Source organism: Notolepis coatsorum, assembly GCF_963971535.1.
Source record: "Notolepis coatsorum genome assembly, chromosome: 4".
Lineage (NCBI taxonomy): Eukaryota > Metazoa > Chordata > Actinopteri > Aulopiformes > Paralepididae > Notolepis > Notolepis coatsorum.
Window position 1 is genome coordinate 186,461,575 of NC_140168.1, and position 72,089 is coordinate 186,533,663.

Sequence of the window (72,089 nt, forward strand, 5' to 3'; positions counted from 1 at the left end):
CCAGGGTGGCTACGCACAGTGGGTGGGACCGGGCCGCCTATCTACAGTTCCTAGCGGACCTGCGCCACATGGCGGCGGGTGCGTTGGGAGTGTCATCACATATGGCTACAGCAGTACCATATGTTGAGGTGGATGGAGAGAACGCTGAGGCGGGGACTTGTATTTAAAACACAACCCCACCCATTTTGTCAGGGTCACCAGCAGTGACAGCTCTGGTCGACGAGATCTGATCTCTGTGGACGAAGCAAGCCATCGTTGTGGCGTTTTCCTCCCGGTGTTCTCTGGTGCCTGAGAAATCGGGAGGGGGGGGGGTGTCCATGTGTTGGACCATGGGAAGGTTCAGTATTTTTTGGATCGTCTCCTACCTGTTGAACACTGTCAGGTGGGGGTCTGGTTCTCCTCCATAGACCTGTAGGATGCGTGTTCGCATCCCCGATCTTCCGTCCTAGGGCTTACCTACGCTTCCTTACAGGGTTAGCGTAAGAGTACCAGGGGCTGCCGTTCGGTTTTTCTCTGGCTCCCCGCATCTTCACCAAGTGCGTGGAGGCCGCACTGGGGCCTCTGCGTCGTCAGGGGTTACGAAGTGTATTCTGCCCTGCCGACGTTCTGGTCCTTGGCGGTCAAGGTGGATCGTGAGGTCTCATGCCAGGCAGGGTTCCTACCAGCCTGGGGTTGGTGTAGACTGGAAGTAGAGTAATCCTCTTCCCAGTCAACGGGTGGAGTGCTATGGGCATCCCTCTCAGAGCGTGTTGCGACAAGCTCGGGAGGTTCTGTCCTAGGATGGTTACGACGCTGTCCGTGATACGCCTGCTCGGTATGAGGGCATCTGCTCATTCCGTGGTCCCTCTTGGCCTCCTCTTCACCCCAGGAGGAGGTTACGGAGGTGGTTCTTTTCCAGTATGGAAATAGACCCGGTGAGAGGCAAGTCAGGACGGACAATACAACGTCAGTGTCGTATATCGACAGACAGGGAGGAGTACGCTCCCCCCGTCTGCACCGGGCGGCGGGCGGCTGGCTATGGGCGTTCTCCATCTGCGCGGCCTGAGGGCTCTCCACATCCCCGGCAGGGTGAATGTGGGTACAGGTGTAATGTCGCGGGGCGGTCCTCACCCTGACGGGTGGGGATTATGTCCGGACATAGTCAGGCAGGTCTGGGACCGATGCCGTGCCGCCTGGGATTCTTTCCCCTGTACATCTGTTAGGTCAGTTGTTGCGGCGGATACGTTGAGGAGCGCAGGTCCTTGATCCTGATTGCGCCGGACCGGGGCGCAGCTGTGTGGTTCCCGGTCCTGATCCAGCTCTTGGTATCCCGTCATGGCCTGTTCCTTGGTCATCGCGGGCCCTCTCTCAAGCGCACAGGTCTCTGTGTTAGTTCCCTGTGCTGGGCCAGCTGCTGGTGGGTTGACTGGTGAGAGGGTGAGTCTGGAGAGGATGGATCCTTCTGTGGTTGGTACCATCCGGAACGCGCATGCTCCCTCCACTATCGCGGGTTACGCGGGTAGGTGGCGTATTTTCCAAGAGTGGTGTAAGGCCACCCTATTGTGAAGCGTTTCCTGCTTGGCGTTGACGCCTTAAGCCGGTGAAACGCTCTTTGGCTCCGAGCTGGGATCTTCAATTGGTCCTCGGTCGGTTGTCCTTGGCCCCGTTTGAGCCTCTTGAGCAAGCGCTGTTGGAACGGCTGTCGTTCAAAGACTGCGTTCTTGCTGGCCATCACCTCCGCTAAAACGCGTGGGTGTGCTTGTGCTCTCTTGGTACGGCCAGAGTGCCTGTCTTTTGTTCCGATAGCGGTGCCACTCTGCGGCCTAATCCAGCCTTCGTGCCTAAAAATATCCGGAGTGCTTCTGCTCCAGGGATAATATGGTTCAGGCTAGTGAGTTGGAGGCGGGCCTTCACCTGTCATGTCCGGTCCGGGCTTGGGGGTTTACCTCAGCCATACTCAAGGCTCTCGTGCTGGTAAGGCATTGTCAAAACAGCGCCTGTCCCATTGGTTGTGCGAGGGCATTGCCCTTTGTTTCACGTTGGCCGGGTAGGCTCCCCCTGGGGGCGTCAGGGCGCACTCCACTCGTGGGGTGGCGGCCTCTGCCGCTCTCCTGGGTGGGGCCTCGGTGGAGGACATCTGTGCTGTGGCTTCATGGTCCTCACCGGGTCCCTTCGTAAGGTTTTACCTCATGGACATGACCGGGGGTTCTGTCTCCCAGGCGGTTCTGAGGTCTGTGGCCTCTCCTGCTTCCCGTCCTTTGGTACACGTGGTTCCGCCTGTCCTGTGTGTTCAAGAGGTTCTAGTTCCCTCTTGCTCACACTCGGGTGGAGTTGACTGCGCCCCCTCTTCATTAGGAAGGATGGGGTGACGGAAATCCCCTCTCCCCTGATGTGGGCTTACGGGTCCTCAGGGGGTGCATTTGTCGGGCCTCGCGTCCGCTCTACCCCATATCTCGGTATGGCTTAAGAGCGGGACGCGATGCCAGTACGAATATATAATGACAGGTTATGTATATAACCTAGTTATATGAGTACTGGCTAAGCGTCCCGCTCTTAGCGTGCCCTGAGTTCCCTTGGGGAAACTTTTCTTTGGAAACGATTTTTTCCGAGGAAGAGTGAGTGGTGGCCACGCCCAGTACTATATAGTATGGCAGTAGGGGCGGGGCCTGGCAGGTGCTGGGTGTATTTGGTTTTATTCGTTGATGGAGTACACTAGGTACATGAGATGAGGTATATCTCGGTATGGCTTAAGAGCGGGACGCTTAGCCAGTACTCATATAACTAGGTTATATACATAACCTGTCGTTATATATTCGTACTGGCATCGCGTCCCGCTCTTAAGTCGTTAACAATTCCACTACCACACCACAAAAGGTTAACCTATAAGTGTGGTAGTGAAAGGGTTAACAGGTGAACAGATATTTTAATCCCACTTACTTTAATATTGAGTATCTGCCTATACCAAGTCCTGATCTGCTACTTTTGTCTTTGTTTTCCTAGAAAACACAGCTGCACAGTGCACACTTAAAGTACACTAAATCTTTAAATTGTTTTATTGTTAAATCAATCCAATCTATATGCTTGACAATTGAATAGCTGTTCAATGCATTAGGCGGAAAAACATTTCCTTACTGTTCTTCAACATTTTGTGTGTGTTAAACTTTAAAACAAAATAAGTGTATACAGATCTTAACGCAGCATTGTTTTTAATTTGTTTGTGAAACAAATTAACCAAGTAAACAAACTAAGAGTTGTCTTTAGCTCTTATAATTTCCACTTAGTGCAGCATAGTAGTACAACTAGAACACTCCAAATGAATACAATCACAATTCCACTTGACGTTAACATTCACAGTGACAACAAATAACAATCACAATCCCACTTAGTCCAGCATTATATTAAAACAAGTGTACTTAAAAGGAACACGCCGACATCATGAGGAATGTGCTCACTATCTTCTCCGGAGTCAGCCAAGAAGAGAGATACCAGTAGAAAGCAGTGGAGGCTGCTGACCAAATTTGTAGGTGAAGCACAAATTATTATATTATATTATATATTAAATTATATTTTTAAAACATCCCCCACTGTGTGTCAGTGGTCAGTGGACACAGATGAAAACATATTAACATTAGGTGACAGCGCACCTGACCAGATTAAATCATATTAGGCGACAGCGCACCTGACCAGATGAAATCATATTAGGTGACAGCCCACCTGACCAGATCAAAACATATTAAGTGACAGCGCACCTGATCAGATCAAAACATTTTAGGTGACAGCGCACCTGATCAGATCAAAACATTTTAGGTGACAGCGCACCTGACCAGATCAAAACATATTAGGTGAAGGTGACAAGGAAGCCACAGACTCATACCCCCCCGACACTCAACTAACCGCCTCGGACAGTCCTTCATACCAGTGGCCATCAGGCTCCACAACAGTGGGCAGCAACTGCTGCCAGACATCGACCTGGGACTTATAGGAACCCAAGGAGGACAACTTACACTACCTTAGGCATACTGCACCTTATGTGGATACTGTGATACTGTGAATAATGAATAATGTATATTTCAGTTAGTTAGATAGTAAATTATAACACTACCTTATGCATACTGCACCTTATGTGACACTGTGAAAATATATTTCAGTTAGTTAGATAGTAAATTATATTGACCTATTTGTTTACACTGCTTGTGTTGTTTTCACTACCTGTACCCCCCCCCCCCCTTCCCCCATGCTGCTATGATGCCTGAATTTCCCCAAGGGGATCAATAAAGGAATATCTTATCTTATCTTAAAAGGAAAGATGAAATTCCCTACCTGGGTTCCATCCTATAGAGGCAAATCATTCCTGTGACAAAATGGGATCCAATGTAATAAAACTAAGTCAACCAGCGAACTAGATTCCTGTACCGGATCTCCTCTCTGGTAAACAAGAATACCTTGAAGACTCTAACAGGAGCACTCATTCAAGGGTACTACGACTATGCTTGCACCTCATGGTACCAAAGCACCTCAAAGGCACTAAAAACAAGATTACAAACATCACAAAACAAACTGGTCAGACTACTGCTTGAGCTTACTCCTAAAACCCACCTCACCCCTGCCCACTTTGACAACCTAGGATGGCTTGATTGATTGAATTGATTGATTGATTGATTGAAAACTTTATTAACAGATTGCAGAATGGGTACAATACAGTACAGCTCAATACACACAATTGTTAAGGGGATGCAGACCAGAGAAAGACTTTCGTCTTGTTTCCACCAGGGTCCCCCATTTTCAATTCATCAGGACATATATGACATACATGACATACAGATAGTCAGTACTGCTACATCTATACATTTATGACATACCAGATTTGCAAATACAGTACTGTTTGTGATACAGAAGGAGTCAAGAAAGGGGAGTATATACATTTGACGTAGAAACTGTACATTGGAGGAGGTTGGGTGGGGGGGGGTTGGGTACACTGGGATATTGACAACCATACTGGGTAATTTACATTGGAGGTGGTTGGGGGGGGGGGGGGGGGGCACACTGTATAAACAAGCAAAACTGTACATTGAGGGGGGGGAGACTCTGTACAAACAAACAAAATTGTACATTGGACTATTGACAAAACCATACTAGGTAAATTACTGTACATTGGAGGGGGTTGGGTTAGGATATTTACAGGGGCCAGTGTTGAATTGCAGTCTCCCGTAGGTGTCTCTTGAGAGAGGTTTTGAAAGTGGGTAGTGATCCACATTCCTTTACAGCTTTGGGTAGGGCGTTCCACATTGATGTGGCATAATTGCGAAACGTGTTTAGTCCCTTATTTGAGCCGAATCTGGGTTTAACATGATTTGTGGAGCTCCCTCTGGTGTTGTGATCGTGGTATTCACTGACCTTTGGGAAGTATTTTGCCATGTACATGGGTACCTTGGTCGTGTAGTGTATCTTGTAGACCAGGCCCATTGCAAGTTGCTGTACTCTGTCATCTACTCTAAGCCATCCTAGGTTGTCAAAGTGGGCAGGGGTGAGGTGGGTTCTAGGAGTAAGGTCAAGCAGTAGTCTGACCAGTTTGTTTTGAGATGTTTGTAATTTTGTTTTTAGCGCCTTTGAGGTGCTTTGGTACCATGAGGTGCAAGCATAGTCGTAGTACCCCTGAATGAGTGCTCCTGCCAGAGTCTTCAGGGTATTCTTGTTTACCAGAGAGGAGATCCGGTACAAGAATCGAGTTTGTTGGTTGACTTTTTTTATTACATTGGATGCCATTTTGTCACAGGAGAGATTAGCCTCTAGGATGGAACCCAGGTAGGTAATTTCATCTTTCCTTGTGACAATATTGTCACCCACTGTAACTGAGAAGCCGTCGGTCTTGCTGAGTTTGTTATTTGAACCGAAGAGAATGGACTCTGTTTTGCCCATGTGTAATGATAGTTTGTTATCAGCGAGCCATATGCAGATTCTGCCTAGTTCCGAGCTGAGGGTTTTTTCAACCTGTAACTTGTTCTTGTCAGAGACCAGCAGGGCTGAGTCGTCCGCAAACAGGAACAAGTTGCAGTCACAAGCTGACGACATGTCATTTGCATAAATTAGGAACAGTAGCGGTCCTAGTATGCTTCCTTGTGGAACACCACAGCTCACTGTGAGAGGGGGGGATAGGGTACCGTTTACCTCCACCATCTGTTCCCTCCCCTCAAGGTAGGATTGCATCCAGCTCACTGATAGACTATCAAAACCAATTGCTTTTAGCTTGTCAATCAGAATGGAGTGATTGACCGTGTCAAAGGCCTTTTGTAGGTCCAGCATGACCATGCCGCAGTATTTGCCTGCGTCCACCTCTTGTTTGATGTGGTCATTCAAATAGAGAAGGCATGTGTCAGTGGAGTGGGATGTTCTGAAGCCAGATTGGAATTCGTAGATTAGATTTTTTTCCGCTAGGTACTTTTCGACCTGTTCGTAGACTATTTTTTCCATGACTTTCGAGATGGAGGTGAGAATAGAAACAGGGCGGTAGTTGCCTGGGTCTAATTTGCTGCCCTTTTTGTGCAGAGGGGTCACCCTCGCAATTTTGAAGTCCTTGGGGACGTGTCCCTGTTTTATGGAGAGGTTTATTATGTGTGTGATGATTGGGGTGATGGCGGCTGCTGAGTCTCTGAGGAATTTGGAGGGGATGTTGTCATGGCCAGTGGCCTTGTTAGGTTGGAGGGCGCTCAGTTTATTGAGTACCTCATCTGTTGTTACCATTTCCAGCTTGAAGTCGTCCTTGCGGACCCCTAGGTTTTTGTAGTAAGCTACTATGTGTTCTACCCCATAAAGAGAGCTTAGAGAGTAGACGACAGAGTACAGCAACTTGCAATGGGCCTGGTCTACAAGATACACTACACCACTAAGATACCCATGTGCATGTCGGAATACTTCCCAAAGGTCAGTGAATACCACGACCACAACACCAGAGGGAGTTCCACAAATCATGTTCAACCCAGATAAAATAATTTAAAAAGTAAAAAAAAAAAAAAATTAATAAAAAAAAATAGTCATAACTTAGAAATGAGCAGTGTTGTGCTAGTTACTGAAAAATAGTAACTCAGTTACTTTACTAGTTACTTCATTTCAAAGTAACTTCGTTACTGTACTAGTTACTTACACCCAAAAGTAATGAGTTACTGTGAAAAGTAACTATTTAGTTATTTAAAAAAAATAAAAAAATAAAATTGCTCAAGTCCCATGCCCCATATACTCAAAATCGGTTGATCAACTTGACAGTTTCCATTCACATCACCGAACTCTGCTAAGCAATGTGGTCTAGAGCGTTTCATTATATATTCCCTCCCCGCTGTATGTATATTTCTCTCCCACCCACCCACCCCCTCCTAATGTACAGTCCCCTCCCCATCATATGTATATACTCTGTCAGGATCTAGGGGTAACAGTACTGTATATTTGAATACCGCTTATGTCACAAATGTATCAGTACTAAATACCTATATGTCCCTATGCCATAAATGTCATGTATGTTGTGTATGTCATAAATGTCTATATGAATTGAAAATGGGGGACCCTGATGGAAACAAGACAAACGTCTTTCTCAGGTCTGCATCCCCTTAACAATTGTATGTATTGAGCCGTACTGTATTGTACCCATTCTGCAATCTGTTAAATAAAGTTTTCATTCATTCATTCATTCATCCATTCATTAATTCATTCATAACCATCTTGCAGCGTTGTTATCAAAGCATTGCAACGTTAGAATAGTTAGGATATCAATTGTGCATGAAAGGACTATATTTATATTGTTTGATTAGTATTATGAGATTCCCTGGCAGATTTCGTACAGTCAAAATCCGTTGATCTTGAGTTTCAGTGAACACATTGCACTCACCGTCACCAGTCTGCGGTGGTCGAGATGTAACGTTAGTCCAGTTGACTCCAGCAGCCCTTCAAACATGTTCTTTATCTCGTTTCCATGTTGTATATTAATTATCTCTCCAAGTAGTTGCTAAATGGTTTGTTAGTTCGTTATTATTACTGCGTTCTTATTATGTAGATTCATAGCGAGCGTCCTCTTGTTGTTTACTGTAGAGAGCGCCTATTTCTTTCAGAACGTCAGTGGCCAATCAGAAGTGCGAAACCAGAATGAGGCTACGGAAAGAAATAATAATAATAATAATACTTCGTTTTATATAGCGCCTTTCAGTCTACAGTAAACAAAACAAACGCAGGCGAAATAAGGACGCTCGCTATGAATCTACATAAAAAGAACGCAGTAACGAACTAACAAACCATTCAGTAACGTAAGTAGCGTTACTGAATTTCAAAAGTAATGCGTTAGAGTACTAGTTGCGGCAAAAAGTAACTTCGTTTCTGTAACGCGTTACTTTGTAACGCGTTAGTCCCAACACTGGAAATGAGATTGCATAGGTCTATGAATCGATATCGCGATTCTGTTTTGATTAATTGCCCAGCCCTACAGTGTGTACAGTAAGTTAGCTTGGTGATTATCATTGTGATGTAGGCTAAGATGGCTAGCTACTGTTAGCATACAAGCTTTTACAAACACTAGCCTACTTACTTTTTCATCCACAACGTTTTTTCTGATCCACTTCTTCATGTTGCTCAGTTGCTGGTTTATACTTCGGTCCTAATGTTGGCGCAAAGTTTAATTTAGCCTGACTTTACTTGTTATAGCTGTACAGCTTACTTCTACTAAACAACAACTAAACTACTTCCTTGCTCTTTCAAACAGTCAAAATGGGTCCATCTGCAGGGTCGGAGGTTAGGTTTAGCTCTGGCCAATCTCAAGTTTCTCAAGTTTCTTTATTAGTTGTCATACAGAAGTACAGAATACTTTTATACAAAATGCTTATTTCAGTTACATTTTGTATAAAAGTATTCTGTACTTCTGTATGACAACTAATAAAGAAACTTGAGAAACTTGAGATTGGCCAGAGCTAAACCTACCCTGCAGATGGACCCGTTTTGACTTTGCAATGCAGCAATCTCTGATTGGATTTGCAAGGCTGCCAATCATATTCAACCTCCATGTATTGGATGGCAAGGGCTGTCAATCATTCAATCCTCCATTCAATGGCGAGAGTTTAACTGCACAGACCGTGCTTAGATGAAGTTAATAGCCTATTTCGATTGGCTGTTATTTATTATTTATATAACATTGGGTCACACCTGTGAAGTTTTCTTCACGAATAATTACTGCAGTCATTACTGCAGTGCAGGCCTGCTCAGAGCTGTCAATTTTGGCCATTTTTTTAAAAGAAAAAATTCACTGACATTTTTTTTACAGAGGAAAACTTTTCTAATAAAAAAATATAAAATAATAATAATTAAAAAAATAATTTTTTTATATATATATAAATAAAATAAATGTATATATATATGTAAATTAATAATAATTATGAATTATGAGTGAATTTGTGTTTCACGTGTTGTCATAGAGAAACCTCCACTGGTAGAAAGCAATCCGGCTGCAAACTAGCCTAGATTAGCATACATGAATGGAAGCACAGGAAATTGGGGGAGTGTGTCTATGGTCCCTCAGCCCTATATTTTTACATTTAGTCATTTAGCTGACACTTTTATCCAAAGCGACTTACAAGTTCTGTATGACAAGTCAGCAGGAAAGGTACAACTCTTACAGCTGAGTAACAATGTTAATCAAACATTGCTGAAACTTGGGTGCTGCACTCAGGGGCGTAGCTGGGGGGGGGGGTAGCTTAGGATGATTCCAAGGGCCCCAAATTTTTTTTTTTTTTTTTTTTTTTTACTAGACATCACTCAGGTGTATTATTGATGCTCTCATTGATACTATGTTTGTTTCTGAAGTGTGTGTGTGTGTGTGTGTGTGTGTGTGTGTGTGTGTGTGTGTGTGTGTGTGTGTGTGTGTGTGTGTGTGTGTGTGTGTGTGTGTGTGTGTGAGATATATAGAGAGAGAGGGGGGGCTTTGGTAGACTATTGCATTGGTCCATTCATTGAAGATGAACGCAATGCGACATCCTTTACTAGGCTCACCCACCAACAGTGCAGGTGCTGAACTGCTGATCCGAATGTATAGGTAAAAACCATATTATGCGTTCTCACCAATAAAAAAATTGCCAAAAAAATTTGAAAATCTGTTGAGTGCATTGATTGATTGAATTGATTGATTGACAACTTTAATTAACAGATTGCAGAATGGGTACAGTACAGCTCAATACACACAATTGTTAAGGGGATGCAGACCAGAGAAAGACTTTCGTCTTGTTTACATCAGGGTCCCCCATTTTCAATTCATAATGAATAGTAGTAAAGACATATTAGTATAGTAGGAAGAGTGCATGATAGTATAAGACAGCAGAGGTGGGACCAAGTCATTGTTTTGCAATTCTCAAGTCAGTCTAAAGTCTTGGTACTCAAGTCCCGAGTCAAGTCCCAAGTCAAGACAGGCAAGTCCTGAGTCAAGTCCCAAGTCAAGAATGACAAGTCCCAAGTCAAGTCCCAAGTCCTAACCTTTGAGTTTCGAGTCCTAAACAAGTCATAATGCGCGTTTCACCAAAATAAATCATTATCAACTTGTTGGCAAAACATAATCTAATTTCTATAAATGTAATAATATTCAGAATCAGGGTTAGTCTTACAACTAGATACATTTGAGCAAGAGCTGGTTGAGAAAACCAGTTCAGGAGTATATTGGAAAAAAATAATAAGGATCACCCTATCCATTTTAAAGGTAGGATAACAATAACCAACATATGTCTTCCCTTGGACCAATAATTTATTTAACGTCTGCCTGCCCTGTATATACAGTCTAATTAGTCTATGGCACATGATCCATAATAGCAGACCTCGGTTCAACTAACTAGTCTACCTTAACCCTTTATCAATTTTGGGGTATAAAAAATCTGTACTGAAATGACAAGGCATCTCTGCATTTCGTATATTAGGTAGTTTATTAGGTATTAGAATTAGGTAGGGCCTAATTTGTTTGTGAGTACTTTTTCTCCCTCTCTCTCTCTTTTTTTTTAGGAGCAGCAGTACTGTTAGGCTACTGCTGGCCATTCGTCAAGCAAGACATTGCTGATTGTTTATTTATTTTATAAGACAAAACTATGACCAACTGCCTAGCCAGCCGTGTATCAATCTTGGATGTAATGATCGTGTTACCACACTGACTGTGTAGTGATATGCAGTAGGGACTATATAATGCCGGTGTGCGACCCGGACGGTATATATGGGTGCACCAGTATGCATGTAAGCGGCTATGTCAATCTGAGTAAACTTGAGTCCAGTCTACAACTAAGTGTCTTCATTGTCTCGATAACACTTCATGGTGACAGCAGTGGGATGTGTGGAGAGAGTATGTGTGGAACATCAAAATACAAACCCAAAATAACCTCTCCACCCACACAACATACCATCAAAACCATGGCAGTATATCGCTTCTGACCTATTCAAGGTCAAAGGTCACCAGCTCCTTCTGACTGTGGACAGGTATTCCAAATATCCACTGGTGGATGAAATGCCTAATGTGTCTAGCCCTGCAGTCGCACAAAAGATGCAGATGTACCTGTCACCATAGGCGCCTGGCCTTAAGAGCACGCGGAGCGGCTGCTCTCCCACTATTGAACTTGGGGGAGCAAGGGTATGATCTTGCTCCACCACTTTTTGATCATATGAAAAATATGATATACCCCCCCCCCCCCCAATATATAAATCTAACCATAACTACGTAATTTCAATCAAATTAATAATACGCAATGACACTTAATAACACGTTTTTAAGTTTCCAAAGATTGCGAACCCCCCCCCTGCCCCATTATGGTTTGATCCAGTTCCTCCCATCTCCAGCGTGTAGACCTTGGCGCACACACAGCGCTGCAGTCTGGCTGCAGGTAGGCTGAGTCAGTGTAAATATCAAAGCCCACAGAGTGTGTCATAAGATAAGATAAGATATTCCTTTATTAATCCCCTTGGGGAAATTCGTGACACACACATACAGCTCATGGTGGCAGGCAGGCAGGCTTTTCCAGTAAGTTGTTCAAATAAAAGGATTATGTTAGACATAAGTTACTATTGAGTGGTAGTAGAACTTCTACGGTTCTACCACGCAATACAATAAAAGTGTTTCACGGTCCCGAATTGCGATCTGGTCATACGGTTTCCTCGAATAAATAATAATAACGTTTCCCTCTCTGGTTGGCGTTAGCTTTAGTGCTAGCCGCTAGCTAACGTTATCTAGATATGTGGTGTGAGCTGGATGACGTTGACTTCATTTCCAATGAACTGGATGACGAGGGGCCTCCATTTTTTTTTTAACTTTTTTTTTTTTGAGATCGATGTCATGATTGTGCACTGCAGACTCAGGGAGGAGGCAGAGAAGGAGAGAAAGAGACACAAGATTTACAGGTAATGGAAATATATCTTTTTTCTCTTTCTTATTAAAAACTTGGCCTATTTGAAAGGAGATTGATTTAATAAAAATTAATGAGCGAAAAATCAATATACAGTGTATATACAGTATAATATATTATTATTATAGTAATTGGCTATCATACTGCAATATAAACTGAGTTTTATAGTGAAAAGAGCAGCTTTATTGGTCAAGATTGAAGGCTCTATATTGCAGGAAATTGCACGTACAGGTTCATTAAATTTAAAAAAAAAAGTCTGTCACCCCTTGCCTGTCCAAAAAAAAAAAAAATACAAAATAATAAAAAAAAAAAATTTTATAAAAAAAATATTCTTGCACCCCCACTTTCAACTATAACTAGGCGGCCATGCCTGTCACTGTTTGGCCAAGTAGATGAGATCCTAACCGATAATGGGCCACAGTACACAGGGCAGGCCTTCAAAAGATTTGTAACAGACTGGGGAGTCAAACACATCACAAGCTCTCCCCATTACCCAAAGAGCAACCGGTTCATTGAAAGGCACGTGAGACACATCAAATCAATTGTGACAAAAACCCTGGAACAAGGAGACAATCTACAGATGGCATTACTACAAGTCAGAGCGACACCCATCGACAGTAAACTGCCATCACCAGCAGAGTTGATATTTGGGAGACCTCCCAGATAGCAAAAAATTTGTGAATCAACGTTGAAATAGGGTTCAGCAGAAATATTGAATCTATGTTGAAGCCTGACATCTAAATTATATAGATCGTTGTCTATGACCCTAACGTTGAATCAACGTTAGGTGTCAACCATAGCTGATACTATATCAATGTTGATTCAACCATCATCTAAATGGTAATCTACATGCACATTTTAGTTGATTTTATATTGAATCAATGTTAGACATCAATGTTTATTCAACCATAATCTAAATGGTAATCTACATGCACATTTTAGTTGATTTTATATTAAATCAATGTTAGACATCAATGTTTATTCAACCATAATCTAAATGGTACTCTACTTGTACATTTGTAACTTGTACATCTACTTGTAACTTGTAGTTAAGGAATCAATACTGATTAATGTACATTATTTTAATTTAAAATATTGCTGCTGATATGTATACATCATAACATTACATGTTTTTTTCCTGCTGTTAAACACACTATTGTTAAATAAATAATAATAAAATTCTTATATGACCATATTTCCAAAAATGTGTGAACAAAAATGACAACATGGCTTTAATATGAAAATCTATTTTTTTCTAGGGTATCAGAACTTCCAGTGACTAAAACTTTTTACAAAAAACAAATAACAGACCTTATAACAGGCTTTCATTAACAATATAGCCACTGCCAGAATAGTGACACACATATTGTGTGTGGTGAGCACACGCATTCATGCACAACGAAGACAAGATTGCAATCATTTTAACTATAAATTTATGAGCTCAAAGTATGAGCTCACTACTGACTGAAATGTCCAACAAAAAGCATCAATTGTCAAATAATATTGATCACATTAACTAGACTAGATGTTTGAGGAAATTAGAAAGGGAACAACAACTTAACCCTTGTGTCTGATCAGATTCGTATTTGTTTGATAACTTTGCAGTGATGAGCCAACATAATATGTGGCATAATCTTTTAATTATCTTGTATTTTTTTTTTTACTCTTCATAAATTGTTTATTCCACTTCAGCCCGATCATAACCACCACATATTCTTTTTTTTGTCATATTTAACAACTCTTTTCAGAAAAGTGGGAGTATTTCATTACAAAAATTATATAAAAAATTCAACATATTTCAACATAATCTTTTTATGGAGTTTTTCAATTTAGTCCCCTAATAAGAGTATAATACTTTAGTTTTCAGACACAAGGGTTAAATATAAACAATGGCATAGGATTTGAATTTAAACACAGTGGAGCTTAGATGATCTACAGTTGTCCACGACTTATCCTCCAAGGCATCTGCTATATAATAATCTTCAGATTTACTTAAGTGTTATTAGTAGGTTACAGCAGTAAGCATTAGTTTGATCAGTCAATTATGGCCAATTCGTTTTATATTGTTTAATACAGTTAAATAAATAGATAAATGAAAAGCAATTTTTGTTGGATTCCCCCCCCCCCCCCCCCCCCCTGTACCGAAAATAATACCGAACCGTGTCTTCAAAACCGAGGTACGTACCGAACCGTGGATTTTGTGTACCGTTACACCCCTAATGTTTCTATAACTCTCTCCCATACCCTTAACACCAACCGCTGAAGTGCCCTTGAGCAAGGCACTAAACCCCCAACTGCTCCAGTGGAGTTGCTCAGTGGCCAACAGTGTCAGACTGTGGTTGTACTGGGCCTAACAAAATTAATAGTTGGTTTCAGGTTGGTTGTCAGTTTGGCCATGGGTAGGTAGGGAATTTATTTTATTTTATTTTTAAATTTTATTCTTTCCCACAGCGACTATGGATAGGAATTTCTTTATTTAATTAAAATGTTCACAACAACATGGATGCATGTACTCTGCCAGCATGTTTAATATCCATAATACTAAATGTTTGACTAAGATTTCTATGAAACTTTATTAAAAAAAAAAAAAAAAATTATAATTTTTTCTAAAAACTCATAAAATATATTGGGTCGCACCTAAATCGGCAGGGTCGGTCGGCAACCTGAAACCAACTATTAATTTTGTTAGGCCTGGGCAGCTCCCAGGTGTGAATGGAACTCTGTGAATGTGAAGCAGGGCGTAGCTGAAAAAGAGCATCTGTGCTCAGCGAACCTACCCTGGGTAAATAAAGGTTAAAATTAAAAATAAAAAAAATAAACACTGCAAGAACAGGCTGAAGCATAAGTCATTCAAGTAGATGCCGTCCATGGAAGAACAGTGTCCAGGGTAATTCCTTGTACTGTATGAACCAGGGAAACAGTGTGCTGGGGTACCCCAAGTTTGACTCTGGTTCGCTTGACAATTAAGTTTGGGTCACTTCGGTTCCAAGAACAGGCTGAAGCAGCATATTCAAGTAGATGCCGTCCATGGAAGAACAGTGTCCATCAGGGTAATTCCTTGTACTGTATGAACCAGGGAAACAGTGTGTGCTGTGCTGGGATACCCTAAGTTTGACTCTGGTTCGCTTGACAATTAAGTTTGGGTCACTTCGGTTCCAAGAACAGGCTGAAGCAGCATAAGTCATTCAAGTAGATGCCAGGGTAATTCCTTGTACTGTATGAACCAGGGAAACAGTGTGTGCTGTGCTGTGCTGGGGTACCCTAAGTTTGACTCTGGTTCTCTTGACTTAAGTTTGGGTCACTTCGGTTCCTTGAGATGCCTCCCTCCCGGTCTGGCGCATAACGAAGCCACTTCTTGACAGTTTCGCTGTAGTCCTGGTCGGTCAGCTTGGGGTCAAACTGTCGAGCAGCAGCTGATAGACACAAAAATAAAAAAGGGAGGAAGAGAGGTGGGTGAGATGATGTACGATGATAAGAGCACCCGGCCCTCACTTCACACGAGTGCGATTTTTTTTAATCACTCAATTACTCACTCTGTAGGTCTACAGTAACAAGCTACAGTCAGCATCCAGTTAGACTGGACATGAAAGAGAATTAAGCAATCGCCTAGCCTGACACCATCTAGGCAATACAATGTGTATCCATGCACCTCTAAAGCTCAATTACGTTGTCCATTTCTTATAGGTTGCACTTTCATCACTTTATTCCAACATAACACTTTTTTAAAGTTTTTGCAACAGCATAATTATATTCTGAATCACCAGCAGACAGTCATGCCTCACTACCTAAACTTAACCTATGAAGTAGTTTGCAGGGAGTTTAGAGTTGCTATAGTCGCGAAACGGAAGTTGAATATTGAATTGCAGGAAGTATGGTGTTTGTAGGGTTTGTAATCACTCGTTTAGCATTTCAAATATTTTAATATTTAAATAAATAAAACGTACATCAACTCCGAGCAGCAGTTTCTCCGTAGGCTCCTTGAAGTACACCATAAGGAAACACTGTGATCCCTCTAAACACTGTGATAGACCCTCTAAACACTGATAGACCCTCTAAACACTATGATAGACCCTCTAAACACTGTGATAGACCCTCTAAACATTGTGATAGACCCTCTAAACACTGTGATAGACCCTCTAAACACTGTGATAGATCTATCAGTGTTTAGAGGGTCTATCACAGTGTTTAGAGGGTCTGTCAGTGTTTAGAGGGTCTGTCACAGTGTTTAGAGGGTCTGTCACAGTGTTTAGAGGGTCTATAACAGTGTTTAGAGGGTCTGTCAGTGTTTAGAGGGTCTGTCACAGTGTTTAGAGGGTCTGTCACAGTGTATAGAGGGTCTATCAGTGTTTAGAGGGTGTGATAGACCCTCTAAACACTGTAATAGACCCTCTAAACACTGTGATAGACCCTCTAAACACTGTGATAGACCCTCTAAACACTGTTATAGACACTCTAAACACTGTGACAGACCCTCTAAACACTGTGACAGACCGATAGACCCTCTAAACACTGTGATAGACCCTCTAAACACTGTGACAGACCCTCTAAACACTGTGACTGACCCTCTAAACACTGTGATAGACCCTCTAAACACTGATAGACCCTCTAAACACAGTGATAGACCCTCTAAACACTGTGATAGACCCTCCAAACACTGTGATAGACCCTCTAAACACTGTGATAGATCTATCACAGTGTTTGTCGGGTCTATCACAGTGTTTAGAGGGTCCATCACAGTGTTTGTCGGGTCTATCACAGTGTTTAGAGGGTCTATCACAGTGTTTAGAGGGTCTATCACAGTGTTTAGAGGGTCTGTCACAGTGTTTAGAGGGTCTGTCACAGTGTTTAGAGGGTCTATCAGTGTTTAGAGGGTGTGATAGACCCTCTAAACACTGTGATAGACCCTCCAAACACTGTGATAGACCCTCTAAACACTGTGATAGATCTATCACAGTGTTTAGAGGGTCTATCACAGTGTTTAGAGGGTCCATCACAGTGTTTGTCGGGTCTATCACAGTGTTTAGAGGGTCTATCACAGTGTTTGTCGGGTCTATCACAGTGTTTAGAGGGTCTGTCACAGTGTTTAGAGGGTCTGTCACAGTGTTTAGAGGGTCTATCAGTGTTTAGAGGGTCTATCACAGTGTTTAGAGGGTCTATCACAGTGTTTAGAGGGTTTATCACAGTGTTTAGAGGGTCTGTCAGTGTTTAGAGGGTCTGTCAGTGTTTAGAGGGTCTGTCACAGTGTATAGAGGGTTTATCAGTGTTTAGAGGGTGTGATAGACCCTCTAAACACTGTAATAGACCCTCTAAACACTGTGATAGACCCTCTAAACACTGTGATAGACCCTCTAAACCAGGGGTCTCAAACTCAATTTACCTGGGGGCCGCTGGAGGTAGAGTCTGGGTGAGGCTGGGCCGCATCAAATATTCCACAAAAAAAGGGTTTCAAGTATTAAAAAAAAAAGTACAACTGATCCAATCTTCTCAATCTTTAGCAATAACATTTCAGAACATGAACAGTTCTTCAGAACATGAACGGTTCTTCAGGCTTCTCAGTGGTGTCAGTGGACTCATCCACAGCTATGGAAATGCACTGTGCATTTTTTTTATTCTATCACAAAGATGTTTATAAAAAAATAGGTAAAAACCATATTATGCGTTTTCATCAATAAATAAATGCCCCATATTTTTTTTATAGATTGGGGGCCCCACATTTTTTAATAGATTGGGGGCCCACAAATTGATTCTTTCATGGGGCCCAGAATCTCCAGCTACGCCCCTGGCTGGGACTTTTTCCGTCCATTCACCTTTGAATTGCAGTCGACTTTTCTTTTACTGACCATCTTTGAAAATGCCATATTTTTCTGCTGGCTGCCTGCTGGCGAAAATAGGCTAATAGCTACATTTATCTCACAGAGATAAAACTGGGAGTGAGTTTACTGTAGATACGCAGCGCTGTCAACTCTGCTCCGACTTGAACTGACTGAAAGAGAGAGACGACATGCAGTCCGTGAAGACCCGCCCTACTCCCCTACTCTGCCTCTGATTCGCAGACTGTGGGTGAGGGGGAAAAACGCTGACGGGACGCGTATGTGATTTGCATTTGCTTCCACTTTACTTGATATCATATCACTCCGGAATCACGTTTCAACCAAGTCACTAACATAACGTTGCTGTCATGAGCCTGCGCTATGGTAGCCTACAAGTGATCAAATAAATAAAACGTCCAACTCTCGCGCAACGACTCGGCAAACAGTAGTGCGCGGGCCGCATTAACACTACACTTTGATGTCCAGTAGGGGGCCGCAAAATATCATCCCGCAGGCCGCAATTGGCCCGCGGGCCGCGAGTTTGAGACCCCTGCTCTAAACACTGTTATAGACCCTCTAAACACTGTGATAGACCCTCTAAACACTGTGATAGACCCTCTAAACACTGTGATAGATCTATCACAGTGTTTAGAGGGTCTATCACAGTGTTTAGAGGGTCCATCACAGTGTTTGTCGGGTCTATCACAGTGTTTAGAGGGTCTATCACAGTGTTTGTCGGGTCTATCACAGTGTTTAGAGGGTCTGTCACAGTGTTTAGAGGGTCTGTCACAGTGTTTAGAGGGTCTATCACAGTGTTTGTCGGGTCTATCACAGTGTTTAGAGGGTCTGTCAGTGTTTAGAGCAGGGGTGCCGAACCATTTTTGAACCAAGATCTACTTTTTAATTTACCACCTAGCCGAGAGCTACCAGCCAAAATTGTATATTGTAAGCCGTCATTTAAGGCTTTATAAAAGCAGCATAATGAATACAAATCTGTCAGTGCCGAGTCCGACCTCATCTTAAATAACAAACAGCATTGCTTGTTGTAGTTAACAAGGAGAGGCAGAGTTGATTTTGCAAAAAAAAAGAAATAAAAAAAAAGAAATTATAATCTAATTTTATTAATCAAGATCTACTTGAAATCAGCCCGCGATCTACCCGTCGATCGCGATCGACTGGTTGGGCACCACTGGTTTAGAGGGTCTATCACAGTGTTTGTAGGGTTTGTAATCACTCGTTTAGCATTTCAAATATTTTAATATTTAAATAAATAAAACTCAGCAGTTTCTCCGTAGGCTCCTTGAAGTACACCATAAGGAGTCTTCTCCGAAGCCTCTGGATCATATCTGGCCAGAACTTCCCTGATCTCCGGGTTGTCCAGTTTCTGGCAGAACTGCAGGATGGTCCGTCCTCTCTGACCCAGGGCATCTTGGATCTTTTGAAGGGCATCGGTGTCTGTCAGGAGGCCAAAGTGGGAGAAAAGCCCCGTCTGAGCGAAGAGAAAAGGCCATTCCTCTTTGAGCTCCACCATCGTTGGTGCAGGCATTTTGTTCAAGTACCGCTGCAGGATGACGTAGGTCCTCTCCACCAGAAGTTCTGCTCTCTGCCCCACCCATCCCTTCCTCTGTGTACAGACATACAAATACATGTAATGAGTACCCAAGTAACAACAATTAAATTTGATGTCGCCACCTCTGGGAAATTGAGTGGCAAACCTTTAATTTCATGCTATCTCATCATTACTCATTCTGAATATTAAGGTGGCCTTTTTGCTTAATGTGGGATGTTTATTCATGTGTCAATTGACCAAAAGTAAAGTAGATTGCATGCCTGAGTAGATGTTCCGCAGATCCCTTTTCAAAGCCCCCAAGGCTTCCTGTCTCCCTGTCCGGTATGTCTGCTGGGCCCCACCTCACACACCTAGGGATAGGAAGGAATCATAGGTTGGGGGATATTATTATTAAATTATATTTTACAAATCGGATACATAATTTAAACATTCAATCCAAATAACCTAAGTTAGTCTAGCATGGCAGTGCCCCTGTAACCCCTAATTGCTCCTAATGGAGTGTGAATGGAGAGGACACTGGCGCTGTTTTGCCACCCGTACACATACCCGTATTGGTTGACAGGACTTCTCATCAGCCTGGACTCTCCTGCCACTCCAGTGTGTCGTCTTCCCTCTCTGCGGCGTCTAGCCTTCTTTAAATACAAGGAGACTAACACTAAACAGCAAAAAAAATGTATGATGCTGTTAAATGATAAGTTCACAATTTGACTGTAGACCCCTCTACCATGAACCTGAAACACAGAACCAATAATTTCACTCATCACTGCAGTGTTGAGCTTACTTCTGTTCATCACATATGGGACATAAGATCTCTCCCTGTGCAAGCTGTGTAAGGATGATGAACCTTCAACCTATTAAAGAAAAGAAAAGAAAATTAGAATCAGTGAAGCAAATGTGACCACTGTGTTTCTGTCCTGTGTGAATAACGGACACGGGAGTCGAGATGGATGGAGCACTTCTCTTTTACTGAGCTGTGAATGGGACACACAACCCCGAGTGTTGCATAAAATTTGCGTTTTTAATATCAAACGTATTCAAGTATTAACATCACTAACATGTCACAAAAGCATGTAGAATGTATATTATCATCAATACGTTAGTTTAGCAATAGGTTAAAAGTGCCATTAGATAGATTTAACTTTTCGATTGGCTGAAGTATATTCCGAGAGGGCGACCATTTTGGAACTTTTGAACCGTGGGAATTTTTCTGAACTACACTTCCTGGAAGATTATAATGGGATTCAAGGTTCAGAGTTCTGTATGAATTATTTCAATAACTGTTATTATTCGGGATAATAAGCCACAAAAGGTAACATTTGACAAATGTTAAAACGCAGTATAGTTTCTCTTCCCTATACTATTGTTAACATGTAGGAACAATTAGATCTGAAATTAGTTTCAAAACGGTTGCACTGTGGGGAAAATTTAAAAGTACAGTAGATTACAGTAGATTATTATCTGTTATTATGCATGCCTGGTGATACTAAATCCAAATTGAACTCAGGCATTTGAAAGATTTGAAATATGAAATATTTGAAATATTATTATAGAATATGATGCTTATAAATTAGCTATAATAAGGTAATTTATAAGCATCATATTCTATAATAATATTTCAAATTGCATTGGTACGGATGGGAGAATTCAGTACTGTATCTACAGAACCTTCGGTTTAATCATCTTCCCTTTATTAATTTCCTTCGATTTTTTTTACACATGATCTCAAGAGGGGACTGAACAAGATCAGTGGCAGTTTTTAATGTTTGGTCATTATTAGCATGGTGTTATTCACTGTCAAAGATGCAAAGAAAAATCATAATTCATATTCTCCTTTGTTTCATCACAATTTAAGCAAGCCTAGTAATAGACACAATATTTCTGACACTGTGAATACATTCCCTGAGGTCCATAGATGGCCCTAGATACCAAGAATATGCAAATTAACCTTTTGATTTTGATTACAGTATTTTATTGTGAAATAATAATTAAATTATGTGAAATATTGCTATGTTATTGTGAGATTACAAAATCTGATGTGATATTACAGGGGATTTTGATTGCAGTATTTTATTGTGAAATAATAATTAAATTATGTGAAATCAAAGGATACTGTATGAATGTCACTGTATAACAGAATTATTTATCAATAACCTACCTGTATAAAGGTTGTTGCAAATATTTTTTCCCCTCATAAATATACCACTATATACATTCATTTCTTATATTAGTTTTAAAATGACCATTTAACAGTGCTCTGAAAATGCTCTGACAAGATCATTCACTGTTTTAAGCACGAACACATAAGGAAGGGAGGGAGAGAGACAGGCCCTGCATTAGGGCTGGGCGATATGACCAAAAACGTTATCGCGATAAAATTATAAAATTATTTTCATATAATTCGATATCGATAATTATCGTCGATATAATGTATGTCAAGTTTAATTAACTTATTATGCTGCTGCGAATGTCTCGAGTCGAGTTGATGTCGTCATCAGTCCGCGCACGTTAGAAGTTAGCCGACAAGCGGAATATCTCATGGCAATGTAATAAATATGACACTAAAATACTCTCTTCCGCCACAATATATTGAAACGACGTCCACTGTATACCACACACTACTATGAACGTGGCCTCAGAATTCACCCCGCACACATACTCTGCACGTAAATATATAAAACATCGCCGTGCAAGCTAGTTAGCCTAGCCAGCCTGTTGTCTTATTATGCTGCTGCGAATGTCTCGAGTCGAGTTGATGTCGTCATCAGTCCGCGCACGTTAGAAGTTAGCCGACAAGCGGAATATCTCATGGCAATGTAATAAATATGACACTAAAATACTCTCTTCCGCCACAATATATTGAAACGACGTCCACTGTATACCACACACTACTATGAACGTGGCCTCAGAATTCACCCCGCACACATACTCTGCACGTAAATATATAAAACATCGGCGTGCAAGCTAGTTAGCCTAGCCAGCCTGTTGTTCCTAAGCGGTGTATTCCATGACAATGTGCTCAATATGATACTAAAATACTCTCTTCCGCCACAATATATTGAAACGACGTCCACTGTATACCACACACTACTATGAACGTGGCCTCAGAATTCACGCCGGACACATACTCGGCACGTAAATATATAAAACATCAGTAGGGAGCAGCTAGCTTAGCACAAGGACTGGAAGCAGTAGGAAGCAGCTAGCCTAGCTTAGCACAAGGGCTGGAAGCAGTAGGGACCAGCTAGCCTACTAGCCTAGCTATTAGCTTCAGGTAGGAGGCACGCATAGCGGTTAATATAACATTCTCTACCATGAAAAAACAAACACACCACTACTCCGCTGGCGTTTGCAATCGAAAGCATACATACAACATACAACATAATCGACATTATTGCCATGCAGTACTCACCAATCTTAACGATGCAGAGAGAGACATGAGGTACGTAGCTGCCAGGAAGCTGCCGCACAGGTGCATTCTGGGAGGCGGGGCACAAGCGCAGTGCAGTCTGGGTGATGAGACAATGACGACAAACAGCATACGTTGAACAGCATTCGTTGATTCAACATTTATTAGATATTGGCATTTCAATCATTAAAATGCAACCACAAAACAATATTGATTCAATGACATGTTTTCAACATTAGTCAATTACTTCAGCGGTTAATGGGTGATTCACCATCAATCGTCGACCTTAACCAAAAATCAAGCATTTTGACCATAAATCAACATTGAATTAACACCTTTTGCTATCTGGGCTGTCACCACCCTGCTGCCAAGTCGGGCATATCCAGGCATGGAGGAGCATAGGATTCACATGGAACAGAGAACAGCGGACCTAAAAGAGCATCACGGCCGCAGCTGTCGCAGAGAATTACCCCCACTCTGCCCCGGACAGCATGTGACTGTGATGAACAAGGATAGAGGAACATGGCATCCAGCTATCGTTATACAAAAATGCAATGAACCAAATGGCAACCAGATCAGGCGGTGCAGGAGCCACCTGCGTGAGCTATATATCTCACAGATGTAGAGAATTTCAAAACAGACACACTTTGCTGAGCCACAGCTTCAAGAGGACACTCACAAGGGTCATCGTGACCCACCGGAAACACCTATAATGCAGAGTGACCCACCGGAAACACCTACAATGCAGAGTGACTTACCGGAAACACCTACAATGCAGAGTGACCCACCGGAAACACCTACAATGTCACCCTGTACCACACAGGTGCCCAATAGCCCAGGACCAAGACGCACAAGATGTGGGAGGGTTGTAAACAGACAAGATTACTACAAAGACTATGGGCGGGATCCACAAAGAATGGATTGCACGGTGGAGGAGACAGAGGTAAGGAGGGCTGCTGCTGGAGAAGACAGAGCTAAGGAGGGCTGCTGCTGGAGAAGACTGATTGATTGATTGAACATTTTATTAACAGATTGCTGAATGGGTACAATACAGTACAGCTCAATACACACAATTGTTAAGGGGATGCAGACCAGAGAAAGACTTACGTCTTGTTTACATCAGGGTCCCCCATTTTCAATTCATAATGAATTGTAAGTAAGGGTGCAATTAGCACCGTGCAATCCATTCTTTGTGGATCCCGCCCATGATATGTGACATTAGCACACAATAATATAATAGATTCATAAGAAGAAAAATAATCCTCTGTATTTTGTAGTATACCCACTACAGAGGGCCAGAATAACACCAGGAGCACAAGTCTAAGTCATCAGGGGGACTCTGTTACTTTGTTTTCATTATTGTCTTGAAGGTTGAATGTAAAACAATATATATATATATATATATATATATATATATATATATATATATATATATATATATATATATATATATATATATATATATATATATATATATATATATATTTTTTTTTTTTATTTATTTTTTTTTTAAGGGGGAGGATTTGCAGTACTTGGTGAAGTGATTTCAGTGGACTATTGACATAGCGTGTTGTTCTACATATATGTTCTGCTAAGGAAGGTTCAGGAAGTATACAGTATATGGGCCAATACATCTAAGCAGGGGGGATGTAGTGATATGCGGTAGGGACTATATTATGCGACCCGGACGGTATATATGGGTGCACCAGTGTATTGTAAACTATGTCAAACAGAGTCAACTTGAGTCCAGTCTACAACTACAGTAAGTGTCTTCATTGTCTCGATAACACATCAGACTGTGTCGATGCTCATTGATTTAACTACTGTAGCTAGCAAGCCAAGTTACTTACCGTTCTGTGTGCAGCTTCAAAAGTCGAACGAAGTTGGAAGTTGTTGCGTCTCTGTCTGTGATTTTCGACCCGCACATTTTGCATACTGCACGTAGTTTTTATAAGCAAACGAAACAATCTTTGGTATAATTTTCCACTGGATCCATCGTTACTTCTTCTTCGTGTGGTTCTCTCGCGCAACGTGATTGGATGCTGTCGGATTGTTTCAAACAAAGTGGATCTGGGAAATTAAGTGTCTATTAGCTGGAAATGAATTAATTCACGGCACGTTTAATAACATAATTTTTTATCGTTGGGCATGGGGGAAGGTATCAAGTCTTCTCAAGTCAAAAGGCTCAAGTCCAAGTGAAGTCACGAGTCATTGGTGTTAAAGTCAAAGTCGAGTTGCAAGTATTTTTTGATTTTGTCAAGTAAAGTCTAAAGTCATCAAATTCGTGACTTGAGTCTGACTCGAGTCCAAGTCATGTGACTCGAGTCCACACCTCTGTAAGACAGTAAGAAGGTTAGAAAGGTTATAACATTTTGAAATTGCCCATCAGAGGAGGGGGGTTCCATCTTCTGGGAAAGAGCTTAGGAGCATGTCCAACTCATCTGGGAAGTGATCAAGGGGACCTGGAGGGCGATAGAGAGAAACAATGGTGAGATTGAATGGATAAGAGACAAATACTGCATGGTATTCGAGAGAGAGAGTGACAGAGCTGGACGTGATATTGAGTTTGTAGACCATGAGGGAGAGGTAAAAAAACCAGTGCCTCCACCACGTCTGGAAGGTTGTGGTGTGTGAGAGAAGTTATAGTTTGTAGATATGGCTGCCGGTGTTGTTGGCGTTGTCCAGGTCTCAGTGAGAGCCAGCAGCTGGAGGTTTTGACTATGGGCATAGGCAGCAATGAAGTCTGCTTTCCTGGCAGCTGATTGACAATTCCGTTAGCCTCCACGTACAGTGATAGGCATATTTTTGGCGGGGGGGGGGGGGGGGGGGGTAGGAAAGGTTTGCAGGATTGCTCCTGGCGTGGGTGGCTTGAAGCTGGTCTGGTGTAAGAGAGTGTTGGAATGGGTAGGAAACATATTGTTGAAGGGGGATACGTGTGAGTAGCAGGAGGAAAAGGTGAGGTTCTCAGGCAGGGAGGGGAGGAAGAGAGATAGAGAAATGAAAAAGATGAAGGGAAAGAAACATTTCAAGAATAGGATAATGGTGTCTCTGAGAACTCCCGTAGGAAAACTCCTCTTTGTCCCTCTTTGTTCACGATGCTTCACTATCGCTTATCCAGCATGCATTTAAATCGCTATCACTAATTACTGATGTTCAGCCCTGAGTCTGCATAGGGCAATTAGCAGGACAAAAGCCACACCTCTTGTATCACCTGGGATGAAACTAGTTCTGATTTTAAGTTTTAAGATTTAAAAAACAGAATTCCTAAAGCCCTATGTTCCCACAGACCTATGTTCCCTCAGCCCTACTGTACAGTATGTTCTCCCAGCCCTATGTTCCCCCAGCCCTATGTTCCCCCAGCCCTATGTTCTCCCAACCATATGTTCCCACAGCCCTATGTTCCCCCAGCCATATGTTCCCCCAACCCTATGTTCCCTCAGCCCTATAACCCCCAGCCCTATGTTCCCCCAGCCCTACAGTATGTTCCCTCAGCCCTATGTTCCTACAGCCCTATGTTCCAACAGTGGCTCGGGAAGTAGAGCGCTCGCCTGGTAACCCCTATCAGGTCAGAGCCTTGCACGGTTGTAAAGCGTTTTGGATAAAAGCGCTATATAAACGCATTTAGTGCTTTATTTACATTTTATGACGAGACCACGTTGGTTGCCCTGCTGCGGATTCTCTGACCCTCTGCACGGTTTGCTCTGCGAGGTATCTCTGCACCGGAACGAGAGACGCTCACAGACCCTGTCTCTCTTCTCGCTCTCGTCTTAAGATCTCATCAAAGACACTGCCGAGGCTGTTGCTCGCTGTGTTTCTGAAGTGGTGCCTTTACCACAGGCTCCACTCCTCCACCGGCAGCCCTCCTTACCTCATCAGAACATTGAACACTGAACTCTCCACACACAAGTACACATGAGCAGGGTGCGATCCACGGGGGGAGCTCGGTCCGCTATAGCTCCCCTAGATCAGACATCAGCTCCCCTGGGGGTCTCTAAAGCTCCCCTGGGGGTCTCTAAATTACTGAAAATAAATGCTACTTTTGCCAAGCATTTCGAATTTTTCTGTAATTTTCTGTATCATCACCGTGTATAATAATAAACGTATGCTATTTTGGATGTATGATTAATGATTTGCGCACTAATTCACACGTAATATGGCAACATGCATGCTATTCTTGCAATTACCATTCGGAGCGCGGCGGCGCTGCAGCCTGCACGCACGGTACAAATCAAACTTGACCCACTTTGTAACCTGACTTGTTGACACAGTGATCGTTTTGACAGCCAGTAAATAAGGTCACTCAGGAATGCATAATGTCTAAACGAAAACAAGTAAGCCTAACCAATTTTGGTTTCACGAAGACAGTGAAGCTGACGGAGCAGCAGGAGGCGGGCCGCGGGATCATACAGGCGACGCCGTTACAATTACACCTGCTTGGTGCTGCTCCGGTGGGGACTATTATTAGTATTACAACGCCCGGTGACCGTGCCGTGGAAGCCCAGACGGCCGGACCTCAACAAGTGAGTTGTCTAGTATTATGTGTTCTGTAGTTACTGAAACTGATTGAATATATGACAGGATTCAAGAGGTTTATTTGTCACATACATACATACACAAGGCCTACAGGCTACAGGCTGCGATCACAGTATCCTCCAACAGTCCGCGCGCCGCGGCTGCGCCTTCTCCAGCCGCAGCCCTCTTTACCTCTATGTCTCCTCCAGCAGCAGCCCTCCTTACCTCTCTGTCTCCTCCAGCAGCAGCCCTCCTTACCTCTGTCTTCTCCAGCAGCAGCCCTCCTTACCTCTGTCTTCTCCAGCAGCAGCCCTCCTTACCTCTGTCTCCTCCGCCTCTTAAAGAGCATGCTAGGTGTGCCTCAGGCCGTCCGAGTTTGCGCGGTATCTGAAAAGAAATGATGTGTACTTAAATAATGATAAGGGGAAAAAATACCATTAACGGAACTAAATCTACATTAATAAAAAGGAATAACGAAAAAGGAAACCGGCTTAAATGATTGATACGGCTGACTTTACATTTGATTCATGATAGAGCAAAGAAGAGTTAATCACAGCATTCGAAAGGTACGTTCACTGGACTTGCCCACCGTTGAAGTTGCAGTGCAGTGGAGTGGCTCAGTTTCAACCTGTGCCGAAGCCTGTCTACCCGCTGCCTCTAGGAGAGTGCTTTTCAACGTCTTCATTCCCTGGTCAGTGGTTTTTGCCCTCGAGAAAGAACACGTTTAAGCGTCCTTGTGGCAGGGATCACGTCAGCGCTCATGACCCTCGGCAGCTCCCGTCTTTCGAGATTGGACAGGGACATCCCATAGGCCGCGTCAGTATTCAATATCTACGAGGGGAAACGGCATCATTGCCTCATTATAATTTCACCTTTTCTCAATCAACGTTAGAGACTCATCCCGATTACCTTCGCCCCTCGCGACGTGACACATGATCGCCTTTCTCCATAAATACTCCTGGTTGGCACCCGGAAAGTGCCGGCGGTTTGCGGCTAGTGAGTGAGCTGCTTACTGTCCCAAAGCCAGGCGAACACACAGCGCCTGGAGCTGTTCAGTATGCAAGCAAACAATTGACATGGTCGCTCGACAAGGTGCCACTGGGGAATCCCCCCTCCGCCAGCGTAGCAGGAGCAGGTATACCCGTCAGGCTCACCCATGACTTGTAAAGAATACACTCAGGCAGATAGACGCCGCAGCCCCCCCCCCCCCCCCCCCCCTCTAAGAAATGACTTCCCGGCAGACCTGTCAGGAGGGCAGCAATGTGACGGGGAAGAAGAAATATCAGGATGAAGAGAGAGAGAGATTGAGAGAGAGAGAGAGAGATTGAGAGGCCTACGTTTGGTTTGTTTGTCTTTTTGTGAGGCCAACTTCAGGAATTGAGAGGGAAGTGGAGCAGATAATGCTAAGTGATGTTCGCCTGACGTTATGTTTGTCTGTTTGTCATTGATAAAAGTTGGAACTGCAGATATTTGCATGTGAGGCACGGATGTTTTCCCCCCTATCAGGATAACTGTCTGATGGGGATTTGCTGGTTGGAATCACATGAAAACAAATCTGAGGGCCCGGGCTGCTTGTGAATTATAGCAGTGCATTCTCCCTTAGCTTTTTTTTTAAACATTACAAATGATTCACTAATCCCCCTGTGCAGTCAATGCAAATGCACATGTCGCCAGTTTGATTCATTCTCCCATATAAGCCCTGGGTGGACATGGAGCTTTTTAGTTGTACGCATCGTCGCTGAATCAGGAGTACGACAGGGTTTATGCAACACAGTCAGGTGGGAGTACGGAGAACTCGGTGAGCAGCCGTCTGAGCTAATCGGTCTGAATCACTCGCACAGTGCACCTATCACTGCGTTTAGAGTGAAAACCTTGCATCTCCAAAGAGTTGACTTTTCACAAATTAAGAAAAACAACCTCGCTTTCAGAATGATGGCCGTGTTCATTTGTGTGCCACACGTGTGTTCATGCATGTGCACATTGTGGCAACGCCAAGCCACCATTGGGTGATTGAAGGGCGTTATGTGCGAATCACAATGGGACATGCTTTTTGAGGGAATAGGTGGTGTGAGTAATTGTGACACAAGTGATTGTGACAAATTCCTGAAGACATTCCTACACCTATGCGACCGGCTGCCATCGGAGACGACTCTCGTCTAAACTAAGACTCCAGCTTGGCGGAACTCCTGACCTTTGTCGGCCACTAGTGCTGACGGTATGCTGTTTGTAACAGTATTAAAAAAAACACTGTATATTTGTCCAGACACACACAACCCCCCCCCCCCCCCCCCCCCATTGCGAGAGGTATGTGTTGTCCACAGCTGTGATATCCTTAAACATTGATTATTCACTCTGAAATAAAAACCCTGAAAGACTCAATTATCTTTTCCATCTTTTAAAAGTCTAAATTAGAACGCCACAGGGGCAAGGAACACACACACCCACTCTCACACATCAGGAGCGAGGAGACACATCAGGAGAGAGGAGACACACGAGAAGCAAGGAGACACAGCAGTAAGCTGAGAAGCCGTCCTGCAAACAGTAAGGTTTAAGTTGAATAAGTGAGTTATAGTATCGTATAGCTCCGCTCTGCGCCTACTGAATACACACAATATATTGTTTCACTATGTTTGTGGGGATACGGTGTAACCCCTCAGCTTCTGCTGGGGTTGTGCTCCTGCTTAGAGAGGCAATTATTTTCTGAAGATTGTTTGGTCGCTGTCATGTGGACTTAGCAAGGCCTGTGACCAGTACTTAATCGAGGACTTGTGTCTTCTCTCTCGTTATGAAAAACGGCGTTCCTCTTACGGTAGTGAGAGTGTACTTTCGCCTTTCTTGTTGTGATGGAGGGTTGTGTGTGTCGTTAAGATTCACAACTGGGTTAGGTGTTGGCCTACAGAAGTTACATGTGTAAGCTCTTGTACCAGGGCCCTTGGCCCTCTCTTGGTCTGTGTTTTTCTTCCTTTAAAAATGCAGGTGGCATGTTCACACATGAGCCTATGTGAAGCTGTTACCTTGACAGGTATACATGCGCTTCATGTAGCATGCTATGACTGGTGTCATGGCTCTGCTTTGTCATTGCATCGTATCAGGGGTGAGGGCTCATGAGGGGGTGAACTGATAAACCCTCCCTCCCCTTTTTCTGATTGGTCAGGGGGTTGGGCCTCCTGTCCTTCGGGCTTCCTGTCACGTTGCTGGGTCAGCGCGTCACAGGGTAGGGAGGGGGGGGGGGAGGGAGTTTCCTGGTCCCACGCCATATTGGGCGGTGGGCCACGGAATTCCCCCTGCCATAGAGTACGTCACTGGGCGCGTTTCTATTGGTTGTGAGACTTTCGTGAGTTCTTTTAAGGCTACATGTTGTGGACCTCTGTTATTGTCAAGGTGAGTGGAACTTAAAAGAAAGTTCTGCTCTGTTGTATGTGTCTTGAGCTTGGTAGGTGATGCAATGCAGTAGAGACAATTTGTTGTTCTGCTCTGCTCCCTACTAGTAGTGTGTATATTGGGTCAGAGCCTCCTCATCAGGGAGTTTCAGAGCCTCCTCCTCAGGGAGTCTTAGTCCAATTGTTACATAGCTCAATGTTGCATATGTCTTTTCAATTATTACTCACGTGGTTCCCTGTCTCCTCTCTTTATAGGGCAGGGTTGACAGGGGTGTTTTCCCTCGGGCGCGAGGACCCATATCTGTGTCTTGGCCAGCTTCCTGCCGCTCTCCCAGGCGGCTTGGAGGGAACGTTATCTGGGTTCTTGTTAGAATTACCATTGATATGTTTTGGGTCTCGACGTGTACATAGTGCTGGTCCTGGGTGCTTCTGATAGGAACCACGCATGGGCTTGCGCGCCTTGGTTGCTCATCATTGAAACAGCGTTTTTGTGGGGCAACTAGGTTGGAGTTTTGTCTCTTCCGAGCGCCAGTGTACTAGGTTAGTCTCGATGAATTCTCGCTCATCTCTGGGGGAGATGACGGAATAGATCAAAGCATTGGCAGAGGGGTCTCACGCCTTTGGGGTGGGCCACCGGGCGCGGCTTGGTGGCGCCCTCTGTGATGTTTTAGATCGACACGCGTACCTACCCCCCTCCTGGGACTGGGGATGGCGGCGTTATTAGGACACGGGACTGGTTCTGGTCACGCCGGACCAGGTCAGTTAACCCGTTGTCCGCCGGGGCGCAGATCTGCTGTTCTGGTACCCTGAGGGACTTTTTCGGGGGAAAAATGCCGGGTCGGCCCGGGCGTTGCAGGGTTTGATGTTATGGAGATGTTCGTGATTATGTCACTGCGTGTTATCCTTCACTGTTGCTTGGTCCATATTGTGTTGTACCTTGCGCTGTGCTAAAGGAGCCTGGTCCTTCTCCATTATTTTTCGCCCCTCTCTTCTCATGCTTGGCGGGGCTGGGAGGGAGCTGTCGAGGTGGTTCTTGTAGAACCCCTCTGGCATCCCTGTGTACGTCCCGGTCCGCCGGGCCCAGGTCCCAATTTGTTTTCGTCAACCTGTTGGCCTGGGTTAACCCCTTCTTGAAAAATGAAACACTTGTACTGCTGTATAGCCAGTGTATACCCGCAGTTGTGTTTTGGAGTTTTTTCTTGGGGGGTTATAGGAACAACCGCCTCATGTTAGAACCAAGGTGGTGGTTGGTTTCCAGGTGTGTTGGTAGCGGAATCAACTCTCGGGGTAGGCCGGGCTTGGCCCTGTCTGCCTGTGAGTGTGCCCCCGCACCTTTCATGATGTCTGCCAATCATGTCAGCCTTCTCTGCCTTGGCCCCTCTAGGGGACGTTTTTTTTTGTGGAGGCTGCGACATGGTGCTCAGCATACCAGCGTGCGCCCCTTCCGCCGGGGTGCTGTTTTCAGCAGACCCCTTTGGCGCCTGTCTAGTCCGCAGTGCTCCAGGCTCAGGTCGAATGGCCTGTTGCCTGGATTGAGGGATCGACCTCTTTTGGCGGTTGTATCCCCGGTGCGCTGCCTGGTCCAGCTGTGGGTGTAGCCTCTTGAGTGCTTCGGGGCGGCGTGCTGTAGGGGGGAAGGGCCTGCTCTTGGATGGGCCCTGTCCGAATACGCTGGCGATGTGGTGGGTGGTGTCACTAGTGACCGCCTGGTGGGGTCTCGATGCTGCGGCGTCGTTGGCCTCACCAGGCCCCCTTTTCCGGGGGGTCCAGTCCCTTCCTGGGGCTGGGTCCTCCTTCGCGCTCCGCTGCTACGGCCTTGCCACGGGGTTGGGTTTTTGCCCTTGACCCCGTGATGTTAGGGGTTGTAACAGGGTTTTTTATTTATTCCCGTTCGTTCCCTAGTGGCATGTGGGTTGCGCGTTTGTGTAGTCGTGGGTTCTTCTGTGGGAAGGTAAGTCCCACGGTCTGCTCACCCTGTGCGTTTGAGTTGCTAAACCCCTCTTCGCACAGTAGGATCCATTTCCCTCCCGTCCTCCACTAGGGGGGTCCGGGGGCTCGGGTCCTCCCCGGTTCTGATGGTTGTGGGGGGCCTCAGCGGGTACATTTGTGGAGCCTCCGCTCTGCTCAGCCCCTGTATTCCAGTAGGCGCAGAGCGGAGCTATATGATACTATAACGTACGGTTATGTCTATAACCATAGTTATATTGAGTATAGTGACGCTCTGCGCCGGACTCACTGAGGAGCCCGTGGTCTTCGCCTTGGTGGTGAAAGACTTGGGAAGGAGCTGTTAGTATGGCCACACCCCTGCTTATGTAGAGGAGCGGATGGGGGTGTGGCCAGGCGAGTGGGTGTATATAGGTGCATGTGAAGATTTATTCAGTGCTAGTACTGATATGGGAGTGTATTCCAGTAGGCGCAGAGCGTCACTATACTCATATAACTATGGTTATAGACATAACCGTACGTTAAATGAGGACAGTATAGTATTTGTGTTTAAAATATAAAGCAAACTATTCTTTTTGGAACCACAACTGGATTGTCTGTGGTTTTATTCTGCAACCTCTACACCTGAAACATTGAAGTCACGGATGTTGACGCTCACCCCTTCATTTAGTTTTTTAATAAGCTTGACCGCCTTTGTGGTTTGAAGCATCTCAACCAGTGTCCACCTTCAGCGACTCCATAGTGTGAGGGGCAATAACGTTGCTCACAATAGCCTCGGCTTTGGTGTGAGCGTATGTTAAACCGCTCAAATGCTCTCTTGCAGCATGCCCAGAAGGCATAAGCCCCCCGGAGCTCTTTAGCAAAGACTTTCTCTTCTGCATGACAGCTAGCTAGCTAGCATACTAGATTTTGTCAGGAAGAGACGTGACCGCATGCCCAAAGCGGCATAGAAACAGCCCGACAATGACGTTGATTGACGTGCATACAGACAAATCGGTGTTGAATTCATACACGTGGTGTATTTCTATTGGTTAAAACTGGGACAATTTGCTAGTGAATGATGAAAAGCGGGACTTTTTAGCACGTTACAGATACGAAGCTTGAAATGGGGACAAACCGGGACGTCTGGTTGCGATAGTAGAGTGGGTTTCACGGTTCTTAGGGTTCTTGAAACTAGTTGACAACATGGAGAACCACGTTTCAAGTTCAAGTTTCTTTAATAGTTGTCATACAGAAGTACAGAATACTTTTATACAAAATGCTTCTTACTGTTTCGCTCCAGAGACTGTGTTAGACAAGATAGTATGAAATAAAATAGTATAGCATGTAAAATAGAAGTAAAAATAGAGGTCACAGTGTTCAGTATAGACATATGTACAATGTTTGATGCAGAATAGAAGTAACTGAGTTACCATACAATATACAATATATACTATGCAATGTACTAATATACAATACTATATAGTGCAGAGCAGAAATGGGATGAGGTACAATTTAGGTACAATTGAATTGGTGATGGAAGTTAGTTTTTTTGCCTTCAAACGAAACCCTGCACTGTCTGCAAGCATGGGCCATGTTGGAAGTGCCTCTAGGTTTGAACCGAAGACATAATTGAATCGATGCCAGCAACTTATTTACAAGGCGCGTTTTTTGCACTTCCACAAATTATGAATTCCTTTATGTCGGTGACATCTCCCAACATGCTGTCAGTAAAAGAAAACACATGTGAAGTCCAGGAAGTAACTGGAAGAGAGGACGCTGAGAGAGAAACGCATAAACGTGTCACATTTGACATGTTTGTTCTGCCTTCTGAAATCTGTGGATGAAGGGGAAATGGATGATGTTAACAAGAAGAGAGAAGTGGATTAAAAAAAACAAGTATATTTGTTTTCACTCAGGAGCCGTGAAGCCCACAACTTTCCCCCCTTCAAGTATATATGCGCCATGATTCTGCATTCTGAATGCATTGAATTAAAATTGAGCCCCTATCAACGTTTAGGTATTCTTGGGCCTGTGCCATACTGGCTGTAAAATAATGCATGTTGAACAGAAATCTCTAATACTTATCTCAGAGTTCTATACAGAGTTCTATACCGAGTTTACTTTAGAAACCAGACAACCTTTAAAGCTTTTAAAGGAACACGCCAACATTATGGGAAATTCACTCACCGTCTTCTCCAGAGTCACACAAGAAGAAATATACCAATTTCCTCCCTGCGCGTTAAGTAGAAAAGCTATCCGGAGAGATTGGCCAACAACTAGGCTAGTGGTCCATATCCACTTCCATTCGTTTATGCTAAACCGGAATCGTTTTCTACTGAACGCACAGAGAGGAAATCGGCATCCATCTTCTTGTCTGACTTGTCTGAGAAGACGGTGTGCGCCTTTCCCATAACGTTGGCGTGTTCCTTTAACCTTAACCTTTACTACGAGCCCCGCGTTGAAGTTGGTACGTGAGGCTACAGCGTGGGTTCAATGTTCCAGAGACCACCCTCTCAAGGGACACCTACGGGAGACTGCAATTCAACACTGGCCCCTGTAAATATCCTAACCCAACCCCCTCCAATGTACAGTCATTTACCTAGTATGGTTTTGTCAATAGTCCAATGTACAATTTTTATTGTTTGTACAGTGTGCCCCCCCCCCCCCCCCCAACCACCTCCAATGTAGATTACCCAGTATGGTTGTCAATATCCCAGTGTACCCAACCCCCCCCCACCCAACCTCCTCCAATGTACAGTTTCTACGTCAAATGTATATACTCCCTTTTCCTGACTCCTTCTGTATCACAAACAGTACTGTATTTGCAAATCTGGTATGTCATAAATGTATAGATGTAGCAGTACTGACTATCTGTATGTCATGTATGTCATATATGTCCTGATGAATTGAAAATGGGGGACTCTGATGTAAACAAGATGAAAGTCTTTCTCTGGTCTGCATCCCCTTAACAATTGTGTGTATTGAGCTGTACTGTATTGTACCCATTCTGCAATCTGTTAATAAAGTTTTCAATCAATCAATCAATCACCCCTCGCTTTTACAACATGACATTAACATGCGACTTGAGTGGCCGGATAGCGTTTGTCCATCTGCACATCCAGATGTAAATGGCTGCATTTATATAGATGTAAATGTAATGTAAATCCCGGTGCCCAGCCGCCTATGGAGGTGGTCACGGATGCATTGTGACCTACGGTGCTCCGGCGTCCCCAGGCTCTGCGCCGGCCGGTGGCCACGCGCTCCGAGTGTATCCATGCCAAACCGCACTGTAATTGCCTGTCTCGCTCCCAGCCCCCTCCCGTAAGAAATCCTAAATAAACATTCCCAACGATATCCCTGGTGACACGTGTCTAAAACGTGTGAAATGTATTTAATTTTTTTATTTCATTTAACCTTTATTTAACCAGGTAGGTCAATTAAGAGTAGATTCTTATTTACAATGATGGCCTGGCGAGAGGACAAAATGGCCTCTCGAAGGGTAACAGGGAAAGGGGACAAAAGTTAAATAGAAAAGACAGACGATACATACAGTACATCACAGAGGCAGTGGTGGAAGAAGTACAAGTATAAATACCCAGATAAATGAGTACTCTGGTAAAAGTAAAAGTCCTCCATTCAAAATTCTACTTACAGTATAATTAAAAGTAGAGAAGTATGTGTACTTTAGTATCTAAAGTAAAAGTATGCATTATACATGCCGTTTGTGTATTTCAGTGCTTGGGAGCATGCAATCCTTAATCATATAATGTTTTGTTAAAGTGGTATGTGGTCCAGTTATGCCGCTCCGATTAAAGGTTATGTTAACGTGGTATGTGGTCCAGTTATGCTTCTCTGATTACGTCCTCTTGAAGTTGACAGGCTTCAAATGTGAAAGTACATACATTTTCATTTGACCATGTTTTCTATGCAAAATCTTCTTCTTCAAAGTAACTAGTAACTGATGGGTTCAGATGAATGTAGTGGAGAAAAAGTATAAAGTAAAAAGTACAAGTAGCTCGAAATTGCACTTAAGTACAGTACTTGAGTAAAAATACTTTAAAAATAAAGGTAACTTTCCACCACTGCACATAGCTAAGGAACATCGTTAAAACACATCAAACAAACATCCAAATAAAATGACAAGGTATGTATATATACATGAAGCAGAAATCCTTGCAAAACGTGTTTTTTTTTGGTGCATCAACACCGCTCCACGGCAAACCGTGTGATGTGACGAAAAAGCCCAGTTGAATAAATACTGTAACGTATCCAATATAGTGGGTGACACCATTTTAATACGTGCAACGTCGTGCAAGTTTCACGGTACGTCCCGTATACATTAACCTTGGAGTTCGAGTCCAGGATGTGATCTGGATCGCTGTGGGGGAATATCACGTCAAAAGCACTATCCCTTAAATGCATATGTATGTTTTGTCATGGTTGACATAACGTTAACTTTAGATCTTTTCCGCATGTCAAACATATCGGTATAGACACAACAACATTCCCCAGAGGTGTCTGCGTTCAAGGGTACGGTTAACAAATCCAAGGGCATGGTTTTGTAATTCAAGGATACTGTTTACAAATCCGAGAGAGAGAACGGATTTGTAAATCGAGGGGTACATGTTGTGAATCCGAGGGCGCAGGTTTAATCATTCATGGGTTTATAAGCCGTGCGTGCAGATTTCTATTTTTATACCAGGTGACCCCCGGGGAGACTCCGTAGTGACCACTTAAACGTGAATGCGGTCACGTATCCACCCCACATGCGTAGGACGCTTGCACCATTGTTCCGACTATAGCTCCTGCATACAAATACAACACAGGGCCAGATTTACACACAGGATTTGGCGGGCGTTTTTTTTATATACGCGGTAACGAGTTAAATAGCGGCTGTCCGGGTTCACTAAAGGTGGTGCGTCGGAGGTTTTTGCAACGGGGAAATGGAAAAGGAAATAACAGCCTTGGTACGATGTGCGTGTTTCATTCCACACCCTCGTGTGGAGTTCTGGGCCCCGTTCCCCGTACCTGGTTCAACTAAGTCGATCAAGATGTCATTATCCAGATTCAGTTAACCCGATGTTTGAAGCCGGGATTTTCCTGTTCCTCAAAGGTGGATTCAGTCTCGTTAACTCAAGCCAGACTTGAGACCCAGGATAAGTGCGTGTGCCCGCCTCAGCCGAGAAGGCAGCAAGTGTCGAGAGCAGAGATCCTGATTCTCTAGCGGCATTGATTGATTAATTGATTTAAAACTTTAGTAACATATTGCAGTACGGCTCAATCGCCTCGCCGACAAGTTAAATGCGTTATCTATAGGCTAATTTTAAGTCCCTCATTACATCAATCAGATTATATTTCTTTAAACTTGCCTGCTGGATCGAATAATCAAATGAGATCTTGCTATCGAAAATAATTAGTTAAACTGTTATACAGAATTACGATACGGCTCTCTTACCCATTGATTGATGTGTGGTCGATCTTTTACTTATCTCCACTGTGGTGTAACGGGTTCTTCTTTTGACTTTCACGCAGACGACCGGGGTTCGAAACCCTAGTCTTTTCCTTCTTTTTGCAATATAGGAATAATTCAATTTGGTGCACGTTGAGAGCTATATAAAGAATGACATCCTCAATGCATGTAGATTTATAATATTTTAACTTAAAACCAGGCTACTTTGGCGTATAATCATTAATATTATATTCAAAAAAATTATATTGGAAACACGGGGTTTCGAACACTGGTCGCTGGGTTGGCAGGATTCAGCACTACCGCTGCGCCACTGTGCCAGATGGGACAAATTCATTGTTTATACATTAATGAACGAGAGACCCGTGTTTAGAATATTCTTTATTTTGAATGAAGTTTTATTTCTTTATCCTCATTCATTAATGTGACGTCAACGGCTCATTCAATTTCTCAAATCCGTCAAACAGCGCATCTCATCAGACATCTTAATCCCAGTTACAATTAAAATAACCACATAATGTGTACATCGCACCGAGCGAGCGCCACGGTATATATAACGTGCATTATTTAGGACAAAGTGAATTTAGTATCAGCATTTTGGGTCTATTTTACATTTCAAAAGCCCCCTCTGGAAGAATGGAGCACAAAAACGTAATTCAGAATGGTATAATGCAGATCGTAGACTGTGGGAATAATTTCAGGAAACGGGCTGTCACTTCTTTGCGGGGGCGTGGCGATGGTTGATCCGGCTAACTTGAACTTAAACCCTGCTTTCGACCAGGCTCAAACTTTTGGATCTGTTGTCATGGTGATTTGGAGAATCCAGGTACGGGGAGCCGAAAAGTCCGGCTTAAGTCAGACTTAACCGAAAGTTATCCGGCTAACTCAGTTATCCAGGTACGGGGAACGGGGCCCAGGTCTTCTGTGGGAGACCCGTTTTCAAAAGAGAAATTATACACTGAATTTATTTTGTTTTAACCTGAGACTCATTGGCCTCGGCTCAGTGTCTGTGAAGGACGTTAGCCCCTTTCGTGACTGCGATGCAAGCCCGGGGCTCGAATACGCAGTCACTTAAACATTTGAATATTTTTTTATAACACTCCTCAAAACGGCTGTATTTCCGTATTTGGCTGCCTGGTGTGCCTGCGCTGTGATCACACTGCATGCGCATCATGCACCCAACGCCGGAAATAATGCAGTGTTGACCAGTTTATAAAAATTATTTAAAATGTTTATTAGCAACACCGAGCTTTCAAACCCTGCCGCGCGTGTATGTGAAACCCTAATGCAACAGTGAGTACCTTTGAAATGTATATCTGATATATTTTGGACCCACCGCTCGCTTTTAAGCAGTGCTTGATGGTGCACATTAACCTGGCTACCACGGTCGAATAAGTGACTGCGTATTCGAGCCCCTGTCTTGCATCGCAGTCACGAAAGGGGCTATGAAGGATGTATGAAAGAACACATTTTCATTGAGTGCACAATGTGCCCCCTCCCCTCTTCTACACATTCATGTTATTACATACGTGGTGTTTGGGTCCACTGGACCTGAAAGTGTGGAGAAATTGTATAGGTGAAAACAAGTAAATGAAAAGGTTCACTGTGTTCCTTCACTGTCTCTGCCTCTACCTTGTTTCATCTATATTTCTCGAGATGAACATGATTTATTCCCTTCATGTCTTGATTATAATGGATTTTCTTTTTTTGTCACATTTCATCACACAAAAATAAATAGCGCCATTATCGTTAAATGTAATCTAAATATTGACAAATATTAACCATATATGCCGTCTAGATTGCTTATAATTGAGAGAACATCTGTTTATTACACATTTTTCTACATGAATTGTTGTGGGTTTTTTTTTTTCAAAAAACATTGGGACATTGGGCGAGTGACAGAAACGCGAATGGCACACGCGGCTTAATGCATACATTTTGGGTCATTCTAGTATAAGGGGCGCGAAGAACGTGGGAGGAGTAAATGGTGATTTATGCAATATACTGTATCCTGGCGCGGGTGATTTATCACGGCTGGAGGCTTGCCGCGGCACCTGTAATTGCATCTGTTATTTAACGTCTGGGGGGGGGGGGGGGGGGGTGGCAACTTCATTTCAGGCACTAAAAGCTGGAATAGCAGCCGTTGACATTATTAGCAGGAGACATCGTCAGCATGGCAGAATGTTTGCTAAGAGAGAAATCCCCCTAGGCTAGATATATATATATATATATATAGATTATGGCTTGTGGCGGTCCCAGGAGAATATAATGATAAAAAATGAACTACAGGTTCCCTAAAAGTCATGCCATTATCCTGTTACTGTATGGGCTAATCTGTTACTGTAGTTCACGTTCAAGTTCTAGTCATTTGTCATATATACATTACAAAGTACAGTGTACAGTCAGTGCAATTAAATGCATTTGCCCTGGCTATCTCTCAACCCTTAAAACATATGCATAACAGCACAGAAAAATAGATAAAAGCTAACCCGAGAATAAAACAATAATGGCATATAATAAAAACAATAGCAGCATATAATGAATAAAAGCAATAGCAGCATACAATAAAAACATTAATTAATACATAATCCACAGCTTCTACATTCATTTGAATGCTACTGTGTTCAGTAGTCTGACCACCTGGGGGATACAAACTATCTTTGAGGCAGGAGGTCCGACCTCTGATGTTCTGTAGACGCTTCCCTGGGGGGAGATAAGAGAAGAGGATGTGTGCTGAGGGACTAGTGTCCTTCATAATGCAGAGTGCTGACTGCTGTGTGACTAGTGTCCTTCATAATGCAGAGTGCTGAGTGACTAGTGTCCTTCATAATGCAGAGTGCTGACTGCTGTGTGACTAGTGTCCTTCATAATGCAGAGTGCTGAGTGACTAGTGTCCTTCATAATGCAGAGTGCTGACTGCTGAGTGACTAGTGTCCTTCATAATGCAGAGTGCTGAGTGACTGGTGTCCTTCATAATGCAGAGTGCTGAGTGACTAGTGTCCTTCATAATGCAGAGTGCTGAGTGACTAGTGTCCTTCATAATGCAGAGTGCTGACTGCTGAGTGACTAGTGTCCTTCATAATGCAGAGTGCTGACTGCTGAGGGACTAGTGTCCTTCATAATGCAGAGTGCTGAGTGACTAGTGTCCTTCATAATGCAGAGTGCTGAGTGACTAGTGTCCTTCATAATGCAGAGTGCTGACTGCTGAGTGACTAGTGTCCTTCATAATGCAGAGTGCTGACTGCTGAGTGACTAGTGTCCTTCATAATGCAGAGTGCTGAGTGACTAGTGTCCTTCATAATGCAGAGTGCTGACTGCTGAGTGACTAGTGTCCTTCATAATGCAGAGTGCTGAGTGACTAGTGTCCTTCATAATGCAGAGTGCTGAGTGACTAGTGTCCTTCATAATGCAGAGTGCTGACTGCTGAGTGACTAGTGTCCTTCATAATGCAGAGTGCTGACTGCTGAGTGACTAGTGTCCTTCATAATGCAGAGTGCTGAGTGAATAGTGTCCTTCATAATGCAGAGTGCTGAGTGACTAGTGTCCTTCATAATGCAGAGTGCTGAGTGACTAGTGTCCTTCATAATGCAGAGTGCTGAGTGACTAGTGTCCTTCATAATGCAGAGTGCTGACTGCTGAGTGACTAGTGTCCTTCATAATGCAGAGTGCTGACTGTTGAGTGACTAGTGTCCTTCATAATGCAGAGTGCTGAGTGACTAGTGTCCTTCATAATGCAGAGTGCTGACTGCTGAGTGACTAGTGTCCTTCATAATGCAGAGTCCTGACTGCTGAGTGACTGGTGTCCTTCATAATGCAGAGTGCTGAGTGACTAGTGTCCTTCATAATGCAGAGTGCTGACTGCTGAGTGACTAGTGTCCTTCATAATGCAGAGTGCTGACTGCTGAGTGACTAGTGTCCTTCATAATGCAGAGTGCTGAGTGACTAGTGTCCTTCATAATGCAGAGTGCTGCCTGCTGAGGGACTAGTGTCCTTCATAATGCAGAGTGCTGACTGCTGAGTGACTAGTGTCCTTCATAATGCAGAGTGCTGCCTGCTGAGGGACTAGTGTCCTTCATAATGCAGAGTGCTGACTGCTGAGTGACTAGTGTCTTTCATAATGCAGAGTGCTGACTGCTGAGTGACTAGTGTCCTTCATAATGCAGAGTGCTGAGTGACTAGTGTCCTTCATAATGCAGAGTGCTGCCTGCTGAGTGACTAGTGTCCTTCATAATGCAGAGTGCTGACTGCTGAGTGACTAGTGTCTTTCATAATGCAGAGTGCTGACTGCTGAGTGACTAGTGTCCTTCATAATGCAGAGTGCTGAGTGACTAGTGTCCTTCATAATGCAGAGTGCTGACTGCTGAGTGACTAGTGTCCTTCATAATGCAGAGTGCTGACTGCTGAGTGACTGGTGTCCTTCATAATGCAGAGTGCTGAGTGACTAGTGTCCTTCATAATACAGAGTGCTGAGTGACTGGTGTCCTTCATAACACAGAGTGCTGAGTGACTGGTGTCCTTCATAATACAGTGTGCTGAGTGACTAGTGTCCTTCATAACACAGAGTGCTGAGTGACTGGTGTCCTTCATAATGCAGAGTGCTGACTGCTGAGTGACTAGTGTCCTTCATAATGCAGAGTGCTGACTGCTGAGTGACTAGTGTCCTTCATAATGCAGAGTGCTGAGTGACTAGTGTCCTTCATAATGCAGAGTGCTGACTGCTGAGCGACTAGTGTCCTTCATAACACAGAGTGCTGAGTGACTGGTGTCCTTCATAGCGCAGAGTGACTGGTGTCCTTCATAATGCAGAGTGTTGAGTGACTAGTGTCCTTCATAATGCAGAGTGCTGACTGCTGAGTGACTAGTGTCCTTCATAATGCAGAGTGCTGACTGCTGAGTGACTAGTGTCTTTCATAATGCAGAGTGCTGACTGCTGAGTGACTAGTGTCCTTCATAATGCAGAGTGCTGACTGCTGAGTGACTAGTGTCCTTCATAATGCAGAGTGCTGACTGCTGAGTGACTAGTGTCCTTCATAATGCAGAGTGCTGAGTGACTAGTGTCCTTCATAATGCAGAGTGCTGAGTGACTAGTGTCCTTCATAATACAGAGTGCTGAGTGACTGGTGTCCTTCATAACACAGAGTGCTGAGTGACTGGTGTCCTTCATAATACAGTGTGCTGAGTGACTAGTGTCCTTCATAACACAGAGTGCTGAGTGACTGGTGTCCTTCATAATGCAGAGTGCTGAGTGACTAGTGTCCTTCATAATGCAGAGTGCTGAGTGACTAGTGTCCTTCATAATGCAGAGTGCAGAGTGCTGAGTGACTAGTGTCCTTCATAATGCAGAGTGCTGACTGCTGAGTGACTAGTGTCCTTCATAATGCAGAGTGCTGACTGCTGAGTGACTAGTGTCCTTCATAATGCAGAGTGCTGAGTGACTAGTGTCCTTCATAATGCAGAGTGCTGACTGCTGAGTGACTAGTGTCCTTCATAACGCAGTGTGCTGAGTGACTAGTGTCCTTCATAACACAGAGTGCTGAGTGACTGGTGTCCTTCATAACGCAGAGTGACTGGTGTCCTTCATAGCGCAGAGTGACTGGTGTCCTTCATAGCGCAGAGTGACTGGTGTCCTTCATAGCGCAGAGTGACTGGTGTCCTTCATAGCGCAGAGTGACTGGTGTCCTTCATAGCGCAGAGTGACAAGTGTCCTTCATAGCGCAGAGTGACTGGTGTCCTTCATAGCGCAGAGTGACTGGTGTCCTTCATAGCGCAGAGTGACTGGTGTCCTTCATAGCGCAGAGTGACTGGTGTCCTTCATAGCGCAGAGTGACTGGTGTCCTTCATAGCGCAGAGTGACTGGTGTCCTTCATAACGCAGAGTGACTGGTGTCCTTCATAGCGCAGAGTGACTGGTGTCCTTCATAGCGCAGAGTGACTGGTGTCCTTCATAGCGCAGAGTGACTGGTGTCCTTCATAGCGCAGAGTGACTGGTGTCCTTCATAGCGCAGAGTGACTGGTGTCCTTCATAGCGCAGAGTGACTGCTGTCCTTCATAGCGCAGAGTGACTGGTGTCCTTCATAGCGCAGAGTGACTGGTGTCCTTCATAGCACAGAGTGACTGGTGTCCTTCATAGCGCAGAGTGACTGGTGTCCTTCATAGCGCAGAGTGACTGGTGTCCTTCATAGCGCAGAGTGACTGGTGTCCTTCATAACGCAGAGTGACTGGTGTCCTTCATAGCGCAGAGTGACTAGTGTCCTTCATAGCGCAGAGTGACTGGTGTCCTTCATAGCGCAGAGTGACTAGTGTCCTTCATAGCGCAGAGTGCTGCCTGACTGGTGTCCTTCATAATGATGAGAAGAGGTGTTGTTGTGATGTTGTCAAACCAGGCCAGTATGATCCAGACAACATGATTCATATTGTGGACCGGTAGACGTTAATGAGGGTGGTTCTTTTGGATCTGCCGGGCTTCTTCAGACACCTCAGAAAATGAAGTCTCTGTTGTGTTTTTTGTTGTTGTTTTTTTTACAACACAACTGATGCTCAGTGACCAGGAGAGAGTTTGTTTTTGTTTTCTGTTTTTTGTTTGTTAATTTCAACCACTTCATCCAATTGGACAGCACCTTGCTTCCTTTTTTTATCTTATTTGTTTTCTCCTGTTACTATACACATATATTCATAATTTTAATTTTTAATTTTTTCTAATATTTTTTTACCCTTTCCTTGTACAGTGTCCGTGAGTCTGAGAAAGGCGCTTCTCTCTTAAAATCCAATTTATTATTATTATTATTATTATTATTATTATTATTATTATTATTATTATTATTATTATTATTATTATTATTATTATTATTATTATTATTATTATTATTATTATTATTATTATTATTATTATTATCATTATTATCATTATTATTATTATTATTAGAGAGAGTCAGAGATCTGGTAGCCTAAGAACTTGGACCAGATAAGATAATATATTCCTTTATTGATCTCCTTGGGGAAATTTGGGGCGTCATGCATGGGGGAGGATGGAGGGGAGGTACAGGTATGGGCATGGTAATAGAAGAAAGACATAAATATAGGCAATACAATTTTATCTGAATATGAAAAATTTAAAACTGTAAACAATATAATTAATTGAATATAGAAATATGAGAAAGTAAGCAGTGTAAACAAAGGTGCAGATGAGTCTCGGTTACGTTATAATAAATATAGGCAATAATGAATTAGAATCTGAATAAATACTATGAGTAAGAGTAAAAGTAAACAGTATACACAAGGTGCAGTATACACAAGGTACCCTAACTGGCATGATATACTGTACATCATAAGTTTTAGTCCGTGCAGGTTTTGGTGGAAGTCAGACACACTTAGTGGTCAGACATTCCTAATAGTTCTCGGGATGACAGAAAAAAACAACAACAAAAAAAGCTACACAAACCCTGCAGTGACAGACTCTCTCATTTCCACATGTCACAGATAGTGTTATAAGATTTCCCCCTGTGCCTAAAGTTGAGAAATGGTGGCCATTGAAAGCTATGGAGTACTAGAATATAGCTATGGAGTACTAGAATATAGCTATGGAGTACTAGAATATAGCTATGGAGTACTAGAATTCCGGAATAAAAACATACACGTGAAAGGCTTAAATTGTTTCGACAGGGAACCAATTCCAGTCGTTATCTAGATCAGTGGGGATGAGAGCCATGGTATCGATACTGTAATGCGGCTTTGAGCTTTAACGATCAATGCAATCCCTGTTAGTGAGCAAGGTTGATTCTGTTTAACCAAACGCACACACAAGATACCAGCAATCAAGGCAAGTCACAGTTCCCCGCTGTCATTGGCGTTGGGAAGTCGGCAGGTTGTGGCGGGCAGTGTTGAAGTGCTCAAGTTCAATTCCTGGACTGATTTTCAGGACTCGTGACTCGACTTTGACTTGAGCACTGATGACTCAGACTTCGACTTGGACTCGAGCATTGACTGCATTCAGAAGGTGCAGACTCGGACTCAGACTTGTTAATTGATATAGTTATTTATTTAAAAAGATTATTGTAATAGGCCCTAATCATTAGGCATACGATATTGATGGCTAGTAGTTGGGGGCCTTAGGGATATTTTCGTGCAAATTTGTGAAAAAGCAACAAATTTGGCCCAGATGTAGCCCAGAGTATGCTCAATTGATTCAGCCAGGGCGCCTGAGCCGGCGACCCCCGGGGACACCCTGGTGGCCAAATCAATATGGCCGCTGTCCGAAAAGGTCTTGGCTATAACTTTTGAACCAAATTAACTAGAAATACAAACTTGGTGTCTATTTTATGTCTTTTGACTATTAGAAACACATTGGAATGCTTATCTCTACAATTGGGTGTGTCTGGACCCCTCATTTGCATATTTCCAAGATGGCGACTACCCGAAAGTGAGTTTTACCAGAACTTTAGTGTTTTCCGTCTATAAAAGTGAAATTCTATATAACATATAATTATATCAGAATCAGAATCAGACACGTTGATTGCCAGGCAATATTTATAATGTCAAATAAACCTAAACAACAATTGGTTGTCAGGCGTAACAACAACAACAAAGGCGAAAACATGACCGAACAACAATAAATACTGCCCAATACACAAACAATACAGAATCATACCCTACATTAGCCCAAAATGACAATCCACATACCACATCAAGGTGCTCAGTCTATAGATATAAGTGTATGGGGATGGATGTGCTCAGTCCTTTTTATTTACCAGGGTGAGTGATTGTGGATAGAAGCTGTAGGTGACCATTTTTATATCATAATCACACAACCAGATTACTTATTGTCGTCTCATTGTAGTCTCGACCCTCATTGTTGGTACAGGCACCCTCACAGCCACATATTGAGGTGCAATGAACTTCAGCTTTGCAGCGCCCTCTACATGACTTTGCAGCCGCAGTGGAGGAGAATGGTGCAGGCTTTACTGGCATCTGCAAGATGAGTCCAGTAAGGTTCCCAAGTCCTGGTCGTGGAGTCCCAGTACCAGCTCTGTACCACCATGTACTGAACTTTGGGATATTTTGCTGGACAGAGGTCGCCTGGTTCCAGTAAAAGGGCTATGCCAACTTCGTGAACCCTTGCAAGTGATTCAGCCACTGCTGAATGTTTTGTGTGTCGAGTGCTACAAGGTCATTATTTGGTAGAAATGGATTTCTGTGGGTCTCCATAACCTCTGAAGGATTTAACATCTTTCCTGAACATGACCTGCAAGCTATTTGCCTCTTTGTGATGAGATGTTGACGATGATGTGCGGCTGTTATACACAGCTTCAAACTCTTGCACCGCACCAACCTGGTGCAGTCAGGCCCTGCAAGCATGAAGAGTGTGAGGGCTTCAGGGCTTTCATAGAGTCCAGCTGCTCCACCACAGGACTGCAGGATTTTGTTTGATTGCTCATGTGATTGATCTTTTGCAATCAAGCTGAACTTACGCTCTGACCGCTGCACTACAAATTTCCCCTTCATGAACTCTTCATAAATGGCAGGATTTTTTTTCAGGCAGCTCAAACATGTCTCGAACATTGACGGGTAACCAGTGAAGGATTTGGGGTGCTTTTTCAATGTATGTGATGTATAGATTGGGGGGACCACAGCTAAAATGGTAGATCGAAATGTGCATGGAAGACAGTGATAGAACGGTGACCAGTGGATTGAATACACTGCCAGCGAGGGTGTTTTGTTTTGCATTCCTTGGAAGAACACAGATAAGAGCGAGTGTACTGTAGGCCCAGACCACTTAAATGCAACAGTAGAGAAACGTTTTGAAGTGTGTGTAAAGGTTAAACGCGGTTGTCATGACAGCGCGTCGCCTGACAACCGGAAGAGGGGCGGGGCTATCGTTTCTATGACGAAGATCCTATAAAGCTGACAGTGGTTTCCGGGTAGGGCAGACTAGAATCTGACTCAGACTAGAAACTGACCAAGACCGAGTAGGACTGAGATCACACAGACACTCTCTCCTCTCATTGAGAGAGAGGGGGGGGGGAAGAATGCCACGACATCATTAGCTTCGGCTAACACGAGGAGGGTTCAGGCTAACGAACAGGCCTGAACACTATTGGACTGAATAACAAAAGGACGATAGACGAACACACCGAAAGATCATTAGAATAGACTCTTCAAGGACGATACAATTTGATAACATCTGACAACATCTGATTATGAGGTTCTATTTATAGCAATAAAACAACGCTTTTCCTCATAAGGTATCTCACGGTGTCGAAGTGTCGAATTCTTACGGAGGTGGAGAATTATTATGGTTTATGGATTGCACTAACGGGGGGAGATAAGGATCTTATCTACCAGTATCGGAGACGTCAGGACCATTAAAAGTACACAACGCAGAGGAATTGGATGGAGGGCCAAACAGACGAAGACGTGATACTGGCCAGTTTGATCAGGATCTTACAGTTGGTGCCGTGACCCGGATTTGCAAGAGATTAAAACAACAGGAACAGTTGGTTGTTGATGACAGCCGGATTTGCAAGAGATAAGAACAACGGATAAAGACTTTTTCAATAATGGGGCGACAGTGGACAACAGTCATCAATGTGTGGGAGAATCATGATCGAAGCAAGGCCGGCCAGCCCTGGGAGAGAGCGTCGAGTCGAGCGGTCATGAGGCGGACCAGCGCTGTAGGAGAAACAGCGCTCCGGAGAAAGATGGGGGAATGACACCGACAGCGATGGAGATGACCAGGAGGACAGACTGGAGGAGGAGGAAGCCGCAGGGGCCAGGCACCGCAGCCTGGTACACAGATCATCCGCGACGAGAGAGAGGAGACGGCGGCGGTGGAGGAGCAGATGTGGAGAGGACAGCCAGAGACACTGAGCAGTAGCAGACCAGGGGAGACATTTTTGCCTAGGGGACCGCGCCCTGGGAGGGGGACCAGCTCAGGAAAGGAGCCGTCACTGAAAGGGGCCCTTGCCCTAGGAGACGGGACCGGCCCAAGATGGGAGGTGTACTGTAAGAGGGAAGGGAGCGCTCTGATTTGGACGTGGGGTACCTAATAGGGGGGCCGAAGGGTTAGGTGTGTCGTCTGAAAAGTTGCAATCTGTGTTTTTCTCTGTCTCTCTCTCTTTCTCTCCTCCATGACCGTTGTTTATCCTTTCTGGTTTGGGTGTGATGCGGGTAATGGAAAACAAAAAGGCAAACAGCAGACGGCGGGGCCCTCATTGTTATGAGTCTATTTTTGGGTATAATTAATTGAAAAACCAAGGAGTCTATTGATTCTGAAGGTTGATTAAGAATCAAAGGGGGGAATGAAGGATTTGGGGTGCTTTTTCAATGTATGTGATGTATAGATTGGGGGGACCACAGCTAAAATGGTAGATCGAAATGTGCATGGAAGACGGTGATAGAACGGTGACCAGTGGATTGAATACACTGCTAGCGAGGGTGTTTTGTTTGCATTCCTTGGAAGAACACAGATAAGAGCGAGTGTACTGTAGGCCCAGACCTCTTTAATGCAACAGTAGAGAAACGTTTTGAAGTGTGTGTAAAGGTTAAACGCGGTTGTCATGACAGCGCGTCGCCTGACAACCGGAAGAGGGGCGGGGCTATCGTTTCTATGACGAAGATCCTATAAAGCTGACAGTGGTTTCCGGGTAGGGCAGACTAGAATCTGACTCAGACTAGAAACTGACCAAGAGCGAGTAGGACTGAGATCACACAGACACTCTCTCCTCTCATTGAGAGAGAGGGGGGGGGGAAGAATGCCACGACATCATTAGCTTCGGCTAACACGAGGAGGGTTCAGGCTAACGAACAGGCCTGAACACTATTGGACTGAATAACAAAAGGACGATAGACGCCGAAACACACCGAAAGATCATTAAAATAGACTCTTCAAGGACGATACAATTTGATAACATCTGACAACATCTGATTATGAGGTTCTATTTATAGCAATAAAACAACGCTTTTCCTCATAAGGTATCTCACGGTGTCGAAGTGTCGAATTCTTACGGAGGTGGAGAATTATTATGGTTTATGGATTGCACTAACGGGGGGAGATAAGGATCTTATCTACCAGTATCGGAGACGTCAGGACCATTAAAAGTACACAACGCAGAGGAATTGGATGGAGGGCCAAACAGACGAAGACGTGATACTGGCCAGTTTGATCAGGATCTTACACCAGCGAGCGTAGTTTGTGTGATCCATCACGTGAAACCAAGCACAGAGCTCATCACTTGAATGTACAGCTTGAAGTGTCCTTCTCGGAGTGACCGAACAAATCGACAGAACAGTAACTCTAGCTCCATGATGGTAGACCAGTACTTGAACTGTGGAAACTCCGCTTGAGATCGTTTGTCCCACCTTTTGAATGTTTCAGATGGGCAAAGAACATCCACACAATAAGCAGAGTATGCCTTCTGCTTGAGAATATGAAGGGACATGAGTGACTTGATGGACATAATGTGTGTGTTTGATATGGTGCTCATTGAGGGCAGACTGAGCTCGTCCTGTAGTCAAGACCTGTGCCTGGGTAAGGACGGTGGTCCAACCTGAATCGCGGAGCAGCTTGCCCGCCATAAGGTGAGCTTTGTCTTTACGACCAACTTATCTTCACTTATCTTCAGTGTCGCAGGATATTGCCATTGGAGCTGCTTGGCTATAGCATACAATGGTTGATCAGCACCAAGGACAGCAATCTGGCCAGGATTCAGGAATGATGTGCCTTTCTGTGCTAGCTCCATTGCATGCTTCGTCACGGATGCAGATGCTGCTTTATCTGGGAATAAGGGGTACACTCCTATCTCTGCACGAGGTTTCACTGTGTCATCATTCATAAGCTGCGAGTTATAACCTGACCATGTAATAACATCATCTTCACCTAGTGTCTCCTGATCGAGAACTCTTTTCCCATGCATCAACCAACTCTCATCTTTCACTTTGGCTCCACGCACAAGATCATGCAATGGTTCCACAGGATCAGTGCCACTTCTGGGTGCCAATATATCTATATTATATTATATATATTCATTCAGTTCCGCTGGCTTAACAATTATATAGTATAGTGTCTGGAAGTTTGGGTGTGTATGAATCTTCAGTGTCAACTTTTATAGGACGCGTAAGTCCTAGATGGTCATGAGAGATGATTTGTAGCACTCAGTGCAGTTCCATGGAACTCGTTCTGTGAGTAGTTCCCTTTTCTGTGCCCATCTAGATTGTCAACATCATAGGTGAAGACATCCTGACGAAGATTAGTAGGAAGAACAATGCCTTGTACTTCTGACATTGGGTGATGAGACTTGCTATTTTCATTCTCGGTTTCAGGTTGGCATCTTCTGTATTAGCTGCACAGGGTTTGAAGAGTGCTGGACCCTGGAGGACGATATCATTGAACACTGTAAGGGTTCGGCAACAGATGTTGTGAGACAGTTAATAATAATATCTTAAATTTATATAGCGCCTTTCAGGAGACCCAAGGCGCTTAATAGGAGGGGGCAGCTAAGGGAGGGAACAGGAAACAACGTAACAACAAAATAATAATCAAAAGGAAAGAAAGAAGGCGGCTGGGTGGCATAGCGGATATTGCGCTTGTCACCAATGCAAGAGACTCCGGTATCGAATCCCAGTCTCAGCATTGCCTTTGGCTTGGGCCGGCCGTCGTACTGGCTCATTTGGCAGAGTCAGCGGGTGGAAGTCGATGGGTGGGGATTGGACGTTGTAGACAGCGACCCCTACAGGTCGGTTGGGAGACGCCTGCACAGCAGAGACAGGAAGTGGTGAGGGTAGTGTGAGCCTCCCATGCGTTACACCTCGCCAATGAGAGTCCGCGCTGGCAGGCGAAAAGATGTGACTGGCTGCCTCCTCGTGTGCCGGAGGGAACACGTGATGCAAGGCTTCTATCCTCTCTACAACCGACCAGTGTGGGGCATAGTCGAGCAACGTTCAAGACAGGGGAGGGGAGAATTGGATACACGAAATTGGGATGGGAGAAAAAAATTGAAAATAAGGAGAAAAAGTGGAAAAAAAGGGAAAGACAGAAAGAAAATGAAAAAAGGAAATCAGTCATTTACAAATTCGGTGAAGAGGTGGGTTTTGAGTTGGGATTTGAAGGAGTGCAGGGATGTAGCATTACAGATGTTTGGAGGGAGTGAGTTCCAGAGGGTGGGTGTGGCCACAGAGAAGGCTCTGGGACCAACATTCCACATGTTGGTGGTGGGGATGGAGAAGAGACCGGAGTCAGAGGACCGCAGCCTCCAGGGCGGGATGGAGGTCAGCTAGGTACCAGGGGGCAAGGGAGTGAAGGGCTTTGTAGGTGATGAGGAGGATCTTGAAATTGATGCAGGACTTGACTGGAAGCCAGTGTAGGTGGATGAGGGTGGGGGTGATGTGGTGCCAGGACTTGGTGCGGGTGAGAACCCTGGCAGCAGAATTTTGCACATATTGTAACCTGTTCAGGGCATTGCTGGGTAGCCCTATTAGGACACAGTTTGCATAGTCAAGACGGGAGGTGGCGAATGAGAGTCTCTGCTACAGAGTCGGGGAGAGATGGCCGGAGTCTGGAAATGTTCCCGAGATGAAAAAAAGCTGATTTAGTTATTGTTTTTATGTGGGAATGAAAGAAGAGGGTGGAGTCCAGTATGACGCCCAGGTTGCGAACTTCTGGGGAAGGGTGGATTAGGCACCCATCCACTTCAAGGAGGAGATCTCCAACCTTCCGGAGCAGTGACTGCTTGGCCACAACCATGAGCTCAGTCTTCTTGCTATTTAGCTTCAGGAAATTGGATGACATCCAGGCCTTGATGTCAAGGAGGCAGTTGACGAGGTGCTGTGGGGGGAGAGGAGTGGAGGGTGAAGTGCTGATGTAGAGCTGAGTGTCATCAGCGTAGGAGTGGAAATTGAGACCATGTTTCCGGATGATGTGACCAAGGGGGAGCATGTCGATTGTGAAGAGGAGTGGACCAAGAATGGAGCCCTGCAGAACACCTTGGTTGACTGGGGCAGGGGTGGAGGTGGAGTTGCAGATGGAGATGGACTGTTTTCGGTCAGTGAGGTAGGACTCGAACCAGGTGAGAGCAGTCCCAGTAACACCCAGGTGGTCAGAGAGGTCGTTAAGGAGAATGGAATGGGAGACCATGTCAAAGGCCGCAGATAGATCCAGGAGGATGAGGAGGCTGATGTGACCGGAATCGGTGGCAATGAGAAGGTCGTTGGTGGCCTTGGTGAGGGCAGTCTAGGTGCTGTGGTGTTTCCTGAAGCCAGATTGAAAGGGTTCATAGAGCTCATGGTTGGACAGGTGTTGGTGCAGTTGGGCAGCCACTGCTCTTTCCAGGATATTGCTTAGGAAAGGAAAGTTGGAGATTGGTCTGTAATTCCCACGGTTATCTGGGTCCAGACCAGGCTTCTTCAGGATGGGCGTGACTGATGCTGTCTTGAAGCTAGAGGGTACCCTGCCCGATTCCAGGGAGGAATTAATTATTCCCACGATGGTAGGGCACACGTCAGGTAGGCCAGCTTTGACCAGGACTGTGGGTAAGGGGTCAAGGGAGCAGGTGGAGGCCTTAGCCTTGGTGACCAGCTTAGCCACCTGGAGAGTGTCGATGGGAAGGAGCCGTCAAATGTGTGGCCTGGTTGTAACTTACAAGCAATACTTATGTAAAACCAAGGTGGCCCTCATCAACATAATCGCCTCATCCTGATCAATCTGTTTGGAATCATGACCTCTAGCTACTCTCTTAGCCACTTGTTCCTTGTTTGTGATGTATGGTTCCCTCTCTTTCTGGTGTTCACTCCATTCAGGCAGATATTTGAGGAGCTGTTGCTTGAATCTTGTTGTGTGGAGTTCATAATCAAGACACAAATGCGAAATGGGTCAATATTGAAACAGAAATGTAAAAGTTAAAGTAAAACTCATTTTCGGGGAACCGCCATCTTGTAAATATGCAAATTAGGGGTCCAGACACACCCAATTATAAATATAAGCATTCCAATGTGTTTCTAATGGCCAATAAACATAATATAGACACCAAGTTTTTATTTGAAGCTCATTTGGTTCAAAAGTTTTTGCCAAAACCTTTTTCGGGGGGCGGTCATATTGATTTGGCCACCAGGGCGACCCCGGTGGTCGCTGGCTCGGGCGCCCTGGCTGAATCATTAGAACATAGTCTGAGCTACATCTGGGCCAAATTTGGTGCTTTTGCACAAATTTGCACGAACTTAGCCTCATATAGCCCTAAGGCCCCCAACTATAGTGCATTTGTTTGGCTATTGTGTCACAAAGTAAATAAACTCCCTTTGGAACGGTGACCGCTGTGTGTCATTTATGTTTTATGTTGACCTTTTTTTATTTGTATGTCAGCTCTTTGACTGCCAGAGTGGAGATGACTCAACCTTGGGGACTCGACTCGGACTCTTCGTTGGTGACTCGGACTCGAACACCGGGGACTCGAGACTCGACTCAGACTTGAGATTTAGAGACTCGACTACAACACCGGTGGCGGGATACACATGTCTAAAGCTTTTAGACTGTTCAAACAGCAATTAGAACAAACACCGTTTCTCGTGGGCCTGCGGTGCCATGGTGGACGTTAAGGGTTCCTCCCTCTACCTGTATGACTGCATGATCCTCATTTTACCGCGACGTCGAGACTCTAACCGAGCGTAAACAAAGCCGGTGTTGTGTGAGAAAAGGTTTCCTCCGATGCTGCGCGGTCGCCTTTCCGGTGGCGGTCCGCTTCGCCGCACACCGGGGCGCCGACTCGCAGATTTGCTCTGAGGAAAACAAACCCACACAGGTCACAGTGGGATCGCCGGGAAAGGAGAGAGCAGAAATAAACCCACCCAAAAAAAAAAAAAAAAACATAGGGGATGACATCTACTTTTTCTACTATAACTTTTTCTCCCATCCCAATTTACCTCTCGTGCCAATTCTCCCTCCCCTGTCCTGAACGTTGCTTGCATGTGCCCCCCACTGGCCGGTCGTAGGGAGGATAGAAGCCCATCACATGTCCCCTCCGATACATGTGGAGGCAGCCAGTCACATCTTTTCACCTGCCAGCGCATACTCTCATTGGCGAGGAGTAACGTGTAGGAGGCTCACACTGCCCCCGCCATTTTCCTGTCTTTGCTGTGCAGGCGCCCTGACCGACCTGTAGGAGTCGCTGTTTACCACCCATCGACTGTCCTCCCGCTGACTCTGCCAATTGAGTCAGTATGACAGCCGGCCCAAGCCGGAGGCAACGCTGACAGCCGGATTCGATCTCTTGCGTTGGTGACGAGCGCAATGTCCGCTGCGCCACCCAGCCGCCCATAGGGGATGACATGTGAAGCTTTTGTACCGTAGCATGTCTCATTCCATAGAAATAGGCTATAAAGATACATTAATTAAAGCTCAGAGTTAGGCGAAATGTAGTTGACAAACCTTCTTGTACTGTGGGTGTGGTGGATTTTTCCTCATCTCCGTAACTACAGTTGTGCACTGTTAGCTGGTTTACCACCGAGCTGGTTTGTCACCGAGGGGCGACAGTGGCTCGGGAGGTAGAGCAATCGTCTGGTAATCCGGAGCTTCCCGGTTCGATTCCCGCTCCTCCCAGGCAGTGTGTCGAAGTGTCCTTGTGCAAGACACTTAACCCCTAATTGCTCCCAATGAGCAGGTTGGCACATTGCATGGTTGCCTCTGCCGTCGGTGTGTGAGGGAATGGGTAAAATGTGAGGAACAAATTGTAAAGCGCTTTGGATAAAAGCACTATATAAATGCAGCCATTTACCATTCATACAGAATGCAACAGCCTGCCTGATCTCCAACCTACCAAAGTCAGCCCATGTTAACCCACTTCTCAGAGAGCTGCACTGGCTCTACACTGGAGAAAACAAACCCACACAGGTCAGTGGGATCACCAGGCAAAAAGAGAGCAAAAAATAAACTATGGAAAAATAAGAAAACAAAACAAAAAGCTTTTGTACCGTAACATGTCTCATTGCATACAAAGCAGCGGTGGCCTAAAGGTTCAAGAAGCGGGTTTGCGACCTGGAAGGTCGCCGGTTCGATCCCCCGGACCGGCAGGAAAGATCTGGGGGGCGGAGGGAAGTGAATGAATGAAAATCTCTCCCATTCCTCAATACCAACCGCTGACGTTCCCATGAGCAAGGCACTTAACTCGGCTCAGTAGTCAACAGCGTCAGACCGTGGTTGTTACCGGGCAGCTCCCAGGTGTGACTTGAACTGTGTGTGAATGTGAAGCAGGGTGTTGCTGAAAAAGAGCATGAGATCTCAGAGAACCTACCCTGGGTAAAAAATGAATAAATTATGTTTTAAACATGTATTAATAAAAGCTCAGAGTTACGGAAAATGTAGTTGGCAAAAAAATATAAATAATCTTGTGCTGTAGATGGGGTGGATTTACCCTCATCCTCTCCTTAACTCATGGCCTCTCCCTGCGTTATGTATTGGAATATAGATGGGCCTTGGCCCCCGGTCCCTGGGGCACAGCGGTGCGGGGATGTTCATGCCCCCTGCATCAGTGCCTCGGGGCAAGGCAGATAATTGATACCTCCAGCGGGAGACCCACCGCTGCTTGAATAATATGGATAAACGCCAAGACCCCAGCGGTCTCACTTATTGACATGTAGCTGTCGCCTACATATCACGCTCTCGCACCCCCTCACCAGCGATGGTGTGGCACGCGTTAATGGTGCTGTGGTAAACAAACACAATGCTTCTTTGCATTCACACAATCCCCCCTCCCTCTTGTTTCATAGCCAGCACGTCTGTTCTCATAACAGCTACCCTTTTACACGATTGTAAGCGATGATAGCGCTTTGGGATGCAGAGCAATGTGGTGACAAAACCACGCAATGTGCGACAACCTGGTGTTTGGGTACCTTCACCTAGCCTCGAGAATGTCTCTGGGGTCTCTCCCTAAAATATTAGGCGTGTGCTTTGGAGGCGGAAGCAGAGTTTTGTATACTTTGACATGATTAGCCTACTATATGAGGGCTTGTTGAGTCAAAAACTGATTTTATAACCTGACACAATGGATAACATGTTGAGCCTTCTTGGTGTGTGTGTGTGTGTGTGTGTGTGTGTGTGTGTGTGTGTGTGTGTGTGTGTGTGTGTGTGTGTGTGTGTGTGTGTGTGTGTGTGTGGGTGGGGGGGGTATATGTATGTATATCAAACATAATATGAAATGTTTTTGCTTGGTGTATGGAATGCACAACATAAGTGCAGTTTTTTTTGCTAGTATGGTTGTGTAATTACTAGTATTACATTTAGCTCTAAGTGCTATTAAAAACCTCTTAAAAAGTCTTCAATTTCACTTGTTGAAACCTGCAGATACCCTGGGAAGGGAGGGGTTCACCAGCATCCTCCTTCTCTCCTCCGCGACCGTCTCCAGATTGTCCAGTTGGACTCCCGCCACTGACCCAGCCGTCCTCACCATCCTGTTCAGTTTGTTTGTGTCCCTTGAGTTGATGTTAATTCCCGTAAGGCGGCGCACACCTGAGTCGAAGCGTAGGTCGGGGTTATAGAGGGGGGCGAATGGGAAAGGTGACAGTACAGTTCCTTGGGGGACGCCGGTGTTGCTCCCCGGCACATGACCGGCTGCTCTCCAGTCCGGCGTATTGGTAATCGAGGCCATGGTTCAAACGGCATCACAGAGAGCTTCTCCGCTAACGCCGTAGCGGCTGGATAAATCACCAAGATCCATGATGCCACGGTTCTGCGTCACCTCTCCAGGTGTGCGTAGGCTGTCGGTGCTTCTATCCCCAGGCCATAAGGATGCTCAACGACAATAACACTATGTAACAAACCATCAAAAACACATCCACACGTACACACTCTAATAAACAACTCACTGTAGCACCCACTTTACCCTAAGTTGTACCTCATCCCATTTCTGCATTGTACTGTATATTGTATTGTAACTCAGTTACACATTTTTTTCCTACTCTATTTCTATTTTATACATATCTGTTTTTATCTAGAACACTCAGGAGCAAAACAGAAAAAATCATTTCATATCAAAGTATTCTGTATTTTTGTATGACAACTAATAAAGAAACTTGAACTTGAACTAGGTTGGGGGCGTGAGAGCTGCTGGTGGGGTAAGGGGCTCAGGGGCATTGTTATACTTAGGGAGACAAGCTGCTGCTGTCTGGGGGTCCGGGGGGGCTGGGATAGATCGGGGGCACCGGTGCTGGTGGGTGGGGGGTCCGTGAGAGATGGGTGGTCAACACAATTTCAGCTCATTTGCGCTTTCCAGGGACCCCTCAACAGCTGTGCCTGGCTGCGTGTATCTTCCTGACCGCTCCCGCCCAACACACACACATACTGTACACACACACACACACACACACACACACACACACACACACACACACACACACACACACACACACACACACACGCACACACACACACACACACACACACACACACACACACACACACACACACACACACACACACACACACACACACACCTACTTGGAGTTGTTGGCGTGTAGCCTACCTTCCAGTCTGTCCTTGTGCCTGTCCTTGGTCCCCCTTCCGCATCATTAGACCACCATGGGACAGTCCCAGGCTGGCCTCTTCCCCGACAACAGGCTTGTGTGTCGGTACAAGCCTTATCGGCTTGCTGCGTTATTGGCGCATTCTCAAATCCAGGCGTTCCCAATCCGCTCGCTCGGCCCCTCCGCTCGGCAACAGCTTAGCGAATCGAATCACTGGTATCTTTTTGTTCCGTCTCTCCCCCTCTTTTTCCTCCCCCCTTCTACTCCAAACAGCCCGGCGCGAGTCAGACTGGGTTTTTTTAAACGCTAGAACTTCAGAGCGCCAGGGGCCGCATGGACTGAGGATATTTACTTTGTCCTTCCTGTTCACCTTCAGAAACCCAGGAACAGTCAACCAACTATGGATAAGCATTTTCTTTCATTGAAATTGACGGACCTTGAAGGCTGATATACTGGGAAATGGAATTACTAAAAGTGACAAGCTACCTTGTTGCTTAGAGACATAAGGTGGGAAGCATCTTACAATCAAATTGGTATCTGCAGGGTATTAACAAGTCTTAAAAACGTATTACATTAATAATTCTCAATTTAAGGCCTTAAAGAGTCTTAAATGTTATTTGCACAGGTCTCACTGTCGGGAGAATAATAATGGCGAGAGCTTGACGAGCAAGTGCAGCCGCCAGTTCAGTGTCGCTGTGTGTTTTCCTTTTTTTGCTAGGATGGTCATGAAATTGGTATACTCTGAGTTTCGTAAAAGTCAGTCAAAGCTTACCAAAAGCTTGAGCAGTGAACTCCAAGCCCACGTGACTGTACTCAAACTGGAAAGAAACAGACTAAGAAATGACGTAAACTCCATGATCAAAACTGCAAAAAATTATTTCATCAATGACAAAACTGAGGAAATCAAAAACAAACCATGTGAACTTTGGAAATTACTCAATAATCAACTAGGCTGCAGTAAAAAACTTAAAACCAGATTCTCAAACATAAACATAAAGACGGACAACACGCTCATCACAGAAAAGCTGGATGTAGCCAATTACTTAAACACTTTCTTCACAAACATAGCCACAACACTGGTAAACAAACTACCCTCCCACTCAGGGCATTATGGGGTAGAACACATAGTAGCATACTACAAAAACCTAGGGGTCCCCAAAGACGACTTCAAACTGGAAATGGTAACAATAGATGAGGTACTAAAAAAACTGAGCGCCCTCCAACCTAACAAGGCCACTGGCCATGACAACATCCCCTCCAAATTCCTCAGAGACTCAGCAGCCGCTATCACCCCAGTCATCACACACAAAATGTTCTACGAACAGGCCGAAAAGTACCTAGCGGAAAAAAATCTACTCTACGAATTCCAATCTGGCTTCAGAACATCCCACTCCACTGACACATGCCTTCTCTATTTGAACGAATACATCAAACAAGAGGTGGACGCGGGCAAATACTGCGGCATGGTCATGCTGGACCTACAAAAGGCCTTCGACACTGTCAATCACTCCATTCTGATTGACAAGCTAAAAGCAATTGGTTTTTATTAGGGATGTCCCGATCCGATCACGTGATTGGGATCGGGGCCGTTCACGTGAAATAAAAAATCTGCCTTTTTTTTTTTTTTTTTTACAACAAACATGACCATGTTCACGTCTTAAACTCATACTGAGGCCTTAGTTTTGGTTTTAAATTGCATATCATCATTAATTTAATTTCACACAGAGCAGACGAATTTTGCCAAAACAAACCAATAGTATCCAGCTGCAGAAACGGCAGACCAGCCAAACTTCAGACCCAAATTAAATTCGCTGGAAGAGCCAGCGAAGCGACGCAAGTCGGTAGTTTCAGCAGCAGCGGCCGTCTTTTTCTCAGGCGGCTCGTTCTTATTAATCCCTAATGTCATGTATGTTGTGTATGTCATAAATGTCGATATGAATTGAAAATGGGGGACCCTGATGTAAACAAGACGAAAGTCTTTCTCTGGTCTGCATCCCCTTAACAATTGTGTGTATTGCGCCGTACTGTATTGTACCCATTCTGCAATCTGTTAAATAAAGTTTTCATTCATTCATTCATTCATTTCTCCCCCACTACTCCCAAAAGTAACACTAAATAGATAAAGTACAACAACGCCAGACTCAAGAAACTGTGTTCCCTTTGGCGCAATACACACAATTGTTAAGGGGATGCAGACCAGAGAAAGACGTTTGTCTTGTTTACATCAGGGTCCCCCATTTTCAATTCATATAGACATTTATGACATACACAACAGCTTTGGCTGTTTGTACAATGAAACAAAGAACTTCTAAGATATACATTAACTTGGATTTCAGTGATATTCAGGGGTTATGTCAGTGTTCTTAAAAGCTTGTAGTTGTGCATGTCATAAAAAAACAAACTCGCATCATTTGGGTATTTCTGAATGTTTTGGCATATGAGTCTATATAGGATGCATTTTTGTGTAATTGTTTGATCATAATACACGACTAAGGAACATGGTATTTTTTTATTTCAAATGATATACTGTATATAGGACTATGTATAAAGAAACCATTTCTTCTTTCAGAAAGGCTTATATAAAGCTAATGTTTTGTGTAATTGTTATACTCATTGAGGACCATTACATTTGTAGTATTAATCGTAGAATCATATCATATCAGTACCTTCAATAAAGAGTAGATCTGACTACTTTACTGAATTAACAATTACTGTGAATATCTCCAAACCACGCTGACAAACATTGAGTAACAATACCTTGGATGATGTAACTGATATGGATATTAGTCGCGCTACTGGAGAAAAAGACCCTGGTACCCCTGACAGTTAAAAAAAAGAAATCACTTTATTCATTACAGATGTATCTTATTTTAGGGATTAATAAGAACGAGCCGCCTCGGAAGAAGACGGCCGCTGCTGCTGAAACCACCGCCTCGCGTCGCCTCGCTGGCTCTTCCGCTTCACAGCGCGGCAGCGGGCGATAAGGGGGGCGTGCTAGCGTGCGGTCACGTGGGCTTAGTGGCCAATCAGAGGAACCCGGAAACCGAACTGCATTGTATTTGGCATAGACGCAAACCGTACCCTACCCCCCCCCCCCCCCCCCTCACAGTGAGCTGTGGTGTTCCACAAGGAAGCATACTAGGACCGCTACTGTTCGTAATTTATGCAAATGACACGTCATCAGCTTGTGACTGCAACTTGTTCTTGTTCGCGGACGACTCAGCCCTGCTGGTCTCTGACAAGAACAAGTTACAGGCTGAATAAACCCTCAGCTCAGAACTCGGCAGAATCTGCACCTGGCTCGCTGATAACAAACTATCATTACACCTGGGTAAAACAGAGTCCATTCTCTTCGGATCAAATAACAAACTCAGCAAGACCGACGGCTTCTCAGTTACAGTGGGTGACAATATTGTCACAAGGAAAGACGAAATTACATACCTAGGTTCCATCCTAGAGGCAAATCTTTCCTGTAACAAAATGGCATCCAATGTAATCAAAAAAGTCAACCAACGAACTAGATTCTTGTACCGGATCTCCTCTCTGGTAAACAAGAATACCCTGAAGTGTCAGGATGGAGGTAGGTGAGTTCCAATTGTTGTAGGCAATCACAGAGACGGAGAAGGTATACGCTTGAACAGGTTCAACTTTAATAGTAAAGAACACAAAGAGTAATACTAGGATACTATGCCAAGGCAAGGGAAGGAGAGAATAGATAATGGAGCTTAGTGGTGGTCCAGAACTGGAACCGGCCGCGTTATCTCCGAACGCCTATAGCCAACCCCTAAGTGACAGCACTAAATGACAGGGAAAAACAAGTGACAGCAATCAAGTGACAGATGACAGAGAAGGTAGGTGGTTCCCGACCGTAGTCAAGAACCAGAATCGTAATACTGAAGACTCTGGCAGGAGCACTCATCCAAGGGTACTACGACTATGCCTTCACCTCATTGTACCAAAGTACCTCAAAGGCGCTAAAACAAGATTACAAACATCACAAAACAAACTGGTTAGACTACTACTTGACCTTACTCCTAGAACCCACCTAACCCCTGCCCTCTTTGACTACCTAGGATGGCTTAGAGTAGAAGACAGAGTACAGCAACTTGCAATGGGCCTGGTCTACAAGATACACTACACGACTAAGATACCCATGTACATGTCAAAATACTTCCCAAAGGTCAGTGAATACCACAACCACAACACCAGAGGGAGCTCCACAAATCATGTTAAACCCAGATTCGGCTCAAACAAGGGACTAAACACGTTTCGCAATTATGCCACATCAATGTGGAACGCCCTACCCAAAGCTGTAAAGGAATGTGAATCACTACCCACTTTCAAAACCACTCTCAAAGAACACCTACGGGAGACTGCAATTAGAAACTGGCCCCTGTAAATGTCCTAACCCAACCCCCTCCAATGTACAGTAAATGACCTAACCCAAGAATACACAAGACCCTCTTCGTGGAACCAAGTATGGTTTCGTCGATATTCCAATGTACAGTTTTGCTTGTACAGTTGTACAGTTTCCCCTACCCCGCCTACCCAACCCCCCCGACCCCACCCACCCAACCACCTCCAATGTACATCCTCCACCCACCTACCCAACCTCCTACAATGTACAGTTTCTACATCAAATATATACTCTCTTTTTTAGACTATTTTTGTCTCACAAACAGTACTGTATTTGTAAATCTGGTATGTCATAAATGTATAGATGTAGCAGCAGTGGCGGCCGCTGTGAACTACATTTGGGTGGGTGCGAGTTCATTCATACTACACTAGTACACGTATCATCATCAATCCAATAATGAACACATATATATCTTGTCATTTTAAACAAGTTACCATTCATTCATTCAGCCATTATGCATCACGCGCTGCGAAATTAACACGCTGTGTTGAGAGCGAGAGATAGAGAGATAGAGAGATAGAGAGATAGAGAGAGAGAGAGAGAGCGTGCGTTTGAGTTTGAGCGTTCTGATGTGTCATAGCCCATAGTTTACCAGACCAGGATTTTGTCAACACAGTTGGAACCTGGAAGCGATATAAAGAATCGAATTGCCAATAAATGTGAAGTTATCAACCTCTGTTGTCAAGCCTCCTCAATATACCCCCCCCCCTTTCCTCACTAATGGAACTGGTATTGCGGAATCATGTTAGTTAGTTAGTTTAGCATTAGCTGAGTGGCTAACAGCGGCTAACGTTAGCTGAGTGGCTAAGAGAGAGAGAGAGAGAGAGAGAGAGAATTAACTCACTTTGTTTAATTGAAACGTGGTCCAGCCGGAGGGCTTGATAAAGTGTATGACCACTGACTGTCCCACAGTCCCAGACTGTTGTCGATGTATATCCACTGCCCACTGTCCAGACTCCAGACTGCATCACAACACAACAGCATCGAACATCCTGCAAACTACCTGGCATTCTATCGCCATGCTCTAAGACAAACTCTAACCTTAACCAACTTTGAAAGAGTGCCTAAGCTTAACCGTCGAAAGAACTTGCCGTCAGCCCGTCACTGACCTGTCCAGACTGCATCCGACCAACAGCTGCAAAGTGCAAACTACCTGGCGTTCTATCACCCACCTCTAAGCCAAACCGAGAAATGCGGCTACGGAAAAATGTACTGGCGTCGCCGCGTCAGCCAATCAGAGAGCGTCTCCGAGAAATGCGGCTACGGAAAATACTGGTGCTGCTTGCTTATGTAGAAGGGTGGATTATCCCTGCTTGTGGGAGTAGTAGTACACAGCCACTGGGTAGCAGGATACTATAGAATTGGATACCCCCATCTTTGGCCCGGAACGTCGTTCTGGAGGGCTTGCAGCAGGAGTGGATGGGGCCCAGGATTTACTATCCTGGGGAATGGTACTCTGGTCTCCCTCGCCTTCCAAGGCGGTCAGCAGTAGCTCCCCACACACTCTCACTTCCCCCATTACCTCCGACAGCCCTCCCACACCCGGTGACTGTCAGTTCAATAGTATTATTGGGCTTCCCTTTAAGCAGTACCCTTCCTTGACCACCTGTATAGACCCTTCAAATGCTATTCTGTGAATGGGGGTAAGGGTTAAATAATTATGCAGTCACAGTATTTACCCAGAGGTTAGGTTAGCAAATGGAAGAAACAGACACACACACAGTGCTCCCAATTATATCTACTTTGTATTTAAGCCTGGGCAGGTTATCAGTTACAGGTTGTACTTCAGATTTATTCAGATATCACTTATTCATAAATGGCACCGGGTGCTCTCACTGATAATGTAGGGGAACACTATTCCCACCATAGGCACAGCGTGCTCAATACATTAATAACACCCCGCTTGTACTAGGGGAGACCCAGGCATAAAGTAGAGAAACATTGGGAATTCAAACAACAAGAATAATAAAAATACAAAAGAAACCAAGCAAATGTGGGCCCACGTTACCAAAATAAAACCTACACTAAAGCCGGCTTATATTGTTTGGGGTACCCCTTAGACACTGGTTGTTAGCGTTCACTTGAATGGACGTTGATGTGGATACACGAGGTACCGTTCATACTTAGATAAAAAATAGGGAAACAATGTCCAGGCACGCACTCCAGGTTTTTCCAAATTTATTGGCAGCCTGTAATCATGACGTTTCGGTGTGAACACACCTTCTTCAGAATGGCTTGCATGAAGCATGAAGGGTAAGTGACCCTAGTAAATACAAGTCAAACAGGAAGTGACAACATAGGAAGTGACAACACATTCCCACAAGAGATCTGCAAAAAAGTACAAAATACCACTTACAAGCACAACCTTTTCAGAATTATGTAAATCAAAAAGAAGCATGTAAATAAAAATAAAAAAGAAACAGTAAATCACAAAGAGATATATCTATATATAGTTATATATATTTTATACAGAGTAGGCCTACATCTTAAACTCTAAACATAAACACTCATGACCCATATAAGCCATCTTTCAATTATAAAGAATGATAAATGAAAATAGTAAACAATCGAATGAAATGAAATAATCAAATGAAACAGGTCAAAACATTTTCTTCATTGAGGCCTCTAGGCTCTAGACAATCCAGAAAATGAATATAGAAGCATTCCCTTTGTAGCAAGAGCCTGTCTCTGTCGCCGCCTCTTGGTGGTCTCAAGACCTGCTCTATACCCATGTATTTTAAGCCAGAAATATCATGTCCTAACTTATTAAAGTGCCTTGCAACTGAAGACTTCTCGTCATTTCTTCTTATAGAACATTTGTGCTCCGAAATTCGATTTTTAAAACGTCTTCTTGTTTTTCCAACATAGTAAAGGTTGCAAGGACATTTAAGCAAGTAAACAACAAAATCAGAATTACAGGTAATCCGGCCTCTAACAGCGATACTCCTACCTGTACTTGGTTGTAAATAAAATGTCTCTTTAATCATGCCATGACATTGGGTACAAGACAAACATGGAAAATTGCCATTTGGAATATTAGCCATAAAATGGGTAAATTTTTTGGGAAAATCTGTTTTAACTAACTGGTCCCTTAAGTTAGGTTGCCGTTTGTAGAAGTATTTGGGTGGTTCCTGGAACACACCTCCGATCTTAGGATCTGACTTTAAAATGTACCAGTATTTGTTCACAATATCACGCATATCTCTAGAAATAGGGCTGAAGGTGGACACCAATGCTACGGAGTTGCTTTTTACTTTGCCTTTATGTGTAAAAAGGGATTGTCTGTTTATCTGTTTAGTTTTATTAAGAGAATTCTCAATAAGGGCCTCACTATATCCTCTAGATCTAAAGTTCTGACAAAGCTCCTTGGCTTGTGTATCAAAAATGTCATCTGTATTACAGATACGTTTATATCTCAAAATCTGACTAAATGGAAGGCTCCTCTTGAGCTCTGGTGGGTGATAACTGCTATAATGGAGAAACTTTTTTTAACTTTTTTCACCGTTCGTACTTAGCCAAGATGGCGGACCCACTCTTATCACCTCTCGTCCAGGTGACAAGATGGTGTCGGGCGATCCCGCGAGCACAGCCAGCGGGCTGGGGCAACAGCATGGGCAGTGGTCAACTGGAGGAGCGTGCTGTGATGGCGACCTCTGCTGGTGGAAAGAGGCGTCCTCTGCGACGTCGGGGAGACGTCCACTGCTGGCTGTTGCTTGCTGCTGTCGCGCGAGCTAATACTGTTGGCTACCCTAAACACAGCTAAACTTTAGGTCTGGATGCACCCTCCTGCTATATCGCGTGTACTACTAACGCAACGTGGCTGGCTGTACCACCGGTCTTCAGCGTCGCGCGCCCGGTAGTCTACTGGAGTCAGACGGAGCCGTTAGCAGCATGCTAATACACCGCACACTTACTACTATAACCCGTTAACTATAGACGTTAGTCCCGTTAACTATGGACGTTAGTCCTTCGTTCTGTATCGCTTACTCACACACTATCGCTGGTACTTCTAGGATAACACGTCAACTAGCAAGTACTTTTTATCTCCCGTCGCTCTCCAACGGGTCTCTTCCACATAACTTCTGCAATGGGGCTCTTCCAGAGCACACTGTTGCGACTGTTCACGGTCGAGTTCACTGCCGAAGAGAGCTTCCTGGTCCTCTCGCCCCCAGGTAATTCCCTCTTCCTCGTTGCTTCCCTCTCTCCCCCGCTCCACCTGCCACCACTGCCACTCCGCCCCCTGCTGGCAACCGCCACTGATCCCACTCTAGGACCACTCCAGAAAGGGAGAAAGGTGCTTCAATGTTATTGTTAGTGATCCATACTGAAGCCTGAGAAGAGTAGCACCTCACCTCGTTATTAGACCGGGCGAGATATCAAAAGGAACACTGTTTACGCCCACTGTAAGCTGTGAGAGAAATGCGGCTACGGCTAGCTCGAGAGAAATGCGGCTACGGAACGTATTCTCTATCAGACAGTCACTTCCTGTTCATGAAAACAATTATTTATATTTGATATATTAACGTTATATTGTGCATTGGAAACACAAACATACTTAAAATGAGTAAATATTATTCATTTTAAACATGTTTATTTTGAACCAGGGTTAACCAGGGAGGGCGGCGCTCTAGCGCCCCCATTGACCAGCCGCCACTGTGTAGCAGTACTGTCCATCTGTATGCCGTGTACTGTATGTCATATGTTATGATGAATTGAAAATGGGGGACCCTGATGTAAACAAGACGAAAGTCATTCTCTGGTCTGCATCCCCTTAACAATTGTGTGTATTGAGCCGTACTGTATTGTACCCATTCTGCAATCTGTTAATAAAGTTTTCAATGAATCAATCAATCATACAATGTAGCTCTAAGTGGTATTAAAAAGGTGTTAAAAAGTCCAACATGTTGAAACCGGCAGATACCCTGTTCATTTAATCATTTATGTGTTTCTTTGCAAATGTGTTCCACTCAGTGGAAAGTGATGAAAGTGAGGAAAGCAGAGAGATTATTTTCCTCGATTCTACGGACCATCGGAGGGTAGCTTTTGGCAGGCTCGTGAGCCGCTTGGACTGAATCTGCTGAATAGGATTCATTTGTAATACCATGTCTTCCCCCTCACTCACTTCCCAATCTTTATGAGTTCAAAAACGCTCAGCATTTTTCTTTTAAGTGTGTCAAACTCGAACGAGGGAACGCGCCTCTCTAGCGAGCCCGACTTTTAATATAAAGAAAAGAAGGCTTAAATGCCTCATTTAGTGTAGGGGGGGGGTAACTACCGCCGGTCGGGTTTGGTGGACAGCAGACAGCAGACCGGTCCGCGCACCGATAATCAAGTCGCCACGTTGCACTGTACTCGTGCTGCATAATAACAATACATTTGAATCTAAGAATCTAAGGGTACTTAGTAACCAAGGAAACGGAGGACACAGAAGCCTGCGAGCGCTGGCCTTGGCCGGGATGTCAGCGAGAGCGACGTATCGAGTAGAAGAAGAATGGGAGACGTAATTACGGTACTTCAAGTGTCAAATTGAACTACTTAAATGTGTCTGTTAAATGTGCATTTCAAAGAACAACTCTCGTATGTGCGCCACGTCTTCTCGTTAGTCGCGGCTTGTGAATCAAAGGCCAAAGGAAACTCTTCAATTTCTTTTTTTCCCATAATGGAGAAATTATTGCTGTTTTGTGGTACATGACAGGTGCCTCTTGAACAGTGGCCTTTATTGCCGCCGTCCACTTTCCTGTAAAGGCCACACCGTCACCAACCCCACCTTACATAATACTGCAAGAAAGAGGCTATAGTGTTTCCAGACATTTGACATTTTTTTTTGTATTGCTGAAACTAGTGATGGGAATTACAGCTCCTTGAAGGGAGCTGGATCTTTTTGAATTTTTTAAAAGATTTTAAATCAAAATCTTTGGTTTGTCTGTGGAATAATCACTAGGATAATGCTAGGATACGATTTGGATCAGGTTCAAACTTAGATAGTTAAAGCCCCTGGAAACAAAGCCTCAAATCGTTAAAATGTATGTATGATATCCAACACAAGTGTGATATTAAGCGTCCACCAAAGTTTTTATGAAAATATAGGTCTATATTAAGGTGACCAGACATTGGGGACAGTCCCTTAATCAAGTCGTCTGTCCTCGACCATATCCGGTCCCCAAAAACGTCACCAATTAATTCTTACATAAAAAGATTTAAAATAAAAATACGTATATCACGTTATAGAATGGGAAATGAGATTCAAATGAATCATGCTTGTTGCAATGATTGCAATTTCGGATTAAAGTGTGAAGTGTATGATACAATGTTGCAGTTTTTGGAATTCCACCCTCCGTATGAAATGTGTTACGGCTCCCACCAAGCATGCCTCGGTCCCCTTCGTTCGTACTAAAGAGGCAAGTCAAGTCATTTATTTATAAAGCACGTTTAAAAACTCAAGAGCCAACCAAAGTGCTGTACAGTCAAAGCATAATAATTCATAATACAAAATTACAAAAAAGGCACAGCAGGACAAGACAGTACAGTCAGAGAATAAGACAACAAGCCAACACACGGATAGAGTACAATATAGCACACGGGACAGAAGAACACAAGAACAGATACAAGGGGGAAGGGACAAGATTAACTTGTGAGTTAGGGTGTGGGAAAACCAGGGTTTATTGAAGGCTAGGGAGTAAAAGTGAGTGGGGGCAGTTCTGATCTCCAGGGGTAGCTGGTTCCACAGCTTGGGGGCCACGGCCTTAAAAGAGCGATCACCCCTCTTTTTGAGTCTGGAGCATGGGGGTTGGAGCCAGTGGCGGCCGCCACTGGGGGGCGCTAGGGCGCCGCCCCCCCTCAGGCCCTGCCCTGGACCCTGGTTATATGAGAGAATAACAAGAACAAATATTTTTTAGTTTTTAGTTTTATAGCCCTATAAATAATATAAACATGTTTAAAATGAATAATATTTACTCATTTTAAGTATGTTTGTGTTTCCAATGCACAATATAACGTTAATAAATACTTGTTTTCTTGAACAGGAAGTGACTCACTTTTCTTTTTTTTTTGTTTTTTTTTTTTGGCCCGGGCTAGACGCGATAGCGCTCTGAGTGCGCGTCACTGTGTGATCGCTGTATCCGTAGCAGCCAATCAGTGCGTAACGCGTTGTGCGTTGAAATATGACTATTATGTTGGAATCCAGGCGCGATTTGAAGCGGTCTAGGCAGCAGCGTCACGAATTTCTGTAGCCGCATTTCGCGGAGACGCTCTCTGATTGGCCGACGCCAGTATTTTTTTCCGTAGCAGCATTTCGCGGAGACGATCTCTGATTGGCCAAATCCACTTTCTAATGTTCCAATTCTAGCTTATTCCTAGGTTGGTGCGGTAGAGATAGTTGTTGTTGTTGTGAGATGTAGCTGTTTGTCTTGGAGCGTGATGGCAAGTTCTTTCAACGGTTAGGCTTAGGCACTCTTTCAAAGTTGGTTAAGGTTAGAGTTTGTCTTAGAGCATGGCGATAGAACACCAGGTAGTTTGCAGGCTGTTCGAGGCGGACATGGACAAAGGCACTCACAGTACTTGTTGGCTATTAACAAGCTATATTATGGATGCAGTGTGGAGGGACATGCATGGACAATGGATGGACATCAACACAGGCTGGATGGACAATGCCATGGAGTGGATAATATATACTTTATCAACAAGCCCTTCTGCCAACAATAAGGTAGATTAGCGATATTTCTCTCTCTCTCTCTCTCTCTCTCTCTCTCTCTCTCTCTCTGCCACTCAGATAACGCTTCTCTCTCAGCCACTCAGCTAACGCTGGCCTCTCTCTCTCTCTCTCTCTCTCTCTCTCTCTCTCTCTCTCTCTCTCTCTCTCTCTCTCTCTCTCTCTCTCTCTCTCTCTTTCTTTTGGATTGAAAATACGTGGATTATGGCTTGTTCAATATCGTCTATGTTTGAATGAATGAATGAATGAAAACTTTATTAACAGATTGCAGAATGGGTACAATACAGTACGGCTCAATACACACAATTGTTAAGGGGATGCAGACCTGAGAAAGACGTTTGTCTTGTTTACATCAGGGTCCCAGATTTTCGATTCATATCGATAGTGGAGAGAGCAGCAGCCGCTACTGGTTGGAGCCTGGTTGGAGGCAGTAGCGGCTGCTGGTTCTCTCTCCACTAGGGGCGCTATACCAAAACATTTTGCAAACATGTACAGTGCAACCGACTCATGGCAAGACGTGAGCGATTCGACTCACGCTCACGGCAATGAATCGGCTCGTATGAACGAGTCGCTCAGCTGTTACTACAACAACACACAACCAGTCAAGTATAGTCTAATTCACAACTTGAAACACAATATATAAATAGAAAAGTTAGAAACAAAACTCGCTCCGTCTCCAAACACACTCAGATCTCTCCCTCTCTCTCCTTCTCTCTCTCACACACAGCGCGACGTGGAATCGATTCGTTACACAATCAGACCTAGTATATGTAGTATTATATACCAAGAATAACTTCAGTATGAGTACAGGGCTGTACACATATTTTGCATATTGTTAAACGAGCCAAGGCTAGCTATTAAACTATCGATATGAATCGAAAATCTGGGACCCTGATGTAAACAAGACAAACGTCTTTCTCAGGTCTGCATCCCCTTAACAATTGTGTGTATTGAGCCGTACTGTATTGTACCCATTCTGCAATCTGTTAATAAAGTTTTCATTCATTCATTCATTCAAACATAG